The sequence below is a fragment of the Canis lupus genome, chromosome 22 (genome assembly GCF_048164855.1).
Source record: "Canis lupus baileyi chromosome 22, mCanLup2.hap1, whole genome shotgun sequence".
NCBI classification, from domain to species: Eukaryota; Metazoa; Chordata; class Mammalia; order Carnivora; family Canidae; genus Canis; species Canis lupus.
This window is the reverse complement of record NC_132859.1, coordinates 1,191,503-1,263,591: the sequence shown is the minus strand read 5'-3', so window position 1 is coordinate 1,263,591 and position 72,089 is coordinate 1,191,503.

Here is a 72,089-nt window from a genome sequence, read left to right as displayed (position 1 = left end):
TAAATAAATAAATAAATAAATAAATAAATAAATATTTTTTAAAAAAAGAATATAGAAAGGAAGGGACACCTGGGTGGCTCGGTGAGTGAAGCATCTGCCTTCAGCTCAGGTCATGGTCCTGGGGTCCTGGGGTCCCCCTGCATCAGTGGAGAGTCTGTCCCTCCCTCTCCCTCTGCCCGCCCCTACCCACTCGTGCTTGCTCTCTCTCTCTCAAATAAGTGAATAAAATCCTTTTTTAAAAAGACTATAGAAAGGAAAAAATTGTAAGAAGAGTCTTCTCGTACTTTATCTACTGCGTACAAACTCTAAGTTACCCTCCTTGCTGCCAGGAGCTAACCTTCTGAAGCATCTAAATTCCAACCAGAAACTTTCCAAGTCACTTCAGATTAAGCCATCTGCCATTTTCTTTCAAATTAAACCATAGTCATTCATTTATCAAATATTTTGACCTAAATTCTGAGTACATGGGAGGGTTGTACTTCCCGGCCCCTTGTGTTGGGTGGAGCCAAGGACTAGTTCTAGCCAACAACCTGGGAGCAGAAATGACCCATGTCACGTCTGAGTTGTGCACTTCATTCCTGGAATCATTCCGCGGGGATTTCATGTTTACCTCTGCTATGACAACTGGCAATACCCCAGGTGACGGCCGTGTCATCCTGGGTCCGTGACAAGGAGCATCTCGCCAACTGGCAACGGACGTATGATATATGTGAGAAATTAACTTTCATTGTTTCGGGTCACTGGAGTTTGGGGGTTTTGTTACAGCAGCACAACTTAACCCATCCTGATTGATACACTTGACTTTTCATAACTGCACCAGCTCTCAGTCACTGAGGTAACTTCCCTCATTCAGAAGCACTGTTCCTTCTCACACCCTCTCTCTTCCCTCCTATTAATTCAGCCACAGCACTAATTCAATCTAAAAATCTTCTCTGCTGTACTATGGTTAACAAATTTGATGTTGACAGAACACAATAATTTATGGCCAGTATGTTAATTTATTTATTGGGCACTTTATTAACCTATACTCTTTGCAGCCTGTGCATTTTTAATGGCTTTATAGTGGGATTATTCATTTATTCCTGTGTGTGAAATGGGTCCTTCATAATTCACCTGTGGCATTAGCAGACATTAATTATCAGGATCGGGATCTCACTAATAGTGAGACCACTAATTGTGAAGATAAAATGCATTCTCTTGTGTTTGCGAAATCCCTTGCCATTTCTAATAGCAGTGATGCCACATTTTATTAAATTTAGATTATTGGGTTTAAATCTAATTAAGATCACTAACTTGGTTAACATTTTACCAATATCATAAGTATGGGATGGGAAGAAAGAATGTTGTTATGAATAAATATGTTATTTCCCTCACCGATAAAATGACCTAAAGATGTATTTTCCTAGAATGTTCAATGTTCGAGAAACAAAATCCAAATGCCCATGTTGTGCCATTCCCGGGTTATGCAGATGTCAAGGTTCTGTGATTGCAAGAGCCCGTCTCTGGATAACAAACAGACGCGTGTGTTACTGTGATGATGCGGAGAAGCTCGCGGGGTCTGAAAGAAGGCTGAATAACACAGCGGAAAACGTACAGCAGTCAGCAGCTCTGCAGGGCCTGCTTGGCAAAAAGAACGGCCAGGCGGCCTTACGGGGCACTTGCGCTCAAAGAAATGCAATCGGGCAGAGCCCTGGGCCCCCTGTGACCCTGCAGGGGTCTACGTCCAAAGAATAAACTCGACTGCTGGTTGCTGAGCTCAGGCCACCTGCCCACACGACGTGCGTAGGTCCCAGAGGGAAACCTCCTGAGCTTTCTGCAGCTTAGAGGCCAACAGGACCCCAAAGTTACCATCCGAACAAGACCACACACAGTATAGGAACGTTGGCTCTCATAAGAGAACAAAGTGGTGTTAATAGGGGCAATGACGGCTCTGGCCTTCCACCACAGGAGCAGCAGTGGCTCCTGCAGGTCTTGGCCTTCCCACCCCACGCCTCTCCCTGCCGAACTCTGACCTGGAACCTGCAGCCCTGACCCCGGGAAAAGTAGTTTTGGGGTCTCCAGCCCCTGCAGTTCAAGAGAGAACACGGGAAGGGGAAAATGGAGCGGTTTCCAACCGACAATCCAGCGAACTTCACAGGAAACCCATTATTAGATTAACTTTTCCCTTTCAGGAACCTTCACATGGTTGTAAAATCCATGTCAAATTGCAGCTTTACAGGTATTAATTCCACTCGTCATCTTCTAAGTAGGTCCACATAATCCAAGATCACTTTCTTCCATCTACTAGGTCTTCTTTCACTCATCCCATACATATTGGACATCTACCATTTGCCAGGCATTACACTAATACAGTTGACTCTTGAACCACACGGGCATTGGATGGATGACTGACCCCCATGCAGTCAACGATCCACGTCTAACTTTGCCCCAAAACTGAACTATTGACAGTCTACTGTGGACCAGGAGCCTTACCAATAACATAAACAATCACATATTTCGTATGTTACAGGTAGTGTATGCAATATTCTTACAATGAAGTGAGCCAGAGAAAAGAAGATGTTATGAAGAAAATCATAAGGAAGAAAAATGCACTTACAGTACAGTACTGTATGTGTTGAGAAATTTGCATAAAGGTAGACCTGTGCAGCTCCAGCCCGGATTGCTGAGGTATCAACGGTACATGCATCGGTATTACAAGTTAAAAACCATGGTTCCTTCCCTCAGGAACCTTACAATCTAGACCGACGACTAAAGTAAACATGAATGTGTACACAAGGTGCAATGAAAGGGCAGGGGAAAAAGAATACTTTCCAGGGCAGATGATCTTGGAGCTTCTTAAACTTAAAGGATGACGGGGTTATCTTTAAGCAGTTAAGAGTAGGGATGGAATGCCAGGTATTCCTTGTCTATACGGGATGTCTGTCCACCTCTCCTGACACCAGAACCTCACTGTTTTTAGTACTGTAATTTTATATTTTAATATCCAGCAAGGTAAATTTTCCTTTGCGTACGTCCTTTTCGAATGCTTCCCTATTTTTCCACATTTATTTTTGCTAATGAGCACTAAAATTATTTTTACCCCTTCCAACGGGATTTTTATTACAATTGGCTTATATTTTATTAGATAGCAATTTAACCTTCCAAGCTCAAAAATGAAGCAAAGGATTTAGCAGAATTATCACAATGCTCTAGCCAGCCCTTATTTGATGCCTTTTGTATATTTCTCTTTTGTTTTTTAAGCCTCATTCTCCATATGACTCTTTATCTCTGAATTGTGGTAAAATCGCTGTAATTTTTTGGTATGAATGTTCTGTATTGATTTTTTTCCTGGAACATATTGTGTGTGCTCTTTGATTTACTGATTCATGTCTGCCTTGAGTTAAGGAGAATTTTTTTTCTAAAATATCTTTCAATATCTTTTCTATCATTTGTAGGAATACCAATTTTATATTTGTTGAATCTCCTTTAAATTCTCACAGCAGGGATCCCTGGGTGGCACAGCAGTTTGGCGCCTGCCTTTGGCCCAGGGCGCGATCCTGGAAACCCGGGATCGAATCCCACATCAGGCTCCCGGTGCATGGAGCCTGCTTCTCCCTCTGCCTATGTCTCTGCCTCTCTCTCTCTCTCTCTGTGACTATCATAAATTTAAAAAAAAGTCTTTAAAAAAAAATAAATAAAAAATAAAATAAAATAAATTCTCACAGCATTCTCTCTCACAGCAAACTGCATCAAGATAGACATTAGGAATAGCGTGTCAGCAAAGTTTCTCCTTCAAATCTGCCTTCCCCATCTTTCATTGGGTGGAATGAAGTCTTTCTAGAAGCATTTGCAACTGCTCCTTTCGCCCGTCTTTGCTCCCAGAAGCTTTATTGTCCACATCTGTCAGACTTGTAGCACATTAATCCTAGATCCTAATCCAAAAATAATCCAGGGATCCATATTTCTACTCTCAGCAAGCTGCCACATCTCAGCCTGGAAGCCACAGCATTTGCCATGTGTACTTCTTGCTCTGTGGCTTGGGTTTTCCCATTCCTTTTTGGTTTCAATGAATAAAAAGATTTTTTTTCTCTTTCTTTTTCTTTTAAGTTTTGGTGGGTTTTGAGGGTTAAAATGTTTTACTTTGCCATTTTTAAGTGGAAGCCACAAGATTATATATTGAATGTACAACCAAATTAGAAAGCCCAGGACTTTTTTATATTTGGTTCTACTCAGTCATGTCATCTGATACTATAGTTATACAGTCGAGTTTCTAGATTTAAGAGCCTAACTCTAAATTTATCCCTGTTAAATGATGTCTTGTTAAATTCAGCCTTGTCTGAGATTTTAAAGGATCCTGATCCTGGCATGCGGTATATTTATCCAGCCCTTCCATCTTCACATCATTCACAAATCCAATCAAGTTACTGTTAATGTGCTCATCCAATCACTGCTAAAATTGTTGAATCGCGTGGGGCTAACGGCCACCATTCCCACCTCCCCCATGGTCATTACCATGATCCACTTGACTTACATTTATCCATTCTGTGTCCAAGGATGTGACACATTTTGTCAAATGGTTACTGAAAGACAGACGGTTCTTGCCTGCAGCATTCTCCGATCAACTAGAATAGGGAAGGCTCTGCTCTGAATGTGTCTACTACCTCCTCCCCAGCACCCCTCCCCCTTCCCCAACTCATTTGTTGAAATCCAGAGCCTTCATGAATGGGATTAGTGCCCTTATAAAAGAGGCCTGACACAGTGACCTAGCCCTTTCCTTCATGCGAGACTACAACAGGAAGTCAGAGACCAGGAAGAGGGCCCTCACTCAATCATGCTGACACCCTGATCTCAAACTTCCAGCTCCCAAAACTGTGATAAATAAATTTCTGCTGTTTATAAATCACCCAGCCTATGATTTTTTTGTTATAGCCACCCAAACAGACTAAGAGAGGAGCCAAACATTTTAGAAAACCAAGATAACAGTGACAAATCTCAAGCAGTAGAAAAGCGGAATAGGAAGAGAACAGGGGAAAGGGGAGGAGAAAAGGAGGGTAAAAAAGGAGAAAGAGGACAAGAGAGAGCATAAGAATTTGGTTAAAAATAGTTTGGTTAGAGAATAGTTAAGAAAAAGAGAATGGAGAAACATAATATAATGCAGTCATGGAACAAATGAGAACTGCAAAATATTTTTTAATTCCACTTCCTATATTCAGTGAATTAAATATCTAAACCAGAGTCACCAAAACTATAGCTCTGCAGAACAATTTTTAGAAGTGTCATACTATAGAATAGATGCTTTAACTGCAGGACTTCTCAGAGCATTTTCATGCTAATACAGTTTATCTCCGAAATGGATAGAGCAGAAAGAATTGAATAGAAGGGCTTGATCAGACATCCTTTTGTTTTTAAGATTTATTCATTTATTTATTTATTTATTTATTTATTTATTTATCTATCTATCTATCTATCTATCTATCTATTTATTTATTTACTTATTCATGAGAGACACAGAGAAAGGCAGAGACAGGGGCAGAGGGAGAAGCAGGCTCCCCATGAGGAGCCTGATGCAACTCTGGGATCACACCCTGAGCAGAAGGCAGCCGTCTCTCAGGATTAGGGTTACCAGACCACGTTTTGTGAAATGCCGGCATGAACCATCCATTTCATTGTTTGCGTTACTTGAGGAGCACGTGGAAATGACTGTCCAATTTACTGGACTTTACAGAGAGGAATCACTTTAGTGAGACTTCCTTTGTGGGAAGAGAGGGAGGTAAAGAACTGCTCTGTGCTCTTTAACTCTAGAGACAAAATGAAACTCATCAAGGAAATCAGACCTGAGTTAGAGAAAGGCAGCAGGGGAAGACGAAAGAATATGAAACATGAAGACAAGTCCCTGCTCTGCCATTTACTGACCAGACAGCATTGTCTGAGCAAGGAATCTGCCTCTCTGTGTTTCGGTTTTCTCTTCTGTAAAAGGGGCACAAAATTCACCCTTCCCAGATCACAGAGCCATTGAGGGTATTAAGTGAGATGATGTCTGTGAAAACTCATCTGGGAAGGTAAAGCACTTTACAATTGTGAATATGGATTACGCAGAGGATAACAAGAAAATCTCAGTGGTTTGACATAACAAAGAGCTATTTTACCCTCAAGGCCATCGCAGATTGCTGAGGTGAGTGGTCTTGTTGGCGAGCCCCGCGAGGCCCTTCAGGCCATCGGTGGTACCTTCGCCTTCATCCTGTGACTTCCCCGGCTCTGTGGAACTGCAAAAGAGAAGGAGGATGGAAGGAAGTCTCAAGGAGCCATCCGATTAGCTGGAGCACAGACACACAGGCCCAGCATACCTGCCAGGGGCTGCCCAAGCAGTGTAGGCGTGTTCCAGGAGGAGAGGAGGAGCATCCACATGGGCATTCATTGACACGGGTGTTGGCAGCAGATGACTGAACGTAGAACAAAAATAATGTGCTGTGCCTCATGCCCTGCCAGCCCATGAGTGTTCTCTCTGAACCCATCTAAATCTATGATCTCACTTAACTAAGACAGACTCAAAAGGAGGATTTCACATTTCAAGCTGACAAAGTATGATTTAAATCTATCTACTCTAAATAAAAAGGATTTTTGAGTAGTGAGAACCAGGCAAATGAGATCCTCATTAGAACCTTCTAATAATTAAGTAAAAGCTAATGCTGTCAGAGAAAAAAAATCCCCCTGCCTTCCTCACAGTGTGAGGTGCAGCATGCCTTAAGGTACTATTCCATTTTCAGAAAAGCTAAATAAGAAGCCCATTAGCTGTTTTTAATAAGAAGTTATCTTGTTAGAGAGATAATAAATGTTCATTGTACAAACGCTTACTGTAGGTAAGCAGCCATTACTCAAAAATGACCACTATTAACGTTTTCCTTTAGCTATTCTATATCATATGAAGGTTAAAGAGTTGAAGACTCCTTCCCATAAAGAAAAACGTGAATGAAATGCATCTTCCATCATTTGCCTTTTGCATAACCTACTGTCGCTCCCTCCCTGGCAGCTGTGACGATAGCGTGTCCTCATTCAGCTCAATCTACAGCAGCAACTCACCTAATAAGCTGTTTATCTGCTGCTGCATAACAAACCACCCCCAAAATTAACGTCTTCAAGCATCAACAACCATTGAGCACTGCTCGTAATTTTGTGGGTTGACAGGGCTCAGCTGAGCTATTCTTCTGCTCCGGGTGGTAGACTCTGGACTGTGGTTGTGGCCACAGTCTTGCAGAGATTCAGCTGGGCTGAGGCTTCAAAGTGGCTAACTCTGTGGTGGCCAAGGGGTGCCGATGTTATCTGGAACCCTTGTCACCTGTTGGCGGAGCACCTCCATTCTCCTCCACGTGGGCCTTGCCACCTGACTTGAGCTTCTCACAGCAGAGAGGCTGGGCTCTGAGAGGTGGAGATGTCAACGGCAGGTTTCTTAAGGCCCTGCCTCAAAAGCTATATGATGTCGCTTTTGTCACATTACTTTGTTCAAAAGAGATCAGAGATCAGCCCAGATTCAAAGGGAGGATAAATGGACAAATGACAAGATCATATGCAAAACAAAACAAAACAAAAAACATAGGAGGGAAGATATTGCCGTGGAATATCATTTGGAAACACACCATCCCACCTGCTTAGCAAGTGCCTCTTGCCCCGGTCGGTGCCTCAAAGACCTGCATGCACACACACTCACACCTATGGCTACAGGGCATTTATGAAAAAATTACAGCCACCATCTCTTGCTCCAGAGTCTGTCTTCAAGCCCACAGCCTACCTAGTATTTTAAACCTTCTTACTCTTTAGAGTGGCTTTCCAGGTCTTGAGCTGGATACTTCTTTCTTCCTGGCTCCTGTCATTGATAACACGTCGCAAGCCCTGAGGCCGCTCTAGCACGTGTCTGTGAGAACTTGGAGGCCGCAAACACGGTTGGATGTAGAAGTCCGCAGCATGTGGCCTGTACCCAGGTGTAGGCTGACCTGGATGATGGGGCGGGACGTGATGGAGACCACAAGGAGTTAGCCAGGTGGGGCCGCTCCATAGGGCTCCGTGATGGGAAAACAACTGGAGGCCAAGGGAGGGGGGTCCTTCTCAAGACAGCGCATCTCCAAACACACACACACACACACACACACACACGACCACACGCTCACGCATACATTCACATGAACCTATGTCTTTACCAATGTTCACAAACACACACTTTGCAAACCACACCTGCTTTCATACACGCACACGCAGATGCGTACCCAGAGCTTATTCCCACAGGCCCTTTGCAAATCGAGAGGGAAGCAAGGGGGTCAGTGGTTTCCCTTGAGCTTATTCTCCAAAAGTAGTACCTTTTCAACAATTTTTAGGTATTAGGTGGCCATGGTGCTTATTGACTGTGATCCTGAGATAAAACAGTGTGAAAGAAATGCAGTGAAGAGAATATAGTCAAAGAGGGGTGCTTTCTCTGTGCCTCCTTGCACACCACCGAATGGCACCCCCGCCTCGTCCCCCAGGGCCGCCTCCCTGGCGTTAGAACCCGGACGTGCCTCTGCTCAAAGCCCCTCTTGTCTGGTCCGGCAGGGAGGCAAGCCAGGGTTCCTGCAGACCTTTCTGTGGCCGCTCTCCCCCAGAGACATTGATCGATGATTAGATCAAGCCCACACAAGCCCCAGGGGACTGGATTCCAAGAAAAGATCATGTAGCAGAGGGCTTTCCATTGTGTGGATGTCGACTGTGGGCTTCAGAGAGCACAAGGAAGCCAATTCTGGGAAGTGTTTGCAGAGGGGAAAGGAAGAGGAGCTCAAGGTTACCCGAGGGCGACCAGGTGCAAAGTGAGTGGGAACTGATGGCTTTTCTAAAATTCGCCAGCCCCAACCATTTTTAATATTTCTTTAGTATTGTGAAAATAAAAGGGTCAAAGGGAGATAAAGGTGAGCTTTTATCCAATTGAGGATACATACTGTTTTTGTGCCTTTGCACATTCATTTCATTTTAGTGTCAAAGGAAAACCAGCACATCGAAATCCCATGAACACAGTTCATTTGTTTTATTGGGAAGGTTGAAGCAAAATCATTTGAAAAGACCACTACTTTATATCACGATGCATACGTCAACCTTTCAACTTCAAACGTAGCCTCCAAAAACATCAAAGCTGATTTTTTTTCTTTTTTGGTTAAGTGTACAATGACAAATGTGCCAATTTTAGGCTCCAAAGGAAAACCTCCACCTCAGTCTGACTTATCACTGAAGGCTGGTAAATCGGAGTTAAGAAAGACAAGAAACCGCCTGGTCAGAGGCGGTCAGGCCAACAAATATTTACCGAGCATCTTCAACGCATCAGGTGCTACGCTGGGCGCCGGGGAGAACCAGACGACTGAGAAGGAGCCCGGTCCTTGCATGGTTTAGGGCCCAGCGAGGCCGGCAGGAGGGGCACGACCTCGGTCCCAGCATCACCAGGGAGCGCGCAGGTGCCACGGCCCGCTCGGAGGGCAGGCCACTGCGGCGGAGAACTGCCGGCCAGAGAGAAGACACCGGGCAAAGAGGGAAAAAAAAAAAACCAAACACCAAACAGCTGACACGAGGGCAGGCCAGCTTAGCAAGAGGCCCAGAGACTGGAAACCACGGAAGCGAGCGCGGGGAGCAAACCGTCAGCCGTGCAGAGCCTCCGGGGCGCCAAGTAGGAGTCAAGACGCAGCAGGAAGGAGCTGGGGCCGAGGAGGCGGGCGGGCAGGGGACCTCCTGAGCTGTAAGGAGCTTACGCCTGCCCTGGAGGTGACAGGAGCAGGGGACTCGCACCGGATTTGCATCTTAAGTAGGGTCCCTCTGGCAGCAGCTGAGGAGGACGGCAGGACGGGGGAGACCTGCGGCAGGGCACCAGGTGCCCAGCTGGCGGGGCGGCAGCAGCAAGAGGCCGCGGGCCGGGCCGTGCTGGCGGGGCTGGGGGCAGCGAGCCCATCCCGGAAAGACTTAGGGCAAAGAGTAATAATAAAAGCCCCACGCAGGATGCTGCTAATTAGGCACGAGATGAGGAGAGGGGGGACAAGGTGCCTCGGGGGCCTGGAAGGCAGGGCGGGCTTGGGGACAAGGACTCCGAGCCTGGGAGGGGCCGGTGGTGGAGGGACCCGAAGCCGAGGCTGCAGGGAGAGGCGAGCGCCCGGCGGGGCCAGGCCTCGGGGCGCGGGGCGGCCCCCCGGGTGAGGAAGGCGAGGAGCAGCACAGGTGCAGACGCCAGGGCCGCGTCCCTAACACGGCTGCACCGGCGGGTGTTTACAGGCGCGGCCTCTGCCCCTGACGGCTCAGGACGCCGCCGTCGGACCAGAGAAACCCCGGCCGGGGTCGCTCCCCCGGCCCGCGGCCCTGGCCCCGCGGCCACCCCAGGCCGAGCCCCGCGGGCCTGGCCAGGGAGTTCCCGGGCTGCAGGCTCGCCCCGGCTCTCAGGCCTCCAGGCTGGGAAGGTGGCGGTGCCCTGGAAGCCGCGTGTTCGAGCCTCCCCGCCGCTGTGGGCCGCGCCGGCCCGTCCTCGTCTGCCAGAGGCTCCTTGGCTCGCGGGCGCTCCCGGCCGCGGCCCAGACACCTGCTACTCGGCGCCCCCGGCCGGCAGGTGCGTGACCCCGCTCAGCGCCCGCGCCACGCCCCGCCTCTCGGGCCTGCAGGGCCCCCGGCCACCGCGGGGCAGCGGGGGTCACCCCGGGGCAGCGGGGGTCACCCTGGGGCAGCGGGAGTCACCCCGGGGCAGCGGGGTCATCCAGGAGCGGAGCCGCCTGCTTTCGCCGCCGCCCGCCCGTTGGCCCGTGAGAACCCGCGCAGAACCTTCTAGGCCGCGAAACCTGGTTAGGCCGCGGCGGACTCGCCTCCCGCGGCTGCGGCCTCCCGGGCCCGTGGGAGCGGACGGCCCTTTGGGAGGACGCAGGGCAGCTGCGGGGCTCAGGCCGCGAACTCGGGCGCGGGGACCGCGTGAGCACCGCCGGGCAGGACGCACAGGCCGCGCTGCTGGGGCGCGCTGTCCCCCCCCCCCCGCCCCCCGACCCCCGCGACCCCGGCGGGAGAGCGACCCCCCTGGCCGAGCGCGGCCGAGCCAGGCAGGCGCCCCTGCGGCCCTGCTCCCAGCCCTCGCGGCCCTGCTCCCGGCCCTCCGCGGGGTGACGTCGCTGCAGCAGATGCCGGGCGCCTCCAGTGGGAGGAGTCGTGCGCCTGTGCGAGGGCGCCGGGCCACCTTGGCCGCCCCCGGGACCTGCGGGGACCCGGATGTGCCCTGCACCCTGGCCGGGCCCGCGGGGGTGACCCGAGGAGCCCCGCGGGGGTGTCGGGGGAGCCCCTGGGCGGCGTCGGGGCGGCGAGGGCCCCCCTCCCCCCACCCCGGTGACCTCGGGGCACCGCAGCCTCCGCGGGGTTTCCTGAGCTGCTGCTCCGTCTGCCTCAGGTGCCGTCGCCCCCCTGGGCTCTGCAGCCCGCGCCGTCTGGGACGCCCATTCCCTTGATGAGTCCGCCGATAGCAAATCAGTAGAATTGCTTGTTCCCTAATTGATAGAAGGCAGCGCCCTCCTCCCGACAGATTAGCCCGAGCCCACTCCCCAGCGTCCCACTTCGTCCACCCCAGGCCCATCGGTTTCTACCGTCAGTAATAAATCCCAGCCTATCAATACATAATAGCTCTTCATAATCAACATCCATAGATTCTGTCTGGTTCAGAAGCAACCACCGGCCATTTGTTACAAGCCTACAATTAGCCGCGGCCACACGGCGTTTGGGCGTCTGAGCACAAACGCTCCTTCCTCCACCAACAACCTGAACGCATTTTACATAAATTCAAGCTGATTTGATTCCCCTGTCGGAGCACGGAGATAGAAATACATTTATGCATGTGTAATGTTCTGCAAATTAAAATAGTTCAGCTGACCCGAGGGCCGCGGTGAGCGCAGGGACCGTGGCCGCCGAGCAGCAAGCTGGGCCGCGCGAAGGCAGAGCGCGCATCGTTTACCAAACGTCGGTGTGTCCGTCTGATCGCGTTTGGCAAGCTTGGGAAGACCTCATCCCCATCTAAGGGCACCCGGCCTCGGGCCAGGATGCACAGTCCACTGACACTTAACCCCGAAAGGGTACGACCCAGGAGACCCAAGCTGGGTTAAGGGGGAGACGTGGGGAAGAGGGCTGGGTGCAGCAGGGCCGAGCGCACATGCCCCCAAAGCCCCTCGGAAGCAGGTTCGCCAGCGGGGAGGACGACAGTGGCCCCCTTGCTTCTTATAAATTAAACACCACGAGAGCAAGCCGGTGAGGGGAAGCGAAGAAAAAGCGCCCTAAACAAGGTAATAGAACCATAAACTTAATGAGGGCCAGTTTACCGCCTTGCAGCCTCTCCCCTTTATAACGTGTCCTCCTGAGCCGGCCTGTCAGGATAATGTAATTGAGAACTTGCTATAAAACGTATGTTTAATGGAGCCAGGGGCCAAGAAAAACACTGTGTAATTGTAATAAGCAGCCTAGTAAGTAAAATGATATCTTTTAAAGGTTAAAATAGAGTTGCTTTCAGAACTGGGCCAGTCTGCGTCTTCAAATATTGCTTTGCTAATGATTTCTTCACTTCACTTACAAAATGCATCTCTGAGGAGATTTGTTACAAATGTGATCCCTGCCTGGGAAGTAAACTGCTCACCATACAGAAGGCTTGGGCATTTATTCTCCAGTTTTATATAACTTAGAGAATGATGTTAAAATTGGCAAATACATCTGAGGCACACCAGGCCACAGGATTTTTTTTTTAATCCACTCATTGTCCAATGCAGTTCAACTTGAAAGAGATACAACAGAGAAAAGATTGATCCTTTGTGGCCTATTCTCTTTCCAGAAGGTAAAAGCAATTCCCATCAACAGAGCCCAGTGCTCCGTGGGGTCATCTCCATTCTGCTCTGGGGAATTCGTTGCTCATCAGGGCATGAATATTTTTAAAAATAAGAAAGAAAGGGGAAAAAACGAAAACCGATTCTGGGAGCTGGAAGACCCACCTGCTAAAGGCCCAGGCCAGGTCTACGCCCGGTACTTGCTAATCTTGACCTTGAAGATCCTCCTTTGGGGAACTAACAGATGAGCTTCCCCAATGGTAACCTTTTCGATTTGTGTTTCTTTGGCTTCCGAGGTGGACATTTTTTTTTAAATATGCAAATCTGCCCATTCCACCCAATTTGACTGGCTATTGTTTGTGATGGGGGTGTGGGGGGGGGGAGCAGGAGGGGAACTGCAAAACTGGTGGGAGGGACAGCCTGGGTCCTGCTAAGAAAACTCCAGTGGGCAGCACTGTCCTCCGACAGAGCCAGTGGCACCCCGTGTGACCCTGGGTGCCTCACGTCCAGCCTCTGGGGCTCTGTTACGGCACCTGTTAGAAACGGGGCTTGTGGGAACGGGACCACCGTCGGGTTGACCTAGCAACTTCCTATCTCACTTCCAGTTTTAATGAGCTGTCATCGAGATTAACCTCCAGATCATAGATGCCAGCGAGATGGTCAGATGGGCCCTCAGCATCTGCCTCCCCCCTTCTTCTACAAGATCAAAACTCCAGAGCTTCAGCTCACATAGCTGCCCAAAGTAAGGACTACATTTCCCAGGCTTCCTTGCAGCAAAGTGTGGCCATGTGACTCCATTCTGGCCAGTGAGATGTAAGCAGAGTGTCACTTGTCAGCCTTCAGGAACCCTCCTTAAGGGACAATTCACATATGGCCTTTCCCACTGCACCTATTACGCTGCCTGGAAGACGGAATACGATGGCTGCAGCTCCTGATGCAATTTTAGACCAAAGGATGAACGCTTACCTAGGGATACTAGACCGAAAATCTAAAAGGGGTCTGTGCATCTAGCCAAGTCCTCCCTTCAGCCCAGCATTTGCCTACCTCCTCGCTCTTCTGTATAAGAAAACCAACTATCTCATTTAAGTCACTGTTATTTCGGCTCCTTTACTTGCAGGTGACCTATGCATTGTATTCCACATGTACTTGTGTCATAATAAATAATTAGTCCCACAAACAGTGACAACACATATGTATAGTAACCAACAGTATGATCTTTTGAAAATGTACAACTGTTATGTCACCCCCTTAACAGCCTCTCACAGTTTCCGTTACGTAGAGCATGAAATCCAAACTCTTTCTGTGCCCACCCCGCCAAGGCCTTTTAAATCATATAAATTTTTTATTTTTTTATTTTTTTTTTCTTTTAAATCATATTTGACCACACCTTGCACCTTTGTCCACCATGGCTCAGTGTTCCCCCAACTACATACATGAGTAGTTCTTTCCACTTCTTTCCAGCTCTGGAGGCTGTCAAGGTCATACTGGCCTTGGGGATTTTACAGTTACTATTTGCTCTTCCTGAAACATTCTTGTTCAGCTCATTGCATGGCTGACTTTTTCTAGTATTCAAGTTTCTGTCCTAACGTCACCACCCAGAGAGGCCTTCCTGAACCAGCCTGTCTAAAGGGACTTCACAACACACACATACACACACACACCCTATGCAGAGTAACTGCCCACCCCATGATTGTATTTTATCTTCTTCAAAACCCTGAAATGCTCTTATTCCTTTATTAAGCATCTTCTCTGGGTAGAGTATAAGACCCATGAAAACAAGGCCCACATTTTTCTTCATGTATCCGAGAGCCTAGAACGGTGGCTGGCACTATAGTCATTCAGTAAATATGGAATAAATGAACAGGTGATCCAGAGTGCTGTACTTGGGAGGAGGAGAAACAGCTGGTAAAAAGGCCATAAAAGATAGTATCTCTCTGTTCCAGACAAGAGGGCAGATGTGGCCCAAAACACTTGGATACACATTGCTTTGGAATTCAAAACTTCTTAAATTTTTGAAATGTAATTTAGTGCATATATCATATATCATGAAGCATCCAGGGTAGAGTTTGGGACAGCATCTCATCATCAAATATGTTAATATTTTTGCAGAAAATCTAGAATATTCACCCTAAGGGGTCAAAGACCCAAAATAGCCTTTTGCCAGTTCAGGGAAGGTTTGACCATCAAATGCAGGTCAAAGACTATGAAGAAAAAATATTTTACCTTGGGGGCTTTTTGGACTTTGGATTTCAGATAAAGGACTCTGCATCTATACTAAAAATATTGGAGAGACTTTTAGAAGACCCTTATACATCACCACTATTGCCTGGACGTAAACACTACAGATGCATAGTTATCCTTCATTCTTCTTATTCAATACATCTTTAAAAACTTCTCCTCGGGCAGCCCGGGTGGCTCAGCTGTTTAGTGCCGCCTTCGGCCCAGGGCGTGATCCTGGAGACCTGGGATCGAGTCCTGCATTGGGTTCCCTGCATGGAGCCTGCTCCTCCCTCTGCCTGTGTCTCTGCCTCTCTCTCTCTCTCTCTCTCTCTGTGTGTGTGTGTGTGTGTGTGTGTCTCTCATGAATAAATAAATAAAATCTTTAAAAAAAAGTTCTCCTCAAAGAATATGTTTTATTATGCCCCAAGATTATAGAAATATTTAGGAGAATTTGTATAACTGGTGACTTGGTGGTCATGGCACCACCCAAAAGGCTGGAATGAAGGTAAACAAGTGGCTAAGATAATAACATCTGACATTTGTTGAGCATTCATATGCCAGCACTGCTGTAAGCACCAAATATATTTGTTCATTCAATCTTCACATTCGTGGGCACTATTATATTCTTCATTTTGCAAATGAGGACACTGAAGCCAGAGAGCTTAAATAGCTTATCCAAGGTCAAAGAGCTCATAAGAGGTAGGGCCAGAACACAAATCCTAGAAATCCCGTTCCTGAGCCTGTGCTCCCAATGACCTCCCCAGTTTTATTGCTAAGTGGTCTTGTTCAAGAATTATGAATAGACCACCAGAGGTGAATGTATAATTCCAGTTACTTCTCCTCCACTCCCCACCGTAACTACCCCTTTTTTCCACCTTGAATCTTAGCCAAACATGTAACCGAAAAGCACAAAATTGGGCATCGTCAAATTGAAGGTGGCTCCATGGGAAAATGGAGGGAAGAGGAATCAGACAGAGAAGGGGCAAAGAAAGAGTAAAAACATGATCTTAATCTAAAGGGAAAACAGACGGGGTCCACAGACAGGTCAAGTAGGGCCAAGAGAAATGACACCAAAGGCGGGAGGGTGTCCATCTAAGGAGGACAGAGGGTAAGGCTTCCAGAAGGCTTTCTCTGGCAGCCTGAAAGCTAAAGACCAAAAAAGATCACACGCTGAGGAACGTGCTCCCCACGGAGGCCAGTAGCCCGGTGGCATCTGAACCTGGGCCGCGTGCTGCTCTCGCTGGCTTCTCGGGGCCACCGCCTAGCCGACCTACTGTCTCCCATCTCTCGATTGTGTTACTCTTTCCCTGGGCAAGGAGAGCAATCGCTCAGCCGCACGACATGTGTGCAACACTGAACCAATGTCTATAAATGTTTACCGTGCTGGGTTAGCCCTGAAGATACAGTGAGGAGCGAGTCCGCCTCGCCCCACAAGATCTCACGACCCCCGCGGAGGACAGGCCTCTACGTACATAATACAGCAGAGCGCTATCTTCCAGCCGCTCAGCAAGTGCAGGGGCGCCTCCTTTCACTGCACTTCACTTTATTGTGCTTCGCAGATTTCGCATTTTTTAAAAATTAAACGATCGTGGCAACCCCGGGCCGAGCAAGTCTATCGGCGCCGTTTTTCCAACGGCGTTTGCTCGCTTTGTGTCTCTGTCACATTTTGAGAATTCTCACGATATTTCAAGCTTTTTCGCTATTATTATACTTGAATTGCTGCGAGCTCATGATGAACTGTTAACAGATGAGCCAAGAAAGTGGTTTCTTGAGATGGAACCTACTCCTGACGAAGGTGCCGCTGAAGATTGTTAATATGATGACCAAGGGTTTTGAATATTCCATAAACTTGGCAGCAGCCAGGGTTTGACGAAATTGACTCTGACTTTGAAAGTTCTGGTTGGGGTAAAATGCTACCGAGCAGCGTTGCACAGGACGGAGGAATCGTCTCTGAAGGGAAGAGCCCATCAAGGGGGCCCGCTCACCGTGGCCTGGAGTACGAGGGCCGCCAGCAAGCACCCCTGTGGGGTAGTCAGCGATTGTCCACCCTGAGATCCTTCACCGACAAAGACCACAGCTCTCTGAAAGCTCAGAGGATGCTTAGCATTTTTGAGAAGTCAAGTATTGTTTGATTAAGGCAGATCCGTTACCTTTTGAGACCCAGGATAGCGTCACCGTACCTGTACGTGCCCTGGGGTAGCCCAGGTTCCTGCGAGTGGCTTTACGGAGCCAGTCACCGGGAGCCGAGCTCGGGCCCAGGTCTGCGGGGCCTCAAGGCCGTATGCCCGGGTCATCTGCCGTCTGGCCGAAGGCACCTGCCTGCCCCAAGGAGGAGGAGGGTTAATCCGAGGGGTCGGGCTTGAGGAGTCGTGCTGGGCCCAGCTGGCCAAGCAGGTGAGGCCTGGCCGGGCCTTCCGATTCTGCACAAGAACCCAAAACACAAAAAAAAATAAAAAAAAATAGAATAAAAATAAATTAAAATTAAAAAAAAAAAAAAGAATCCAAAACACAGACCTCTTCTGTGAGATCTTCCAATCTTTTAAATGTTCCAGGTAATTCAGAACATTCTCCACGTGTTCGACAGCCTGGCCCAGCAGGTCCGCAGGTCCGAGACCGTGCACAGGCCAGAACCTCAGCAGGTGGGCTGCCAGGTGCCCCCCAGCACCCCCACCCCCCTGCCCTCATCCTGCCACCCTGCCCGGTACTGTGTCCTCACTGAGATGCGGGAGGGAAAGAATGAATTTTTCAGAACTCAAGGCAGCTGGGTAGGGGGAAACGAAGCCACAGAGTCGTCCCTCATTAAGGGGGGCTCGTGGCTGGATGTGTTCATCTCTCCCCACCGGCAACTTTATGGCCCTGTGGAGCCAGGTCTATCCTTCTCGCAAAAAATTTATGGATATGTTTAGTTTTCAACTGTTTTCTTCCACAGGTCTGATCTCTTACTCCTTTGAAGTTAGGAGACCCTGAACCAGACCTCTTTCTAGGACTGGAATACATTACAAGCTACGAGGTCACTGATCATTGCAGCAGCAGCAAACTATGTATTATCAGTTACAGGTACGTGTGCCTGTGCACACGGGTATGCGCGTGTATGCACATGTGTGTACGTAAATGCACAGAGACTCTAATAACTGTTACTTCTAAAAAGATCTGTTGAAAAAAAATAACTTCCATAGGTTTGTTACCAAAATCTCAAAAGACGTTTTCATTTTTTTTTTAGAAAACCTTAAGCCTTTGTTGCAAAGGTATAAAACATCATAAAAACGATTGCAGGTGACTAGCCAGTCTTTTGTTATATCTCTAAACATAAGACAAACAATAATGTAGGGTGTTTTTTTTTTTTTTCTTTTAGGGGAAAAAAAAAGAGCTCAATGTTAGTCACAGTAAGCCTCAACATATGGGAATAGGTGCAGGGCGGGGAAGGGGGAGGGGAAGCCCACACTTCATAGTTTTTCGAACCTTTAAAACTGAAAAAATATGTATCCCTGCTTTCTGTATATGCACATAATGTAAAATTTCATCAACCACAATATTTTAAAAGACAGAAATCATGAGATATATCACATCTAAATGGAAATATCATCTAAGGAAGGCACCATTTATCAACATCACTTTGAAATGCAGTGGAGGATGTGATGGCATTATGTAGATCTCAAATATCTATGGGTGAATGAAATTGGGTAACCTTAGCAACCCCAGGTACATCCATGCAGCTATAAATCAAATGTCAGCACTCTGAGCTATGCACAAAATAAAGAAATAATTCTTTGAAATATTCATAACGCTATGCAGTGTATTATTTTGTAAGTCTGTCCCCATTATGCATTTCTGAATCTAACTAAAAAAAAAAAATAGACATTACATTTGCATAACGCACCACCCCGCCCACCCTCCCACTCACCCGCCAACCGACATCCACAGGAGCTTCTAGAAACAGGCAGACCTGTGCTATATACTAATGGCCACAGCAGAACTCTGGCTCTTCTGTGGGAGAAGCAAAGGGAATTTTATACGCAGGCAGCTAGCCTGACAGCAACCCAAATGGCTTCATATTGATTATTCCATGAAAAAAAATAACAACTAAATAAGATATGAGAATTTTGGTAAAAGTGTCATGATGTAGGTACATTTCTGCGGGTGCGAAAGTAATGTATTCAGTATCCCAGCCTCTGAAACTGGAGGAGATTTGCTTTAAAATAAAGGGATCCTGGCCGGCGAGAACCTTCCCGCGGCTCCCGAGCGCGGTGGCTCGCGACACGGGTGGGCCCGGCCCCCAAAGCAAAGCCTCTCATCTCGTTCACACTGAGGGCTTCACCTGGATGACCCCGTTTGCTCGGAGGGGTGCGCGCTTTATGGGACACGTCTGTTGGCACCTGGCCCTGAAGCCTCGGCCCCGCCTGTTCCTGGAGGGGACTCTGCAGCGCCTGGCGGGCCGAGGCCGGCGAGCGGGACCGGGCCTGCCCTTCTCAGTGCCCCGGGAACGGGAACGAGCCGCTCCCCACGAGGCGGCCTGCCTGGCTCTGAAACGCTCACGAGCGCGTTCGGCCGAGCTCAGCCATCGAGTCGTCCGGACACATCTAGGTGGCCGCCGTGGGGACAGCGGGCCCTCGCTCCGCGATTAGATACGTGTCATCTCACAAATGAGTTGTGTTGCCTTGAAATACGTGGACAGTGGCCCGGGCCGGGCGGGCGCTTTCGAGGGAGAACACAACAGGCCGCTCGGAGGGAGAGCGTCCCGCTTCTCCCGGATCTGTTTCCTGTTCCGAGCGACCCCCCTCTCCAAGCTGTATTAATTGTTCTGGACCTACAGCACATGCTTCAATGAAAATAAATTACTTTATTTCTATTACAGCGCTAATGGCTGGGTGACTTAATTTCATTAGCTCGAACCTGTTGAGAGTATTCAGATTTCCGTAGCAGGACGCACTTAAAATGAAAAGATTCTTTCGATTCTCAATTAACGGAATCGTTCTCTTTCAACTGAAATGAATGTTATTGAAACCAATTAGCATAGACTGGAAAATCTCTCGCTAATGAGGGGAGTGTGGGTGAGTAAACAGCAATGAAAAGATGAAATTAGAGGAGAGCCTCTTCTCGTTGGCCTGAATAATTACATGCTTAGTTGCCTAATTGTCTGGTGAAAGGCGCCGTGGTGATAGTAACAGATTGCCATGTTCATTAGGCGGCAAAAGGCCACCTGCTGCTAAGCTTCATTTTCCTGCAGTCGATATACACGTGTTTGTCCCTGGGGATTGATATTTGGACACAACACTAGCTGGGAAAAGCAAATGAGCTTGCCAATATGCTGCAATATTGTGTCCTTTATGCCAAGATACAGAAGCTTAATATGTCAAATAGGATGAATAAAACCAACAGTGATAACGAAGTTTATAAGGAAACTGACCTCCGAGCAGGCCCAGTGTAGGACGCGAAACCGTGTCGGGTTCAGCCCTGCCATGCAGATGTTCCCGTCCGGCCCGAACGGCCCCGAATTATATAGGACAAAAGACAAATTATCGCGGGTAGGGCCCCGGCAATATTTTAGACAATGGTGTAGCGAAAGCACGCCGTGCAACTGCTGAAGCTGGAAACAAACGTCCGGTCCTGCGGCGCCAGGAGTGAGGAGGGGAACGGCCGTCCCGTGGCCTCGCCGGGGCCGGGGCGTCAGAGAGGCCCCCGGTGCCCCCCGCGCCCCCCAGCTCGGCTGGCCGCGGCCCGGGGACCCAGGAGAGCCGAGGCTTCCCTGTGAACGTCAGGCTGCTTCTGCGGGCGTCCCGTCTTCGCCCGGGGAAGGTGGGCAGCACTTCCAAGGTCCTAAGTACCGCACCTGATAGGATGGGCATTTTCCTACAAACGAGGCCGGGGGATCGGTGAGGAGCCCGTGCACGCTCCCAGCGCAGCGCTCCCCGGAGACACCGGGAATAACCGGGCAGCGGGGCTCCTGGCCGCCCGGAGCTCAGCACCGCGCCTGGGGCCCGGGACGCGACGGGCCCGCACCGCTACCTCCACCGTCCCTAACATCTGCCCGCTCCCAGCCGGCCGACAGCAGGACGTTTAACATAAAGAGACGTGTGTGCCTGGCACCTCGAGGAGACCCGGCGGCCTGGCCGGCCCCCTCCGGGGCAGCATCAGTTCAGCGACACTGGTCACGAGCTCTCGGCTGGCCTCGGTCCCCACCACTCCCTCCACACCCCCGAGGCCGGAGCGGACGGCGGCACCTGCTTAGTATGGTTCTTGCACCACCGTCCCTCTTAAAAAATTCAGTGGTTCCTGGTACCAGACGTGGGACAAATAGGCCAGGCATTAATCTTCCGAGAAGCATCCTTCATAAAGCCGGCCTCCCTCACCCACTGCCGTTACCCACCTTGTTACAGTTCAGCTTTAGAATTGTTTGTGAGCCAAAAAAAAAAAAAAAAGAAAAAAAAAAGAAAAAAGAAAAGAAAAGAAATTGAAGGCACCTGGGGGGCTCAGCCAGTTAAGCATCTGCCTTCGGCTCAGGTCACAATCCCGGGGCCCTGGGATCCAGTCCCACGTCCGGCTCCCTGCTCAGTGGGGAGTCTGCTTCTCCCTGTGCCCCCCCTCCTTGCTCGTGCTGTCTCTCAAAATAATAAATAAAATCTTGATTGGATAAAGAAGCTGGGGTCTATGTACACAATGGAATATTCCCCAGCCATCAGGAAGGATGAACACCTGCCATGTGCTTCGACGTAAATGGAGCTTGAGGGTATGATGCTGAGTGAAGTAAGTCAGTCGGAGAAGGACAGTCATCACATGGTCTCACTCATACGGGGAATATAAGAAACAGTGATTATAGGGGAAAGGAGGGGAACTGAGTGGGAAAAATTAGAGAGGGAGACAAACGATGAGAGACTCCTGACTCTGGGAAACACACAAAGGGTTGCAGAAGGGGAGATGGGTAGAGGGTTGGGGGTGACCAGGTGATGGGCACGGAGGGGGGCACCTGCTGGGATGAGCACTGGGTGTGATACTAGATGTTGGCAAATTGAATTTAAATTAAAAAAAATTTTTTTAATAAAAAGTAAAGGAAAAATAAATAGGTAAAATCTTTTAAAAAGAAAGAAGAAAGAAAAAGAAGAAAGAAAGAAAGAAAGAAAGAAAGAAAGAAAGAAAGAAAGAAAGAAAGAAAGAAAGAAAGAAAGAAAGAAAGAAAGAAAGAAAGAAAAGGAAAGGAAAGAAAAGAAAAGAAAGAAATTGAGGCTCTGAAAGGGAAGGTGAGTTCTCAGGGTTCACCCAACAGAGCTGGGACAAGAATTTGGGACGTCCAACAACGATCCTCCCTGTCGCCCAAGAAGATGGCATCCTGCGGCGCCTGGCGGGCTCAGTCGGTGGCGTGTGCTACTCTTGATCTCAGGGTCGGAACTGTAAGCCCCACACTGGGTGAAGAGTTTACTTCAGATAAAATCTTTTAAAAAAAAAAAAAAGAATACAGCATCCTGAGAATTAAAGGGCATGAATCCTGCCCTCAAAGAACACATCAAGATGCACACAGTGAAAAATAACAACAAGCACAAGAGACGGTCAGTTGGACAGAGTGCTGACAGACGCGACAGGTAAAAGCTGGCAAGGGGACAGGAGGGAGGCGGGAGCTCGGGGTGGGGTGGAGGCTCCCCCAGCCCCCTCCTGGGTTGAGAGTAGAAGGAGAATTGAACTTTGACGGGGCCTGATCTGTCAGTCATCCCCGCAGAGGCAGCAGCCTCCCCGTGGCCCCTCGCAGGGCCCAACCACACCGCCCAGCTCGAGCAGCGATGGCGCGTGGGAGCCAGGCCCAGAGACACTCCTGGGGTGAAGCCCCCACTGCCCAGGTCCTTCAGGAAGCCCAGCTCCCGCACGACGGACACAGAAACCCCAGCAGAGGCAAAAGCCCATGCTCCATAGTCCCCAGGATCCCAAATTTAAAAATCCCTTTGGACCCTTCAATCAAAACCTGCTTTGCAATTCCCAGTGTCGATGCGCGTGAGCCTGTGTTGGTGAAAGCAGGCCAAGGTCGTGGCCTAGAAACAAAGCAGCCTTTGGGTCAGCAACAGGGCTGCCCAGGCTCGGTGTTGTGTCCCTCCACCCTCCAGATCATGTCGAGGAGTGCTGAAAATCTCAGCAGTGACTTTTCCCTACCAAACCCCATTTACACACACATTATTTTGCCTTTTGGTCCCAGGTTCCTTACTTACGCTTAGGATTTGGGAGAGTTTTTGAAACAAAGGTAAAACATACTATATAAAATTTTAAAGGAGCTCTCTTCCATAATTTTACTATTTATTCCATGGGTAATGCATGTATATTTTTGAAAATTGGTGAATGCAGATAAACAAAAGAAAACTATCGTTTTTTGTTTTTTTTTTTTAAGATTTTATTTATTTATCCATGAGAGCCACACACTGAGAGGCAAAGACACAGGCAGAGGGAGAAGCAGGCTCCATGCAGGGAGCCCAATGCAGGCAGAGGCTCGACCATTCAGCCCCCCTGGGCATCCCCAATATTTTATTTTCTGAATGAAAGAGTAACACAACTATATTTGAGTATAGAAATTTTGGAAAATAGAGAAAGAACTTTTAAATTACCTATAATCCGGGCAGCCTGGGTGGCTCAGCGGTTTAAGCACCTGCCTTTGGTCCAGGGTGTGATCCTGGAGTCCCGGGATCGAGTCCCATGTCGGGCTCCCTGCATGGGGCCTGCTTCTCCCTCTGCCTGGGTCTCTGCCACCCGCCTCCCCATGAATAAATAAATAAATAAAAATATTTTTTAAAAAAATAAATTACCTGTAATCCTACTACTCTACTATAAACACTTTTTAGTATTTTAAAGTACTACTTCTAATTTAGAAATAAATGTATCCTACATTTATTAAGATAAGGAGCTCTTCTTTCAAATTCATTTTTCATACAAAAACATTACAATTTCCAAACAAACTTTTTAAAACGATGCCTTCTTTACCTCCGCTGGCTTCAAAGTATGTAAACAGAATTTATGTGCTCAGTGACCCCACTTCATCGATTTGACAGGGCTAATTCCTACATAAGCAGGAGCTATTTCTCTAACCTATTGAGTATATGCTTCCATGACAGCAGATTTTCTCCATTCCTTTAATTAAATGGACAATGGATTGAAATGCAAGAGAATTTCTCAGCAATAGAAGATTCATCCTCAACTCTTGATGGTTCTTTCATTAAAAAAAAAAAAAAAAAATTAGCAACAGAGCAAGCTGAGAGTACCCACGGTGAACCCCGGCAGATGTGCCTGGGTGAGGCTGGAGGCAGGAAGGGCCACCTGCAGGGAGAGACCCAGCCAGCGCATCCCCACGGCACCCCCTGGGTGCTTCGGGAGGCACCTTGGGGCCACAGAAGACACCCCAGCTTGAGGACTCACTGAGCGGCGCAGGGCCAAGCGGTGACAAAGCCTTTATCAGGGAAGGTCGTTCCTGTGTTGGAGCCTGCAGCTCGCGGCTGACGCACACAGAGGTGAGGGAGAAGGAAGACGCGGGGCCGTCGCAGTCGATGGGGTGGTGGGGTCGCGGCCAGGTCACCCTCCATCTGACTCCGGCCCGAGGGTGTGCGTGGGGGCCTGGGGTCAGCTGAGCCGGTGGAGTCGTGGCAGCTGCGGCCCTTCTGAGGCTTCCACTCGGTCACGGGTGCAGCAAGGGTAGCAAGCCCACCGTGGGACACGGAGCGCCGGCGGGGACACGGGCACGCCCAGCGCCTGGCACCCAGGACATGCACAGCACGTGCCACCTGTCACCGTGGCTGGAGGAGGCGCGGCTCTTTGCTTCGGCTCCTGTCACTCGAGAAGCAAGCAGACCTCTTGCTCCTGAGCCCATTCCTCCTGAGTGGAAGCGCACCCCTTCGCCATCCACGCTGCACCCTTGGCGCTTCGGGTGAAGGCATATCCCGTGTGCATGACCAGCACGCAGCCGGAGCGGGACGAGCCCGGCCCGGTGAGGCCTGTCCCCGCCAGGGCTCCAGCCAAGCGCTCGGGCCCGTCCCCGGCCTCTCGGTGTTGCTGCCCCAGTCGCACGACCGTCGGGGGGGCCACCGCCTCCCTTAGGCTCACCTGCGGGGCCACAGTGGCCGGAGAAAGAACGAGACAGACGGGAGAGGTGACCGGGCCCACCAGCGCTTCGGGCAGCTACGTGATGTACACGACAGCCTCGCACACCCGCGTGGGGCACGGGGCACAGCGAAAAGGAGGGACCCTTGTTGGAAAGTCCTTAGGAGCTTCAAGACAAGAACGGCAGAAAGTCACACCAAAGAGCAGGGCCCCGGAAGCCAGGCCTGGACGCGGCCCACCTCCCCGCCCGCTCGGCGCCCTGGGCCGCAGGAGCCCGCTGCCAAGGATCCGGACAGACGGGTGCGAAGCTGATCGCCCCGGAACCCCCTCCTGTTCGTCACCACTAGGGCACTGATAATAAACTAGGAACGGCGGCTTTGGCCAAATTGAAACTGGCCTTAGTTTGGAATTGAATCAAGCTAAGATTAACTCTAATTGATTAAGTCTCGTCCTAATTTCTACCTAGAAGCTACCTCTGATGTCTCCAGCCTCAAAATAAAACGATACACGGGTAAAGCAAATGCCATTTTACCTATTGTGGGCGACACTGTCAGGGTGACACACAGCAAAATGTCGCTGACCCCTGAAGGAATATTATGGCTTTCGCCAAACTGAATATCCAGAGTACCTTATAAGTCTTAAACCAAGGCCCGAGGGGCTTAAGGCCCAATTAGTAAATTGAGTACATTAATTACCAAGTTCAGTTTTATTACGATTGGTGAGTAGGTGATTAGGTAGTTTACTACTCTCCTAATAGTCTAATCTGATTTATGGGTGATGCGGCTATTAACGTTCGCTTTGGGGAGACACGTGCTAAATGCAGCTCGGCGAAATTTCCCAGTCCCCATTCAGGAGGACGTTGGACAATTCAGTGCAAGTGAACCGGATTTAAAACTTAATTAAAGTTATTCTGAGCAATAAAACAAGGGACATGGACAAATGAGAAAGATGTGCATCATGTAAGGTCTCGACTCACTCAAGGGCAGGCATTTCGACCTGATTTTGTGTGAAGAACTTGCATTTCTAGATAGGACTATCCTGGACGTGGAGAAATTCTAATTTAGACCAAGATCAAGGTGGGAAAAACAAAGAGACGGGGTTTTATTGACAGCCCCCTTCTATGGGGGGGGGGGTACCTGTCAAAAGACTAACGGTGATTATAATAAAGCAAACAGACTGAAGTTGCTCCTAACGACAGAACCGCAAGTACTTGAAACGTAAAGGCCCGATTCCATCGTGCGCAGCCAGCTGAAGCCCGCGTGAGTGTGGTACCTGTCAAAAGCCAAGGGTGTGAGACCAGGACGTGGAGAGAAGCTACGTTCTGATTGTCCAGAAAAGGAAGTGTCGCTGTCCCTTTAGACAGATGCCCAATCATGTTGACGAGACGGTCCCCAAACCAACGTCAGTGCAACTGCCGACCCGCGCCGACGCGGTCACACAAGTCCCCCCAATCAGAGGGGGAGAGAGAAAATGACCGACGGTCCTCACGTTCTTCTGGTAGCTTGAATATTCTCCTCTAAGAACTTTACCTTTGAGAAAAAGGCTATTTATTTAAGCGGCTACACGTCCTCCTCCCTGCCCCATTTTGTGTGTGTCCGCGTGTACACACGCACATAGATAGGCAAATACATGGATTTACACACGTTTTATTTTTCTAAACCATTTCAGAATAAGTTGCACACATAATTCCTTTTTACTTGTTAAAACTTCAAGTGTATTTCCCATGAATAAGAATATTACCCTACATAACCTCCACATAGTTCTCACAATCAGGAACTTGAACAGTAATACAATGCTATTATCTTCTCTTTTTTTTTTAAGATTTTATTTATTTATTCATGAGACACAGAAAAAGAGAGAGAGGCAGAGACCCAGGCAGAGGGAGAAGCAGGCTCCATGCAGGGGCCGGATGCGGGACTCGATCCCGGGACCTGGGGTCATGCCCTGAGCCGGAGGCGGCACTAAACCCCTGAGCCACCCGGGCTGCCCGATACTATTATCTTCGTGTCATATTCCAGGTTCACTGACTTTTCCAAAAAATGTCTTTTAGAGCAATTATCCCCTTTGGTTCAGGATCCAATCCAGGATTACACTTTGCATTTCGTTCTCACGTCTCTTTAATCTCATTTCATCTAAATCAATTGCTCGGCCTTTCTTTGTCTTTCCTGCTCTTGACTTTTTTTTTTTTTTTTTTTTTAAGAACAGGCCTGTGGTGTGTAGCGTGCCCCTGACCTTGGATTTGTCTGTGTTCCTCATGATTAGATTAAATTCAGATTATGCATTTTTGGCAGGAATACCACAGAAGTGATACTGTGTCCTTCTCAGGGGACCAGCGCAGGAGGCTCATACTGTTGGTTGGTCCCACCAGTGGTGATGCTCACTTTGATCACTTGGTGCAAGTGGCACCTGCCAGTTTCTCCACTATAATGTCACCATTTTCTTTATATAATTAATGAATAATTTAGGAAGATACTTTGAAAGTACCCTTTGAAACTTTGAAACCTGTTCCTCATCAAATTTTTAGCCACTACCTTTAGCATCTATTAATGATCCTTTCCTAAGGATTACAAAATGATGATTTTTTTTGTTAACTTCATCATCCTCATTCTGTCTACATTGATTAGTCTGATTCCTACTGGAAGGAGGAGCTTCCTCTTCTCATTTGTCTGTTTGTTATTAAATGGACTGACAAATGCTTATGTTATTCATGTGTGATAATCCATTAATATCTTTCTTATTTTGATGCTGAAATCCACAAATACTTTAAACATGGTGGCTAAAGGAAGGGCCATTTCTCAAATGTCAAGAAACTAAGACAATTTTCAATGTAAATTACCAAGAAAGCAAAAATATTTGGTTTTTAAAAAAAAATATTTGTTTTTTATATCTTGCCTTCCAAAGGGAGCCGGATGTCAATAGAGAAAACTTAGGAGGGATGTTCAGGATCAGAAAACCAAAACTCATCATATAATTGAATTTTCATGAGAGAGGAGCAAGCCTTGAAAGTCTATCCAAGCGCCCATTATTGCTTGTGCCTTCATAAAAACTTCCACTGCTTTTGCATTTCATATGTCTGGACTCCGTTTCAAAGAGGCATCAGGTGCGCACACCCTGTAATGAACCAGTCGCTCTCCCACAGACCAGGTGCCATGTGTATTTACTGAATTGCTGCTGGAGACCACACACTTACAATCACTGTTGTTTTCTTTAATTTAATTTCATTTAATTTAGAAAGACGTTTTGCTCAAGGTCATCGGTCTGAGAAAACATTTAAGACACTGTCATTGTGCAACTCTCCTCTAATATAACTAAACCCCACTTATAAGAGAGAGCGTCTCATTTGGATCAGTGCTCCAGGCCTGTCTAAGGAAATACCGCATTCACAAAGGTTGCCGAGTATCCGCTCAGAGTCCTAAATATCTAGTTGGCACACATATACAACTGGCTTAAATTAACCCTCTAATCCTAAGGAATATGAATATCACAGAGCAAATAATACACATTAAATACAACATCTGGTAAGTCTACAATGCGTCAAGCCATGTTAAACTCGGAAGTGAGTAGAAGGAGAAGGGATGGAGCACGGAAAACCCTTGGATGCCATCTCAGGCAAGACAACTGAGTCTAAGAGTTTGTTTTTCGAATTATTTTTCTCTTTAGGATTGCAGTGTAGCTTAGGCTTCTATTCCTTATGTCTAAATCAGGCTTCATGTTATGAATTTGTGCCCCTTCCAAGTTTATCGCATATTCAGCCCTTGCATTTCACATGGGGGTATCCCTGTTCTTACTTTTCACAAGTAGCGCCCAAATGTTCACCACCATCAACTCAATAGCCAGCATTAATGGAGCACTTATGGTTACTAGTCACTCTGAAAAGCATCCACATTCATTTTTCACCTAATTCCTGAAGCCACACGAGGAAGTGAATTCAGATGAGGCGACGGAGGCTGCAAGAGGTTGAGGAACCCGTCCAGTGTCCCACAGCTTCGTGTCTGTTTCGGGCAAGTCGCAGTGATTGAGGCTCTGGCCAGTGTTCCTCCAGAAACCTGCCCAGGGTGCTCTGTCCTGCACGGGGTGCGGAGAGGAGGGTTCTCCCTTTGATGTCGAAACCAGAAGCCTTTGATTGCAGCCAGCTGTGTGATGTTTGTAACGCAGGTATGCACCTGAGCCCTGCCAAGGAATCACACCCCTGGGGATGGGAAGGCAAACAAGACAACTCTCCAGGATTGTCTGGGATTTATCTTGCTCCTTCCCCTTCCCTTCTTCTTCACCATATCCAATGAGTCACCAAATCTTCTCAGTTCTGCCTCCAGCGTGGCCCTTAGTTACATACTCTCCTTTTCGCTGGCTTTCCTCTGGGAACGTCACTCCCTAGTCTCAACTTCCGTCTGGGTTCCCCACGCCCACTGTCCTGCGGCCACTCAGTCTGACTTAGGTATCGCCTCCAACAGCTCTCATCCGCTCAGGAACCTCAAAGGCTCCCCACTTCTCATAACATAAGCAGCTTGACACTCCGAGACGCCCACTCTTTGGTCCTCACCTGCCTCTCCAGGGGGCCAAGGCCCACCCCAGGCTGTGTGCCCCCACCCGGTCCACGCCGATATACTTGCAGGGCCCTACGCTGTCCCTTTCCAGCCAAGCTGTCCCTCTTCCTGGAAGAGCCTTCGCCCTTCACTTCTCTCTCTTCCCCGCACCGCAACACTTAACCGCTGTCACTGGTCCACCTTCTCCTTGTCCAAGACCGATCTGTTTAGAGAGGTTGAGGCCAGGCCTAACGGGGTCAAACCAGACTAAAAATTATCTTTTGTGTACGAGGTGCTTCCAGGCACCCTGTCCACAAGGGGACTAGCTCAGCCGCCTTTAATCTCTCCTTCCTACAGAAGCCTGACGCGTTCTGTTTGTGATGCTGCTACAGCGCTTACCAAACCCCGCCTTGTGTTGAAGTTAATTGTGTCCACGTCCACCTCTCCCACGTGACTGGGAATGTGTGAGAAGTGAGAGCCATCCTGAACGTGTCTGTTTCCTCACAGGCATATGTTGGACTTGTCTCCAGTTATGGGTGGGAAGATTGGTGGTTATAAGAAGATGATGATTTTGGTTTCCGACGGTATGATCTATATATAGGTAGATATCGTAAATACGTATATTTGTTTTACACACACACACATGTATATTATCTACTGGTTCCATGAATTCAAGATATTGATGATAAATAAAAGCTAATTCATAAATTTTGCAAACCACACTTCAGTCACTGGAGATGTGTGGCGTGAACCTATCTTTAATTGGTGAGATATTTACAGAACCTACATGGTCTCTTCAATTATAAAACATACACGTAGATTTAAAATGTTTCATGGAATCAGTATCTTTTAATATACAAAGAGCCCTTTCCTTTCCAATAAGGAAAGTGTTAACCGCACAAAAGAATAAAATGGGCAAACGACATTAGCCGACATTTCTCAGAAGAATAAGTATAAATGGCTAATAAACATATTAAAATTGTCCAGCTACTAGTATCCACAGATTGCAAATTAGAACAACGATGCACCTTTTTCTAACCTACCAGCTTGACAAAATTTGTCTAAGGCAATACCCATTCCCACTGTTGGTAGGCTTGTAAATCATTATGAACTTTCTGGAACGTATCTTGGTGAAACATACCAAGAGGTTTAAAAATTTCTTCCTCTTTGACCCAGTAACCCCACGCCTGGGAATCTATCATGAGGAAATAATAAGAAATATGAATAAAGATATATGTTCAAGAACTCTCGTCAAAGAGGTATTCATAACAATGAAAAAACTGGAAAAATCAAAACTATTGAATAATAGGGAAATAAATTATGTAACCATCCATACAGTGGAATATTTTTAATCATTAAAGATAGCATTTTCAAATGCTATTTTTAAATGTGGGAAATGATCAAAGGTAACAGGAAAAAAAACTACTCGTTACGATTCCTGTTTCTGTGAAAATTATTTGGTGGTATTACAGATGATATTTTTTCATTATACAATATCTATTTTTTTCCCAAGTTTTCACAGAGACAAAATAGTTTTTATTCTTTAAGACCCAAAGTGAAAATAAAAAAAATGATACTTAATTGTCTTATTCCCAGTAGGAACTGAGACTCAAAGACCAAACAAGTCCGTTTTTTATTTCCTCCGAGAGTGAAAACGACTGACTTCAAGAAACCGCCAGAATGCTGCTGTAAGCTCCCATTTCAAAGAAGTGGTGTGGTGTTTGTAATGGATAAATTTGAAGAGACAGCCAGTATTATTCTCATCTGTGATATATCATTTCTGCCTCTGATATGATCTTAAAAAAAAAAAAAGATCCACTTTCACTTCTCTTTATTTTAACTCCTTACAACTATATGGACACCACTTGGTAATAAAAACAGCCCTAAAACCATGTGTCTCATTATCTCACAGCTACTAACCATAAATAATAGTCTCGTACTTTGGAGATTATAAATTATTCATACGAAAGTAATGCCAAATTATTAAAAGCCATTGGGTGAATCTGTGACCTTGTTTGACAGCCGCTGGTTTGAGTGACAGCGTGAGAGACAGTGTAGTTGAAGCCTGTATGGCCTAGTCCAAGACAAGCTCTGTCCTCCTACCCACCAAGCTGCTTTAACTTGAAACCAGATGAGCCACATCTCTGAGAGAAAAAAAAAAAAAAAAAAGAGTCTTTTCCATTCTAGAGCTCTGTTTGGGGTCATAGGTGTACCTTGGGAAAATAGGAATACTCTTACACTGTAATAGCTAACAAATCACTTTCACATTTATTAACCCTAAATGCTTGCTATTTTTCTAGAATCTTTGAGGTACCTAGATTTTCTCTGCAGCATAAAATTATTTCTGGTCTAACTGCAAGAATGAAGAACACTTATTTACAATGTAGACCACATTCATTTTGTCCCACTTTTTGCAGTGAGTAACGTTTTATTAAATGGTGCAAATATCAGAGTAAAAAAACAAACAAACAAACAAAAGCAAAAACCATCAGAAGTGACTGTCATTAGATTATTTTCATTTAGCAACTGTTGACCTGGCTCTGAATTCTGTTGGCACATCTTCTTTCAGCCTTGCTTCCCTTTGGAGAACTACCGCTTTGCTCTGCTTGTAGCAAAAGATGCTAATTTGATCACGCTGATTCCTTTTAATGCAAAGAGTGAATTGTTTTTAGACCACTGGTGATTAATGTGGGTATTGATTAGCTGATCAATAAGGCCACAGTGTCTAATTATTGATAATCCCTCTCCAAATGAAAGATCGAGTATAAGGAGTCCTAGTTACAGAGTTCAAAATATAAAGTGATTCAATGTGATGCCTGGTAATTGAAAGTCAAACTAATCCCATAAATTAAATCACAACAATCCATAACATTTACCTGATAAATCCTTTGGAAGCTGTATTTAACTTTCAGTATTCTCGACTTTTTCCCTCTCACGAAGCCCTCTGAAAGCGTGCAATTTGTTGGGAGAGATAAAAATCGTTCTAAAGTGACTTACCTTGATGAAGTAAGGGATCCAATGGCCCCACCACCGATGGCTACACATTCAAAATGATGGCTTCATCCCTGAATCACATCATAGAAGGAAGAATAAAGAAGATTTAGCATGAATGCTCAAGAGAACAAAGGCTGTCCCTGATGCTTAGGCTCGCAGACCTGGAAGGAACACCAGCGATCCCATAATCACCTTCTCACTCTACTACGGGTGGTGTGAGGGACCCGAGATTGTCACACAGCCAGCCAGCGGTCAGGACAGGATTGAGAATCTAATTTTGTTACAGCTTCTCCCCTTTTCATCAGTGTGTCCGGGGTACGTAGGCATTAGTTTGTACCAGGGTCAAAATTTACTCACAATGTCAGTTGCTATGATGTGCAATAATTATAAACCTTCTTTTCTTCTCTGAGACAGATCTCAGCTGGCTCCAGAGCCCCTACATTTCCACTGGTGATGGAGGGGCAAGGTGGGGAGATCTTGCTAATGGAAGACAACTAAATCTCTTCCCTTGGGATTACCTCAGGCTCCTTTGGGTAAATGCTCAACTTGGGAAATTTCCTTCTCTTGCTTTTCCTCATGATGGCATCTGAGTCTGTTAGGGCTCTTAGGGCCCCAAGGTAGTGGGAGAGGGGAGCAGTAGAACCACATGGGTTTTCAACAGTCCTCCAGAATTTACTGAAATCTGCTGTGAGGTGGCTGGCCTGACCCCCAGAGGTACTGCACAGGTCACAACTCATGCACAGCTGCTCCTGCCTAGTGTTCGTTTTTTCCTTCACTTTTTTTTTCCTGTTTGCAGTTTTCATTCTGACACATTTGATCCAAGCAACATCATCTCTGTAACAGGTAAGTAAGTTAGCGTGATAATGGACACTCAGGACTCCACCACCCAAATTAAGAAATGGAATATAATCAGTACAGTTGATGTCCGCAAACTCCTTTGCCTATTTTCTTTAGTTTTATGTTTGTCATTTCTTTGTTTATTGGTATGAATTTGGGATATGGGTAGATGTGCCTAAAATATATAGTCTTTTGTTTCGTTTGTCTTTGAATATTGTGATGGTTCATAGCTCATGTATACTTTGTAGGCTCACTTCTTTCATTCAACATTCTAGGATTCCTGTATTCTTATTTCCCTGAATTCTTAAGCCAAAGCCCAAGTTGGTGAGAACAGAGTCTCTGAAGACTACAGACTACATTTCATCTTGCCTTTGCTCCTCCAAAAATATCCCCCTTCCTCCCATGGTAGCAAGCTTTCTGCACCCTCCTCCTATCTGGGGAGGACATCTTTGTCATCATATTCCGGCCCCTCTGAACAAATACATAGATTGATTAAACATAGCTGTTGATATGTAAAGAGAAGCTTTATAAAACTTAAAAAGCTTTTCTCTTTAGGAAGAAAACCTAGCTTTTCAGACTTCTGTTTCCAGCTAAGACAGTGGTTTGCATCAATTTAACACACAACTAAAACAATTATAAAAACTGTATAAAGTCATTTTTAAAGAGCTATTTAAAGCCATCAAAGAACAATCAAGGCATCCCAGACTTGAGGAGCCCAGATCTCAAAGAAAAGACAAACACACTGGGGTGAGCTCGGCTTTCTCTGCCTCTTCTCATAAGGCACTCACCCATCTATGAGAGGTTTAGGCAAGAGACTAAAAACAAAGTGGCAGGTCAGAGGTTTCAAAAGGTTCACGGGACAGGGATATGGACAATGGGAGTTCAGGCTTGCCGAAACAGCCAGGACCGGAAGGACTGGTTCCCAGGAGAGAAGGGGAGCTCAGGGATGTGAGCCTGATGGTCTGGATTGCTTTTCTTCCCTCAAAGCATTTGCCTATTTTGCAAACCAGGCAGGCAAAGAGGTGGAGGATCCAAGCAGAAAAAGCTACTAAGAGACTAAGAAGCTAAATACAGCTAATTCACTGTCTTTGCTGTTTGGGAGACAGGCAAGTTGAAGGCTTTGGTAAAGACGAGTCTTTGCGTTTGGAGCCCTGAAGGACTAACTAGGAGTATGAAGACATTGGAAATAAACAAGGCCTTACTAAGCATGAAGTCCAGCCTTGAGACATCTCAATCTGAGACCTTAAATCAATGTGATTTGACCCTACTCTAACAGCCAAGAAAGCAACAGAAAAAGATTTTCAGCATTTTCATGAGGCCAGAAAGACGAAAGCTGAAGGTCAGGGTTGCTAAGGCAATCAGGACTTGAGGGGATGGGAGTAAAGTGACCCTTAGATAAGTGACCCCAATATTTAGTACATTCTTCTTGAAGCATTTTCAAGTGTCTAAGCTATACAGGGCAAGAGGCTAAGATATTACAGAGAAATCAGCAGCTAAACTGCTAAAAAGCTAAGTCACACCTGACAAGGAAGAAAAATCTCAGAAAACATTCCAGGATTTCCACTGAGGCTCCTGAGGACCAAGCCTTAGGAGGAAGGTGAACTGGAAATCACAGATGTCCTTACAAACACTGAGATCTACCTTTAAATCACCTTGATCCCTGGATCAAGGATCAAAGTAAAGCGCTCACAAGAAGAAAATTACATTTTCCTTGGAAAATACTGTCACCCAAAGCCTCTACAATTTTTCATTTATAAAATCTGACACAATCAAAAGCTATCATGTATGCCAGGATACAGGAAAATTTCCAAAGTGCAAGACTTTTTTTTAAAAAAGATACTATAAATAGGCCCACCAATGATTCAGATATTAGGGTTATTATATAGATTTTAAATATCTATAGATTAATATATTCAAGAAAATAAATGACCAAATAAATAGTATCACTAGAGAGCTAGAATCCTTAAGAGAGAATTAAATGAAAAACAAAAGAGAGAGAATTAAATGCAAATTCTAAAATTGAAAAATACACTGATTTTACCAACAATAGCCAAATTATAGAAACAGCCCAAATGTCCATTGACTGACGAACAGATACAGAAGTGAGATAGATAGATTAGATGTAGATATAGATATAGATATATACATATATACACACACAATGGAATATTACTCAGCCATAAGAAAGCATGAAATCTTGCCATTTGCAATGACGTGGTTGGAGCTAGAGAGTATTATGTTAAGTGAAATAAATCAGTCAGAGAAAGACAAATACCATATGATTTCACTCCTATGTGGAATTCAAGAAACAGATGAATTGGAGAAGAGAGGGACAAACTAGGAAACAGACTCTTTACAGAAAACAAACTGAGGGTTGCTGGATGGGAGGTGGGCAGGGCATGGGCTAAATAGGTGATGGGGATTAAGGAGAGCACTTGTGAAGAGCACTGGGTATTGTATGTAAGTGATAAATCATTAAATTCTACACCTGAAACTAATATTATACTGTATGTTAACTAACTAAAATTTAAATAAAAACTTGAAAGAAGAAAAAAAAGAAAAGAATACTGATATTAAGAATGCAGTAGATGGGCTTGATAGACAAGGCAAAGATTAAACATGGATTAAATGTAGCAGAAGATGTGAACAGGAAAACAGATCAGTAGAAAATGTCCAAACAAAAGCATGTGAGGAAAACAGAAGGAAAAGAGAAAGAAAGAAAAACAGAAGGAAAATAGAGAAAAGAGCATATGAAGCATAGAGCCATGATGCAAAAACATGCATAACTGGAGCTCCAGAGGGATGAAGACAGAATGTGATAGAAGCAATATTTTAAGACAATAGTTGAGAATTTCCCAAAACCAAAGATGATCATGAACTCACAGATTCAAGGGTTTATACCATGAAATAGGTAGAAAATGCAGACAGCAAGAAGAAATGAATAGAACTCAAAAAATACACATCTCTGGAAAAATTAAGAATAACTACAGTTTAATGTCTGAAGAGTTTAAAACATGTGTACAATTAAAATACATGATGGGGCGCCTGGGTGCTCAGTCAGTCAAGCAGCCAACTCTCGGGTTCGGTTCAGGTCACGATTTCACAGGTGGTGGGATGAAGCCCCGAGTCCAGCTCCACGCTCAGTACTGAATCTGCTTGGAGATTCTCTCCTTCTGCCTCTCACCCTACTCACACCCTCACTCACTCTCTGTCTAAAATAAATAAATGGATCTTTTAAAAAAAATAAAATACATGATAAAAAACAGTAACACGGAGAAGAGGAGATGAATATATGAAGCGAACAATTTCTTAGGTCCAGGAAATGATTAAATTGATTTATGTAAAATACTAATAAGCCAAAGATGCATATTGTGATCTCCAGGGTAAGCACTAATGGACTAAGAAAAGGATAGAAAGGAAAGATTGAAAAGAATAATTAATACAAAAGAAAATGAGAGGGAGAAAAGAAACAAAGATGAGACAAACAGAAGACAAATAAGAAGACAGTGTATGCAAACCCAAATACAGAAGTAATTACATAAATCATAAAAGACTAAGTTGGCTAATCACGGAGGCAAATAAAGTCTCAACAAATTACTCACTATGGAAATCATTTAAAGTAGTTTCTTTGATCTGTGAAATTAAGGCAAAAATGATAACTAGAAAATCCAAACAGTCTGGAAATTAAGCAGTATACTCCTAAATAACCCAGTTATTTAAGAAATAACAATTAATAACTGAACAGATTCAGTTCAGTACATTCAAGAAACCACAATGTAAATGGAAAACTATTTTGAACTGAATTATGATTAAAAAAAATATAAAAAATAAAACACCATAGCTTGCATCATATAGCTAAAAGAAACAGAAAAAAAAAATGGTCTTAGATGTATATCTTAGAGAACAGGAAAGGGTGAGAGCTAATGATTTTAGGATTCACCTCAAGAAACTGTTTTTAAGCAAGGAAATGAAAGTATAAAGAAAGAAATATAAAAGACATTAACGAAAGAAAAAATTAGAGAAAATCAACTATGGCAAAACAGACTTCTTTGAAAAGATTAACAAAAAAAAGGCTAACGAAATTAATAAAGTACTAAAGACAAATCTCTAAAGAGAAAAGTGCATGAATTAGCAATATCAGGAAATTTTTAAAAATACATCACTATAGCTCTTGTAGGCCTTAAAAGGGTAATGATAAGATTACAAAACACTTTACGCAAACAATTTTTAAAATTTAGGCCAAATAGATAATTTTCTTGAAAACACAACTTATAAATTTACACAATAAGAAAGGGCTATCTCTTAAGACTAATGTATTAAAATTAAATACATTTTATGTGTAATTAAAATCTTCCCCAAAAAGAACACCAGGCCCAAATGGCTCTATCTGTGAATTATTTCAAGCATTTAAGATAGAAATAGCACAATCTTACACAAAGCAGAAAAGAGGAAGTAAATATTCCCCATTTCATTATATAAGGTTCATGTAACTTCATAAAGAACATTGTAAGATAATATACCTGTATATCTTGTGAACATAGATGCAAAAAATCTAAACAAAACTTAGCAAATCAAATCCAGCAATAAAAAAAGATAAAGCCCTAGAACCGAGTTCAGTTTGAATGTAAGATTAATTCAATATTCAGAAATCAATCCATTTATATTAGTTAATTTATACAATGTAATTCACTACAATAACAATAAAAGATTGCAAGATCATCCTGGTAGATAGACTAAAACTATTTGATGAAAATCAACACTCTTTGTTAATTAAAAAATAAAAACTCTAAGCAAACTAGGAATGAAAGAGTCTTTCTTTAATCTTACAAAGAATATAAACAGTGAAGTACTGGAAACTTTCCCCATCTCTTCTCAGCCGTTTTGCTAAGATCAAGTGGCAACTTTCTCCAAAGGTTAAAAACGAAAAAGAATCACACTATTATAACTTGTATTTAACATTTTACTGGAGATCCTATTCAATGTAATTAGAAAAGAAAAAATTTAAATGCATATAAATCAGAAAGGGCAAAATGAAACTACCATTATTTGCAGATGATTACAAAGATAGAAAATCCAAATGAATCTATAGGTAAACCACTAGAGTTAATATGTGCACTTAGCAGGGGGGCACTTGACAGGATGAGTTGATATATGTTGGCAAATCGAACTCCAATAAAAAAATATACCAAAAAAATGTGAATTTAGCAAAGTCTCTGGGTCCAAAGTCATTACACAAACATCAATTTTATTTTTACACTGAAGCAATATACCTTTGAGGATGAAATTTTTTAAAAAGTATCACTTAAAATAGCAACAAAAACGTTTTTAAATATCTGGATTAGCCTAATGAAAGATGTGAATACTTCTCCAACGAAAACTGGGAAAACTTCTGAGAGAAATTATTATAAACCTAATAGGTTATGGTCTCTGGGTCCTGGGATCCGGCTCCCTTCTCAGCTGGAAGTCTGCTTTCCCTCTCTCTCTGTATTCTCTTCTCTTCTCTTATCTTCTCTTCTCTCTCTCTCTCTCTCTCTTTCAAATAAACAAATAAAATATTTCAAAATAAATTAAATAAAGGTATCCATTCTCCACCAAACTGATTTATAGAATCAATGTAATCATCATCAAGTTCCCAATGGATTTTTTTGTGTAAGAATTAACAAGCCCGTTCTAAATTTCATATAGAACTGCAAAAAGCCAAGATAATCTGCAAGAAAAATATCAAATCTGGAAGACTCACTAGCATATATCAGGACTTATTATGATGCTGCATTAATGAAGAAAACAGTGTGGCATTGGTACAGTCTGGATGAATAGACAAATCAGAATAAAAGTCCAGAAACAGATTTCATGTCTGCGGTCACTTAATTTATAACAAAGATGGCATCATAATGCAGCGGAGGAAAGAACGGTCATTCCAATAAGTAGTAATCGGTCAGTTAAGTATCCATATGGGGGAAAGTTAATCTTGATCCTCCACTCTGCACCATAAACAGAAATCTATTCCAGCTAGATATTAGACATATGTGGGAAAAAATAAAACAACGAAGATTCCAGGAAATGACAGGGGAATATCTTCATGACCTTGAAGGAGGCAAGGATGTCTTAGACAAAACACAAAAGCATAAATCACAAAGAAAAAGACTGATAAATAGGATCACTTTACAAATAAGACTTTTTTTTTTTTCATGAAAAGACACTATTAAGAAAAAGGCAAGCCATTGTGGGAAGACGAATAGAAGATACATATCTGCAAAATGATTTAAATCTAAAATATAGAAAGAACTGCAAACCAACAAGAAATAAAAACCAGACAGAACCATTTTAATGGTCAAAACAAACCCCCAAAAAATGGTTTGGAAAGGAGGATATATAAGTGGCTACTAAATATATGAAAAGGTGGTCGGCATCATTAGTCACTAGGGAAATACAAATGAAGCCCACAGTGAGATACCACTATGCATGCAATGAAGTAACTAAAATTTTTAAAAAGTCACAAGAGTAAGTATTGGCACCCAGGATTTTTATTCACTGTGTTGAAAAATAATTGTGGTACATTCATAAAGTCAAATACTATATATCAATGAAATCAAACAAATACTGTACATATTGATAAACCCCACAAACCTAATTTTAAGAGAAAAAGAGAAGCTAAACACAAATCATCACAAAATGGATGAATTATTTTCTATAAAGTTCAAATATAGACAAAATAAATCTATGGTGAGAGAAGTCAGACTAGCAGTTACCTCTCAGGGGTAAGCGGAACGTTAGAGAAACTGCGGTGCTGGCAACGCTCTTTATCCTGACCTGCGTGGCGGCTACACGGATGCATCCTCGTAAAAATAAAATTCACCAAGCAGAAGACTTAGGATTCGTGCTTTTTTTTTTTTTTTTTAATAGGAGATATTCAATTCAACAGTTTACTTTAAAAAAAAAAAAGGCCTCTCTTTTGAAACAATTAACTTCATGCAGATCAGAAGTCCTATTTTGGAATTCAAAAGCTAAACATTGGATCTTTCTTTCTCTCTTCATTCTATTATGTAACAGTCCAAAGCTTCCCCAAAGCACTGGATGCCTCTGGCTGGATAGCAGAAGAATCAATGTTAAGAGGAAGTACAAAAAGGAAAAGAACATTAATATATTTCAAAAAATATTATCCCTGTTACACTTTCCATAAAGACTGGAATCAAGCGAACAGAAACAGAGGTAAATTAAAACTGTGATATAATTTTTCAAGATAATGGCAAAATATCTTTGAGAGGACATCCTTCATGGTAGAAAGGATGCTTAGAAAAAGATATTCCATATGGTATTTGTACATGCATTCTGGAGGAAAACTTGGGGAAAATCCATAAAAAGTGTGTACTATTTGACTTAGCAATGCCCCTCCCAGAAACACGACTTAAATAAAAAAGAATCTGTGCACAGACTTATCTACCAGTCTTTTCTTTGTCATTTTGTTTATAATGTAAAGAAATGTGAAAAAAAAACCTAACAGTCCAATGATAGAGAAATTTAAAACTGAACAAGTAAATGTATTGAAAAAGAATGAGGGGATCCCTGGGTGGTTCAGCCGTTTAGCGCCTGCCTTTGGCCCAGGGCGTGACCCCGGGGTCCCGGGATCGAGTCCTGTGTCGGGCTCCCGGCGTGGAGCCTGCTTCTCCCTCTCCCTGTGTCTCTGCCTCTCTCTGTCTCTCTGTGTCTATCATGAATAAATAGATAAATAAAAATCTTTAAAAAAGAAAGAATGATATTCATACTTCATTGTAGGTGGGAAAAAAAACAAGGTATTAAATATAAGTAGACACCATGGGATTCCATTTTGTTAATATGCTTTCAAGAGAAGTCCAACGGGCCAGGAGGCATTGCCGCTGGATGGTGGAGTCATTCACTCACTGATTAATTAAATGTTTATCCGCCAGGCCCAGGGTTAGGGACCCGGTGTGCAAAGATAGACACATTCTCTGTGGTTACAGAGATTCAAGCCTGAAAGAAGCCACAAACCCTCACCCATCCCACTCTGCTCGACGCCCCTAAACCTTCACACACGAGAGTAGCTGAAAACATTCACAAGCAAGAAATGAAATTTCATAACCTGAAGTTTCCCAACTACAATTTAAGGACGTTTCCTAGTGGGGGAGGAGCGGGTACTCAGAATAGGAAATTGTTAAATAGTGTGTAAGAACCAAGAGGGTCATGATGTGGGTTTTGGTTTTGTTTGCGTCTGAATTTGTTTTATATGCTACGGCAAGCCTCAAAATCTAAAAAGAGAAGGTGGAGACATCATCCAAATATGAATCTTACGGTGAAATTAATGCTTGCTCATCATATTTGTTCTTGATCTAAACGCCATGGGATAATATTTTTATACCTTTAGACACACCAGAATCGTAACCCAGTGATTGAAAGCAGAGGCGCCTGGCATCAGGCGTCCCGGATTCCCATGCCAGCTCTGTCACTTTTCAGCCCTGTGACCTAGGGCAAGTTATGTGGTATCTTTGAATCTCCATTTCATCATCTATGAAACAGAGGCGACGACAGGAAGTATGCTAGTGTGAGGATTAAATGCGTCGAAGAACAGTTCTTGCGATAAGATCTAATAAAAAGTAAACCCTTAATAATGGTTACTGATTATTGCATTTTAAATACACAGTGACTTCCTTCTTTAGCAGAAAGAGAAAAGGGATTCCTGCAGATACTCCATTCACAACAGATCTGAATTAAAGATTCACATGGAAGAAAAAGGGTCACCTTGCAGCATCATCTACCAGATTACATCTGAAACTTGAAAATTGAGCAATTAGTTACTTGGTTAACTTGTTCGACTTAGATAGCCAATGTGGATCTTTAAAATATTTTTTTCCTCGCAAAATATATTTGTTTTTCTTTACAAACATGTCCTCTGTTCCCTGGTTCCTAATTGCCACCGGCGTGGTCATTTCCTATATATCCCACCTTGCTCAGCAGCCACCTAAGCCCACGCTTTCCTGGAAACTCCCATCCGATTGTGGCTTCAGACGAGCAAAATGGTGCAAAGACCGCTTGGAAGTGATGTAGACACTGAAGAGGTCATGTTTGACAATTATTTTTGCCCTGCCAGTCTCCGAGCTCATGGATTATTTACATAGTGCTTTACAATCGCTGGCTCCGATCATATAACTCTGTCCAGATCTCGTGGTCGCTTAGATGACTCTGTTATAGCTGCTTTCATTTAGGTCCCAGTGATTGTAGGCGCACAGCGCGCACGGGCCAGGCGTCCCTAAGTCTCCCTCGGGCCCTGCTCTCGGCACCAGCTTCAGCCCTTTCTTCGGGGTCGGGTCCGACTCACTGGCACAGGAACAGGCTGCAGCCTCCTATCTAGGCTAGAAGGGAGGGAGGGAGGAAAGAGGGGAAGGGGGCTGGAAGCAAGGAGGGAGGCGGGAGGAAGGACTCCTGATGACCCCACGTCCCCCCAGACGGTCCCCATTTCTGTTTTCCTTTCCAGTAAAATCCCTCCGTTCTGTCCGCCCCTCGTGACCGTGACCCTCTGCAGCCAGGACTTCACCGCTCCCTTCGGGTTGTTTCCGCCCTGCAGTTCTGGTCTGATCAGCCCCTGGCCACCCTTGCCGGAGCTGCTCACTCTCCTTGCGAGCACATTCTCCTGTTTGTCCTGCAGCCTCACTGCGCGCTCTTTCTGTGCCTCCTCTCTCCAGCATCTACGTACCAGAATGTTCCAAGGCCCCTGCCTGAGACCTCCTCTGACACCAGGCTGTAACCCGGGCTGCACCCCCTTGACTCCCAGGCGTGTATCTCCAGCCCTGACCCCCCTCCTGAGCTCCACCCGCCTACTCAACGTGCTCACTCCTTGCCTTGGTCTGTGAAGGCTCCAAAACGAACAGTCTTTGACTCTGGCCTTAAAGATAACACCTCCCCCCTTGTCTAATTCACCTGGACCTTCTTTCATTTCCTCCAACATTCCAAACCCGTTTTTGCCTCAGGGTCTTTGCACTTCCCTCTTCCTTACATGTTCTTTTCTGATATCTAATGTCACTTCTCCGTGACACTTAGATCTACAGGCAGATGGGTCCTCCCTCCAGCCCCTAGAGAGGATTTCCCAATCACCCTTCCCCGCCCACACCTATCATATCACCCTCCTTTCTTATTCTCACCACAATCTAGCATATAGGTTTTTTTTTTACTTATTTCTTGCCTGATTCCCCACTAAACATTAAATTCCTTGTGAGTAGGAACTTGAAGTTGTTTTGTTTGCTGCTCTACCCTCAAGTTGAGAGCAATAACTGCCATCTAAATTTACTGAGCGTGTGAGTGATAAATATTTAGCTTGATGCACCATGAAATGTGCAGGTGGGTGGGGAGCCGGAAATTCATTCAAGAGGTGTTTCTTTGCCCTGTGGGAAAGGTGAACAGAGACAGAAATGTGAAGAAATTGTGGAGTATGTGTTCACTTCCTACTTTCCTGAGCTTTGAATTTGTCAAAAAAAAAAAAAAAAAAAAAAAGGAGAACATCTTAGGAGCTGTGTTAGGAAGTGTGACCCTTCACCTGGGGACGTGGCTTATGACCTATAGACCTGTGCTGACTTCAGACATTACACAGTCGGCCCAGACCAGTATGCAAGGTGCTCTTACACAGGCTCCTCCCCCCGGAACAACTCTGGGAACTTTTGAATATGCCATCATCTTTTCTCTCCCCTCCTTCCTCACCATGTCTGTCCTCTCCCTTGTATTCCTCAGCATTATTAGCTCAAAATTGGTAGACTTTTCATTAACCTGGAACAATGAATCTGAGCCTTTTGCAGCTGAACCAGAGTCAACTGTTTGAGTCTGGAACCTGGGGAAAAAAAGGATCATCCTACACACAAGATGAACCTGCCTTTCAGACAGTAGCAAATCACCACCCTGTTGGCCCTTTCTCTCCCATAAACATTTAAAAAAAGCCTGGTTTGTAAGCCATCAAGCAGTAAGAAACTCCTGAGAAATCAGTGCTGGAAGATTCCATCTTCTTCTGGTTCAGTCACTGGTTATGGGAAACTCTAGGTGACTGTTAGCGACAGTGAGACTCTGAATGATTCTCAGCCTTTGAGCGTGATGAGAAACAGAAGTTAGTTGCTCACGCAGTTCTTCTTCTCTTTCTTCTTCCTCCAATCAATGATGATGGAATAAATATATCAGGAAGGAGAGCTAGACTGTTAAAAGGAGGGAAATTATTTATTGCTGTTCCTCTGAATGTGTTCTAGCTTCTTGTTCTTCCTCATTCCAACATGCTGAAATAAAACTGTTTCATTTCCAGCTGGAAAGAAGCATGTAACATCTTATAAAAACATCCAACTTTCCCAACAAACTCCCCCATTTATGATCACGTACATTGATGATTTCATGTAAATTTGTTCATATTCATTTGCATTCGTAGATGTCTAATAAATATACAAATGGATAAATGAAAAATAAACCACTCCGGAAATTTAAGAGAAGTTCTTTTGTCCGAGCAGAATGACAAAATCAGATCTTAGAGAATTATTATAAGGTGAAACATTTGTAATAGATAAACTCACTGAACAAATTAAAGTCAGCACTGATAGGTGTCTTGAGACAGTTAACTCATTCCAACGATGTGTTATTTTATGCTAATGTTCAATAGCTCATATTTTAACTGCTAGAATCAGATACTTTCAAAGAGAAAAAATGTGAGACAAGGAGATGTAGCTCCTAGGAAGGCCTAACAATCTTGGAAACCCAGGGCCACATCCAAGATAGTCAAAGTCAACCTAAGTCATTATATATGAACTTAAACTCCAAACACCGAACATAATTACCATATTTCCACTTATTCTACTATGGGGCAGCAATAGCTGCAAAAATCCTTTTTCTGGTGGTTACTTATTCATAAATTCTTAGAGATAACTCAAGTCAGAAGTTTCAGGCCAAGTAAAAGGTCTGCTTTATACCACTGTATAAAAACTCATAGATCTGGTCATACCTGCAGAAAGTACAATGTAAAATATTATTAGATTGAATAGGAATTTTGATTTAGCCATATATTGGTGGTGGGGAGCTGTGAATCACTAAACTTTTGAAGCTAATGTCATGGAGGGCAACGGGGTTCCTACTAAATGACTCTTGATGTCGTAAAATCCCAAACTAAGTTTAGATACAGAAAAATAATCTTTGCGAATTATATTTTATGAAAAATCACTTCACCTTTAATCAAGATCCAAAATCATTTCCCTTAGGGACGCCTGGGTGGCTCAGAGGTTGGGCGTCTGCCTTCAGCTCAGGGTGTGATCTCAGAGTCCCGGGACTGAGCCCCGCATTGGGCTCCCTGGATGGAGCCTGGTTCTCCCTCTGCCTGTGTCTCTGCCTCTGTGTGTGTGCTTGTGTGTGTGTGTGTCTCATGAATAAATAAATAAAATCTTTTTAAAAAAATCATTTCCTTTAATGGGTCTGAGTAGATTTGAAGTTGCTAAGTAACATCTTCCTTCATTCTATAAGCATTTATTAAATTCCCCTTCTGCGTCAGGCAGCATGCTCAGCTTTGCAGAATGCTCCCTAGTACATACAAATGCACCATCTCACTTAATCCTCCTAGCCCAGCCCCCAGCCTGTGGGGATACTGGTATTATTATTCCTACTTTATAGTCAAATAAACAGAAGCTTTGTGATTTTAAGTCCTAAGATCAGTAAGTAAGAAATGGAGCTTGTTCTTAACCCACAGTTTTCCCATGGAATTGGATAGCTTGCTTAAAACTGTGTAAGTACTACATCCTCAAATAAAATCTTCACCAGATTTTAAGTCTCGATAATATAGATTTTCCAAGTTCCTTTCAACCAATCAAAGCCTGAGAGATTCCATAACAAAACCACCACCCTTCACAGCATGGTTTTCTGAGTTGTCCCTCTCTAAGTGAGACATGTTATTTTGGGCAGTCTCGTGTGATGAAAGAGATAATGGGCTCTTTGGGCGGTAATAAAAACAAAGTCACTACTTTGACAGTAAGTAAAATAGAAATTGAAACTTTAAAAAAAATAGGATTTTCTGATTTCACAAATGAGCCATCAAGAAACTGGGTTTAACTTTTCAGTGTAATTTTCTCTGTCACTTAAAATAATAACATGCCAATTTATGAAGTCCTTTGGGCTCATTTTAACATGTAAATGAACAACTCAAATTCTATTTGAAAATGTAGGCTTTTGAATACACGATCAAGAATAAAGAAATAATGGGAAGGAGATGTTTTGGTCTGGGTATGCCCTCTAGCCCAAGGCACAGGTGAGGATGGAGTGAAGGAGGGCCCAGCCAGCAGGGGCTTCGGGAGCCCAAAGGGGAGCTAGGGCTTCAAGGTCACAGTCAATTAGGAAAGCCTGGGTGTTTGAGGTAGAACATCCATGGGGATGTGCTTTTTAGTTGTGTAAGCTTCTTGGTTTTTTTGTTGATGTTGAGAGTGAGATCAAGGTAGCATGTGACCAACCAGCAGATACTAAGAGTGCAGATCTGAGGGAGAAGAGGCCACATCCAGTGGGTCAATCAGAAAAGCATCTTCTGGCAAATTTGGCAAATGAATGAGAGGAATTGAACAAGATGGCCAGAGGGGAAAAGAACCACTGGCAATTGCTGAATAGAAACGCATCAAGAACAGTTGAAAAGTCTGATATTTTACTCTATTTTCAAGCTAAGAATTTAACTTGCCACAGTTTCATGGATGCTAGCAGAGGGCACAAGACTCCTGGTTCAAAAACAAAGGATTTTATGCTCAGAGCACAGCGAACAACATGAGCATCAGCCTATTTGCATTAATTCCTCGTGCTCCCAGGGTCTCCGGGGCAATGTGGATGGGTCTCCATAGACGCTTGCACATGCGGTGGGTTACACCATGGGAAAGGAACGCCGACCTTAGGAAACATGAGTCTTTCATTAAGAGCAGTAAGCATGCGGGCCCTTTGCTCTGGAGAAAGACACTATCTTTATCTTCCAGTGCTGCTCTAGAACAAATGGCAATCAGTGCCTCTCTTGCAAGATATGCAGAAATTCAAGAGACTTGGTGAAAGTGGTCTCTCAACAAAGAGTTGTCTCCTAGGTGGTTGTACCTCCAGTTCCTCAGCCATGGTCACTTAAAGGGACACCTGGACCCAATCAGACTATATTTTCTGAACAGCTGAACAAAGAAGTGTCCATCTTATGTTGGGCTCTCCAAAAGTAGACTTTGAGATAAAGATCCATATACAAATGATTTCTTAAAGAAATTATCCCAGAACAATCCAATAAAATATGGGGGAGGCAAACTGGAGAGGGGATTTTGGGTAAAGTTCTCTGATCCAAAAGTAAAACTCTGGTGTGTGGATTAAGCCTCAGAGTTGTCTCAATCACTCCCTCATCCCTTCAGGGGGATAACATTGAGGTGCATGTTCAACACTGCATCCCAGAGTGCTCAGCAGATTTAAGGGCTATCCTTAATAGTGGCAATCTACTGATAGCACACCCCTTTTAGCCCATCTTCCCTTCCAGGCTAAATCAAATCCTACTGGACATTATTTGAGAGCTGCTCCCAAGGGGCATTAATTCCCCAGCACATCTGACCTGTCTTGCCTGTGGTTAGAGCAGGATCTGGTCCCAGAACAAACCCTCAGGAACAGAGTCACAATGCTACCAGTGGTAGTTGGAAGGTGGGGTTGGGAGCACTGACATTTTAAAGGCTAAAGGGATCATGGGTGGGGAACCCTTTTGAGTGCTTACATTAATCTTGAGATGGCTTTTTAACTAGATCTGTAAGATGAGTAATAGTTCGCCAACCAGATTATTGGCTCCAGGAGTTAGTGAGAGAACAGAAATAATATCTTAGTTCTGGCTGACATAACAAAATATCGCAGACTGGGTGGCTCATAAAAAATGGTAGTTATTCCTCACAGTTTAGGAGACTGGAAGTCTAAGATCAGGATGCCAGCCTGGAATTCTAAGATCATGGGTGGATTCTACGAGGACCTTCTTCCTGGTTGCAAACTGCTGTCTTCTTGTTGTAACCTGTCATGGTGGAGGGAGAGGGAGAGGAAGACAGGGACAGAGAGAGAGAGAGATCTTGTCCCTTATAAGGGCACTAATCTCATTTAGGAGGGCTCCACCCTTGTGAGCTCATCTCACAAGCTACTAGCTACTTCCCATCACATTGAGACTTAGGGCTTCAACATGTGAATTTTAAGGGTGCACAAACATTCAGTCCCTAACAGGTGAGGAATGTCCACCCAAATCCTAAGCATACACATGTGGTCCTTTTGGAAATATCAGACAGGTGGGCGATGTCCCAGTTAAGGCTGTAGTTTACTCTTAAATTCTAATGGGGGTGCAGGTCTTCCTGTGCTCATCCCCCATTGTTCCATGCAGAAGAGAACATGTTGAGTTAAAATCCAGGGTACTCTGGGGTCCTGGTACTAGGGGATAGAGAAGTCAGTGGAATGAGTGAAGGAGTTACAAGCTGTTACTGTATTTAATTCTCTTAAAAATTGTAATAACAGTACCATTTATGAGAATCTGAGAACCCACTTCTAGGTTTCTCTCTCTATTCTATGGTTTTTCTCCTCTTTCTGTCTTGAACCCAAACCCTAAGGCCAAGTAGGAATCAAGGGAACCACAACAAAGGGAACCCTGAAACTTCCCTGGAGCCCCTTAAAGAAAGGAGCTGGGCTGGACCATATGACAATTGCAAAAACTCCTTTTCCTGCTCTGGACCAAGATTTAAATTAAAATCAGTCTACTTTTGGGGCACCTGGGTGGCTCAGTGGTTGAGCATCTGCCTTCGGCTCAGGGCGTGATCCCGAGGTCCCGGGATTGAGTTCTCATCGAGCTCTCCACAGGGAGCCTGCTTCTCCCTCTGCCTGTGTCTCTCCCTCTCTCTGTCTCTCACGGATAAATAAATAAAATCTTAAAAAAATAAATAAAAATAAATAAAATCAGTCTACTTTGAGCTCTTTATTAAACTTTATTCAACTCACACTAATCTTGCCCCACATGTTCACTGTTCACTCTATCTGCCACGGTTCCAGCTGAAAACAGATGGCTCATAGAGACGGTACCTATTCAAGGACTTGGGAACCAACAAGGCCACTGTGTCTCTACCACCGGAGATAGTAATTCCAAGCAGCTCAGACTGTCCTCCCACAGTGATAAAAGTAACAACGAAAAATGTCAGAGCCAAAGACCACACACTGCCTATACCGCATTGCTGTCACCACATCACACAATTTCAGGGGTGCAGACAAAATACCTCCTCTGACCACAAACTGTACCCTGAACTTTCACAATCCCTTTGTCCACAGAGGCACAACTGTGTAAGTCTTACCCGAAGTTTGTACCTCAACAAAATGGGCTTGTTGAATTTGAATGAACAAATGTTTCTAGTTAACATTTTCAACAAATAATTATTATCTCCTCTGTGTCACATATGCACTCTGTGCTTATTACTCAATGGTCAACAAAAGAGGCATTTTACTTGCCCTCGTGGACTTTAGACTAGAGACAAATAAACAAAAATATAAATAAAGATGCAGCAAATTATGGTAAGTGTTATGAAGAAAAGTACAGGATGTTATTAGTGGTATTAGCCGTGGGCAAAAGGAGATAGTCTACTTCACACTGGGCGATCAGGGAAGGCTCCCCTAGCGAAGACCCGAAGGGTCAGTAGTTGCCCACCAGACTCCAGGCTGGGATAAAATCTTATGAGAAACATAAGCAAGGGAGCTTAGGGAGTATGAGGAACAGAAATAAGACTAATGTGACTGAGGTACGATGAGCAAAAGGAGGCAGGCTGGGCAGGATCAGCTGAGGTAGAGTCAGCATTTCTGCTGAATGCGCTGTAATGTTTCCATAGAATGGCGACATGATTCCACTTAACTGGTGTTTTTTTGTTGTTTTGTTCTTCATATCTTCCTGGCTATGAGGCAGAGAATGGATCTAAAAGGTAGGATGAGCCAACAGACACATGAAAAGATGCTCAAATCACTGGTCATCAGGGAAATGCAAATGAAAACCACACCGAGATATGACCTCACGCCTGTCAGAATGGCTAAACTCAAGAAGACAAGAAACAGCAAGTGTTGGTGAGGATGTGGAGCAAAAGGAATCCTCGTGCACTGCTGGCGGGAAAGCAAATGGTGCAGCCTCTGTGGAGAACAGTATGGAGGGTCCTCAAAAAGTTAAAAATAGAAATACCATATGATCCAATAATTCCACCATTGATTATTTAGCCAAGGAAAACAAAACCACTAACTCAAAAAGATATATGCAACCCTATGTTTATGGTGGCAGTATTTATGATAGCCAAGACATGGAAGCTACTTAAATTTCCATTTATAGACTAAAGGATAAAGAAAATGTGATACACACACACACACAGGAATATTACACAGCCATAGAAAGGATGAGCTCATACTATCTGAGACAGCATGGTTGGACCTAGAGGGCATTATGCTAAGTGAATTAAGTCAGATTGAGAAAGACAAATACCATATGGCTCCACTCATAAATGGAATCTAAAAAATGAATAAACAAAAAGCGGAATCAGACTATAAATACAGAGAACAAACTGATAGTTGTTTGGGGGGAAGCAGTGGTGGATGGTTGGGCAAAATGGGTGAGGGGGAGAGGGAGATACAGGCCTCCAGTTATGGAATCAGGAAGTCCAGGGAAGAAGCAGCGGAGCGTAAGGAATACGGTCAATGATGAGGTAACAGCAATGGAGTGGGACAGGTGGGAGCGACACTTGTGGTGAGCACAGCAAAGTGTATAAACTTGTCAAATCACTAAGTTGTGCACCTAAAAATAATGTGGACGTTGTGTGTCAACTGAACTCAAATAAAAAATTTTTTCTAAAAGGTGGGTGAGTAGGGCATGAAAGAAGTGCGCTAGAGGCAAAGGCAACTCGCCCTTGTGACCTAGTCTAGGTCCATTGAAGACAAGTTACCCTTGCTCCAGCCATTCGCCTGGGTTGGCCACAGAGAGAGAGAGTGTGGGTAGGACCAGAGACAGCCCCTTTGCTTGTTACCATTTCAAATGTAGACTTGGACTCAAATCGGGAGTCAAAAACATGAATGAAATGCCAAAGCCACCCATTTAGAAACAAATGAATGAGATTTGACCAAACAGACACTATTTTATTATCCACAGATTAATCTATATATATATTTGGGTTGTTTATGGTGGGGGCACTCTTAATGCAAACAGAATTAGGAAATAGTTTTGACTTTAGCAGTTGCCCCACACTTGGTACAACATAAATTATCAATAAAGTGTTTTTCCACTGGGAGATTGTGTTTTACATACACAAAACTCATAATTTGTGTTTATTGAAAAGATTTAGGCACTGGAATGTTATTTATGTTTTTAATTTGTCTGCACCAGTAAATAACATCCCACTTAGCTAGCAATTCCTGGACAGAGCATTCGCTTCTTAAATACAGTGTCCGCAACCTGTTCTGGCCACCTGCACGCTTGGTACTGCTGATCCATAAAACCATAATCAATGTACTCAATAAATATTTATACACTAGAAGGATGAATGAGTGAATTCGTATATCTTTTCTATTTACCAGAATAATTAACCCAACACAGAACTTGGTTCACAGGCTGTTATGCCATTTAATTCACAACACCAGTACCCCTTTGTATTCATGACTTTTATTTCACTGTAGCTACATGCCAATTTCTCATCTTTAATGTCATTGGACATTCAATACGCATTTTTTTCTATTAGACTTTTTAAATGTATAAAGCAGATTGTTATTACACGTCAGCATTCACTGATGATGAGGGGCCTCCTTAGAAGACTGGTTTGGGCTCTTTCCCTTCCAAAATCTTTATTCATCCATGAAAAAGCCAAATGTGAGCAAAGTGCACTCACAGGCCTTGAGGGGAGGAGGTATTAGGATGAACAAGGTCGAGCCCCATTTTCAAAGGCCTTTAAACCGGGACACAACCCAGTTGGCGACGACAAAGTCTATTGATTCTGCCCATTAATATTTCTACAAACCATTCCCAAAGCCACAGCTCAGTGAAGGCCTTCACCATCGCTTACCTGGCCTACGACAGCGGTCTCCTAACTGTCACTTTAAAAAGAAAGCTGTCTTTTCTTTCCTCTTCCCTTCACTTAAGACTAAAATATATTTTGAGAAAAGACAATATCATCAATCTAGGGCCTAGAGATTTTAATAAATGGGCTTTTGACATGTTACATCATAAATGAACCTTCCAAGTTTATAAGTGGTCCTTTGACAGGATGCATCATGTCAATCTATAGCTCAGAACCTTTACTGATTTAATCCATAATTCATATAGTAATGGATCCTGAAAATTCCATTGCTTCCTTTCTCTTAGCAAGGGCAACTCTGCTAGTACAATTTGAGACTCATCAGTTGGTGCTGTGAGGCTAAACCGTGAGGTGTCCTCTGAATGAGTCAGCCAGTGGGCCCTCACCCAGTGTCTCTCAACCTTGGATCACTACTGGACCACCTTACTACGTTAGCCATACTTATTTACCTTTTGTACTATTAGCTGCTCAGTTTTTAAAAATCAAACAATTTTTAACTTACTTATAAAGGCAATTGTATACTAACAGCACAAACAGAAAACCAGCATCAATTGTCATTAAAAGAAGCTCCCACAGTTCCATAAAGGGCACAGCTCACTCACATAGCAACAGAGGAAAGAGAATCACAATCTGGGAAAGACTCAACTTCGCCAACTCTATCACCTCCACTGATCAGGAAGGGAGCTGGGGAATAATAATAGAACATTGTAGTCAATTCAAGACTGGCTTGACTTAGCATAAATAATCTAAAATTAAATTGGGCGTGTGACCCATATATCACAAGGGCGTCCTCTGAGTCCCATGGTATCCGTGTTGGCCAGACCTCCCAGGCTAGTCCGGGCTTGGAAGCATTTGTTTCATTGTCTGCTTTTTAATAGAATCAGATGGCTTTCTTGAAAAATTGAAATCCTGGGAGGATCAGGAGAAGAATAAGGAGAAAAAAATGATTTGGGACGAATAATATTAAAGATATGGGAAAAGAAGAAAACACAAAGATACGGCAAGGAATCACAAAAGCAGAGCATGTGCGACCAGAAAGCAACTTGGTAGCAATTATACTCTGTTCTCCTAGAACAATTTTGGCTTATTGGATGGGCACAAACCTGGAAATATTATTTGTGCAGAATAAAGAATGTAAAAAATCTTCTGATGTTAACCGCTCTTAACTATGTAAACTAAATCAAAACAGCAACACACTTTCCAAGAGATAGGTATTCTTTTGTTTGGAAGGTCTGGGTAGAGTCATATTAAATTTCAGATCCAGGGGCCACCTAGGTGGCTCAGTCAGTTAAGTGCCTGCCTTTGGTGCCCGTCGCGATCCCAAGATCCTGGGATGAAGCCCTGGGTCAGGCTCCTGCTCACCAGGGAGTCTGCTTCTCTCTCTCCTTCTGCCCCTCCCACTCCACACATGCTCTCTCCCACAAGCACTCTCTCTCTCTCTCTCACTCAAATAAATAAGTAAAATCTTTAAAAAATGATAATAATAACAAATTTCTGATCCTATGAATTTTTTAAATTTTGATGCTTCAGGATCATGTTATTGGAGTGATATTGATAATGACAAAGATAATAACAATTTCTGGCGTTATATGATTTTATAGAACTCCAGTTCCTTTTATTACACTAGACCATTCAACAGGATCTCTGATTTAAACCCTATCTCCTGAGCTAGTTGAATTTCATTCTTCTTTCCTTGTTTTTTTTTTTTTTTTTTTTTTTTTTTTCATTCTTCTACCCAGTGTATGTTTGCTCCATCAGCTATATTTACCTTTGGGAGCACAGCAGGAAAATGCATGCACACCCTTCATTTACTGCTTCTCCTGCCAAAAGACCTGCATTATCCCAAGCGCGAAGCCAGGGTCTTCCTTCCAACACTCATGGTTCCTCCAGAAAAACCCACCCACAAAAGAAGTGTAGGACCTAGAGAGCACAGCATTCTGCACCCCAAGTACCAGATGGGTACCAGCAATGGCTGGACCCTCCCAGGCCAAACTTAGGACTAGGAACACAATTCTTGCCCTTTTGGTATTTCTGCCATTTCTGGGCTATGTGGTTCATAAAAATAGCCCTAGGACATTTGTTTTCTTGCTTGGAATTCTGATGGAACTGCATGAAAGAACCCCAGTCCCCATATAACCACTGACAGCTCCTTGGCCATTGACCATCACTGAATCCTGTGTAGAGGACATTTTTCAACATGACTCAGAATAATCTTTTAGAACAAAATGTCCTATGAGTAATATCAAACCCATTTAAAATGACGGTGACTTATGGAGCTCGTTTAGGGATTAGCAGCTAAAATGTCTCACAACACAATTAGCTCTTTGAATTATAGGCTTTGTTTTAACTAAAGAAATGGGGAAATTTTTACTGGAAGTAACTCCAAAAACCACATCAAGACAAAAATCCCCAATGAAAAGATATTTTTCACTCTTATTTTTTTCCTAAGGAAACTTACTACGCTGAGATTTCACTTATGAAATCTATTAGTTGAGAGATTCAATCCCGTTATATTGAAATGCTATGTAGTTCAGTCAAATAACGTCAGCACATGTTTGAGTGCCTACTTTTGGAAGGCACTAACTGAGGCAATAGACGAAACAGAAAGATGTGTAACGCATGTGTGCACCCTCAGGCTATTGATAACTGACATTAAGTTTGTCAAATAAAATACCAAATGCCCAGATAAATGTGAATTTCCCATACGCAATGAATCATTTTTTAGTATACATATTTAGCATAGGTATGCCCCAGATGGTATTTGGGACATACTTATATTTTTTTAAATCTTTATTTAATCTTCATCCAAAATTCAAATTTAAGTGAGTGTTTTGTATTTTCGTTTGCTAAATGTGGATACCCTGTCTATAAAAGAAGAATCACTTAACAAATAGTAACTGGGAGCCAGTTGTGCGCTGATGACTGGTCCTGATGCTACATGGAGAAAGGTCAGACAAAAATCCCTGTTCTCATGGACTTCAAAGTCTAACAATAAGTAAGAAAACAAAGAAATACCTACAAATACAGGCTGCAAAGGGAATCGGAAGAGAGCTGTGCAGCGAATAATTAGAGGGGTGAACATAGACAACAGATGAACTTGTCACCTGCAGGATGAAGAGTCACCAGCTAGAGGAAGACAGCGGGACACCCTTCCAGCTTGAGCGACTTCATGTGTGAGGCCTCGGGGGTAGGGTAAAGTGAGTTGTACCAAAATGCAGTGGGGCATCGCCGTCCCTTCACTGCCTGGCGCTCTGTCCATTACCGGCCAATAGTTCCTGTCGCACCTCCCGGTCAGCCGAGAACGGAGACGACAAAGACTTCCACAGACTTCCAGCCCTCCGTCCTCCCCACCAGCGTTAAAAATCACCGAGTAAGAGGAACCAGTCACACCAGGCAGCGTGGGCCATACTATGGGGTCAACCTTTAAATGAGTGATTAAACAATAATCCTCCCAGTAATTCAGAGACAAGAATCAAATGAGAAAAAAGGCCACCTCGGCACGGCTTAGCGGCCCACGTTCATGGGCAGCAAGTGCTCTGAGGCCAGAAGCAGACGAGCTCACGCCTGGCCTCGCGGCTTGGAAAGTCACCCCAGAGAACGAGAACTCAAGACCTCAAGGCAGAAAGGAAGAGCAGAGAAAACAGGCTGATGGCAGTCGTGGGAACGGTGTGAGCCCAGGCCCTCAGGCACAAAAGAATGTGCATCCATTTGGGGCCTAACACGTACCCTGAAACCCCTTTGCTCAACCCATGAACGTGGCTTGGTGTTCGGGTTGGCACAAGGCTGGTCCCCAGAGTGAAGACAGAGAAGCAGGGCCACGCACCCTCCCCTCCACCGACGTGCTCTCCCCCCACGTGAGACTGGGAAGCGGACCTCTCCCTTCACCGGGGGATGCAACGGGCAATACACGTCTACTTCGGCAAGTCCAACCCTAAAAGCCCACGTTATGAAAAGATTAATGGGAAAGAACGATATGATCTGGTTTAGATAATGAGTCTTGCTTTATGACAAAATTTGCCAAGAGGTTTACTGTCACTGGAGCCTGGGGACTCTGGGCCCCGCGTGCCCTCTCCCTCTGTCTCCTGCTGCCGTCCCTACCCCTTGACCAGCTCGCGGCTCTTGCTACCGTCGCAAGCACATCTTACATTCGCTTACGTTGTCCTCTGGGCCGAGAAGGCCTTTCTCCACCGGCCCGCTTAGAAAACTCTGGTTGATTCCTCAAAGCTCGACCCAGAGATTCCCTTCCCTGTGAAGTCTTCCTTGCTGCTTGAGCCCCACTTCCTAACGCCGCCCGCACCCCTGACGTGCACACTCACACAGGCATGAACCCACAGCCTCTTTCTGGGATCTGACATAGTATTTTACACACTCCTCCACTGCGACCTGGCACTTCACAGGTGTCCCCACCACGCTGTCTGACCCGCTGGCTGGTTACATCCTTCCTCCTTCACTTGACTGGTACTCCCCACAAATTCAGATAATTCATCCTGATTCTGCACCAACACAGACAAGACACACGGTATATGCTCAGTAAATACAGAAAGAAACGAAGACACAGAGAGAAGGGGAAAACAAGGGAAAGAAAATAGAAAATGAAGGAAAAATAACTCTCCTATTGACTTTGATATATTGTTAAAAATCACAAAAGTTTTAATGAAACCTCACATTTAAAGGACACGTCTGTCATTTAAAGGAATGTATAATTATATGGATGTGCTTTTTTTAATATGCAAGAAATGTGTCGCCGATGATTATTCACAGGTCAGGGCTTCTCCAGTTGGAAATGAGTCAAAATCAGGGACCCTGCTCTAACGAGAATAAAGAAGGGGAAAGTCTCTCTTTCACACATGAATTTGGGGAACATGTGCATATTTCAGCACGCACCAAGAAACCGGCTAGTCTCTGGCACCAAATTTGTATTTGTTTGTTCTGCAAATAAATTATAACAAAATCTGAATATGCACACACTTTATTTTAACTCATAAGACACTTCCTTTCACGAGCAACACCGTTTTTAACCTGTTTCTGATTTTTATTCCCTGGCTAGCTCTAGTGTTACCAAGACAAGAGCATAATAGAAAACTAACGGAAAATGGAATGTTAAAAAAAAAAAAAAAAAAAAAGGAGGCAAAAAGATCTTTAATTTTTCCCACCAACTCAATGTCGGGTCATGCTACAAAAGATCACATGGGGCGCACTTCATGAAAATAACAAAAAATAATAATTTCATTTTTCAGGCTGAACAATCAGAAGATGTGAATGATGAGGTAAAAAACGAAGTTACCTAGTGAGGGTGGAGTTCAGGAGGTCTTATTAGTAGCTCTGTATTACCATCTAGAAACGTCTTTATGTAGACTAATCATATTGCGAGTCCAGAGGAGATTTACAATCTGATTTGCCACCGAGAACTCCATGTAATCTTCGTTGAGGAGTGACACCATTTTATCTTTGCACGATTCCCTGTTTCTCACACAAGTAATTCCGTCCTTTCTACATTGTCAGCTCTGACAGGCTGATTTAATCTGCGGGATTCTGAATGCCTCTGACCACTGCAGCGAGTCATTAACCTTGACTCGCATAATTGAATTCAAGGTTGATTGCCTGTGACCCCCTGCGCCGAGGTCTTCCGAATGTACATATTCATTACGGGCGGCCTCGCTAAACGGATTGCACAGGGAAGGCTGTAACCGGCTGCCTGTTTGGTATGCAGGGGGCGAAGAGGGCACTAATTGCATGTTAGAGCTGAGGATTAGATTATGAAACGAGTGAGAAAATGAAGATAGATCCTCTGACACTGTCAGATTAGGGGCAGCGACGTGCGGGAATATGACATTGAAATTTACAGTGACATTAACAGAAAGAAAATTAGAAACAAATAGACACGGGACATTTCGGTTTTTTTTTTTTTTTCTTTTGGAAAACCTTCATATTTTCGACCATCACCTAATACACAGGATACGGAAGCTAAAGCCTGTATCTTTTCTCATTTGCATGATCGCAGCAGAACAATGGAATTTTCAGGAAGCCTTCTGGAAGACTAGGAAATCACATTACGGTCACTTTCACATCCCATGTTCTGCAATATCTAGGCCATGTTTAAATAATTGGCCTTACACACCGAGTGCCATTTTGAGTTGCCAAGAAAAGACATTCGCACAACTTCAGCAAACCCAGGGAACACACTGACGTCGTTCAGAATCATCGCCAACGATCCTATCAACCAATACCATACAGGTCAATTTTAGTGAAAGCCAGCTTACAAAATTATCACTATTTCTGATTTTTTATTGACTTTGTGTCACTTCATAGTTAAAACAAGTGCCTGCTCGTGTTCAAATCAAACAACTCTTGCGGCACACAAGCAGATGCTTAAGATAATAGCCAAGGGTTCTAGAAACGGCTTGCATTTTCCAGAAACCAACGTCTACACTGTTACAGACACCACAGCAGACGACGTTGGCCAGAGGTGAAGCCGTGTACACACGTCAAGGACCTTGCTCTTTTCCATGTAGGGGTGCGATGCTACCTAAGCAACGTTCCCTCCTACTCCTGCCAGTTGTCTTATGATTTATTGTAAAGGAAAACGGCAGCCTGTCTTCCTTGAAAACACACACACACAAAACTTAATGGGACACGACGTTTCAAAACAAAAACAAAAACAAAAAAAACCCAAAAGCCTGTGGTGTTTAATCACAGCTAGAAATGAGTGTTAAGTTGGATGAAAGTTAAAGATTCCATCTCTGGAGAAGCCCAGTTCGGTTTGGTTTTGTTTTGCTTTTGCTTTGTTTTTGAAACAAGCTCACAGAGTGGTCCCCGTGGTGCTGTAAGATAATACTCCGGAAATGTTCTACAGCATTTTTACATGGTTAACTTAGTTAGCTTGCATTGATCTCTTAAAATGAAATTTATTTTTGCTACTTCAATAAACTCTAAATGGAAGGAGAAGTAACCTCCTAATAATTACGCCCTATTGGGAAGTCCCTCCCCATGTAAGCAGTGAACTCATGAACCTAAGCCTTGCGGTAAAAAGAAAAAGCCAGGGATGACTTCAGTGCCTGGGAACATTCGTGCTTTCCAGAGGCTGCATAGACGGCCTCCAATGCACCCTCCTGAGTGCACTGAATGATTACCTACTAATGGCTGTATGTAAAACCTGTCAGCCAAATTTATTAAGTACATGATTAAGTCACCTTTCAAGTGAACCAACATTATTTTTTCTTTGAATCCGAGGAAATAAGGAATACTGGTGTTCATGCTCCGCCACCTAATGCCTGGGTCAAGACCTAGATTCCAATACCAGCTCTGTTACTTTCTAACTGTGCGGCATTGGGCCAATCACTGTCCGCTTTAGACTGGCATACCCCAAGGTTTTTATGAAAACCGCTGCAAAATGTTACCCAACGTGAAGTGTTATCAAGATCACGGACACTGTTTGTTGTCTGTCATTGCACAGCAAGCCACCCCAAAGCATGGTGGCTCAGCACCACAATAATTTGTTACTCTTCCTGAGCCGGTGAGTTGCCTACTTAGAACTAAGTAAGCAGGTCTAGGCTGGGGTCAATCACGAGGCTGTCCTCATCGAAGGACCCAAAACGGCCCTATGAATATGTCTTGCAGTCGGTGCTCGTTCTTAGCAAGGACCTCAGTCTAGTCCTTCTATTCCTCCATCTATGGCCTCATCTTCTAATAGGCTAAAATGGACTTTTTCACAACACGAAGGTCTCAGAGTTCCAAGATGGTCAAAGCAGATACCACAGCCCCCTTAGAGGCCTTCGATCTGGAACCCATGCAACATCATTTCTGCCATACTCTATTAGTCAAAAAAAGTCTCAAGGCCAGCCCAGATCCAAGAGAGTAGGGAAAGAGACTCCACTTCTCTATGTGAGAAGTGGCAAAGTTACATAGCTGAATCGTATAGACACAGGAGACTGGATTTATTCGGGGCCGTCACCATCATAATGTTCTACCCACTAAAATACATATGGTGATAATGCTACATTAATGTAAAAAAAAAAAACACTAATCTGTTGATATTCTATTTGCGCTTTCTGGAACTGCCAAGGTTGTAGTTCCTGCCATTTTCCTCTCCTTCCTGTCTCACTCAGCGTGTAAATTGTTAACCTGTGGTCACTGGCCGTGGGGCTTGATCCTAATTCTGATTCTGACGGGTATCCAGGGAAGCTAACACAGATTTCCCCTCTACCAGCTTTGCCGTCAGCATTTAGCGCTGGTATGTGCACGTGGCACAACGATTAAACGTGTCAAGCTTTGGGACGCCATGGGGGCTCAGTCACCTGAGTGTCTGCCTTCGGCACAGGCCATGATCTCAGGGTTCTGGGATCAAGCCCCACATCAGGCTCCCTGCTCAGCGGGGACTCTGCTTCTCCCTCCACCCCTGCTTGTGCATTCTCAATCTCTCTCTCTCTCTCTCCATCTCTCTCATCTCAAATAAATATTTAAAAGCAATCAATCAATCAGTCCCAACTCCCTTAGTTACTAATTACTTCATCTCTCTAAACCTCAGCATCTCCAACTGTGGAAGGGACCAATGGTAGGAGCTAGCTCACTTTGATACACAGTGTGTGCTTAACCCGATAGCAAGGTTTTTTTTTTTTATCGTCATTTATGTGTATTGGAGTTTTTTCCCAACTTTCTTGAGATATAACTGACATAGAACATTGTGGAAGTTTAAGGTGAATGATGTGATGGTCTGATACCTTTATGTGTTGTGAAATGATCACCACCATAAAACTAGTTTGCTCACCCAACACCCCACATAGCTATCTCTCGTACACGTGTGTGTGGCGAGAACCTTTAAGGCCTGCTCTCCTGCTAACTCGCGAGCGTATGATACACTAGAGTTAACTAGCGTCGCCACGCTGTACGGTAGATCCCTGGAACTTACTCATTTTACGCCTGGAGGCTGTGTCCTTTGACCACATCCCCTCATTTCCCACAGCCCCACAACCTCTGGCAAATGTCAACGTCCTCCATCTATGAGTTCAGTTTTTTAGATTCTACAACCGAGATCATACAGTATTGGTCTTTCTCTGACTACTCTCTCTTAGCATCATGCCCTCAAGGTTCATCCGTGATGTTGCAGTTGGTAGGACTTCCTTCTTTTTGTGGCCGAGTAATATTCTGTTGTATACACAGACTACACTTTCTTTATTCAGTCACCTGGTAGCTGTTATCAGTGGTATTTGCATCTGGACCCTACATGGAGTATTGTTCTGGAAACCCAGGCTTGTCACTTGTCAAGGATCTGAGATACAGCCCGAGTTACTTATTCCATAATTTAAAATATCCTTTAACCAAAATTTTAATACGTATCAGACAGTTAATAACAGGGACATGAAAAAGAGAGCTCCCTCACCTCTGAACCTGCCCCAAAGCCAAAGGTAATGAAATGCAGCTGCCCACTGAGCAGCCTTCCTGGACTCATGAGACACAGGCGGGCGGCTTTGGTTTCCCTTCCCTGCAATTCGGAAATGTGCACGTGTCCTAACTGAAAAATTACACTTGTACAACAAATGGCTTAGATCATCCACATTCTCTCCAGTCCTGCTTTGAGCGTCGCGCCTTCATCATATTGATCACCCATCGTGATTGTTTTGTATTCGACTGGCTATCAAGGCAAAATAAAAAATGTGAAGCGGTTTTGAAAATGATGAAGCACTGTACACAGATGACGGGTATTATTATTATTATTATTATTATTATTACCTATTGTTTAACACAGCTTCATCTTTTCCTTAGAAGGAACGAGGAAAGGCCCCGGCTGCCACTTTTCGGACACTGCCACAATCTCTACCACTCTATGCTTTGAAAGTGAGTGCCCCGGATCCAAGGTCAACAAGTCTTGTGAAAACAAAGGAACCAGCCAAACACTCAGGGAAAGCAACTGTTGATATTTTTACGCTTTCAAGTTCACTGAACCAACAACAAATGCATCATGAGTCACTGCTATGCCCCTACCGGGCAAACGCAACTACTGAGATCCGATACATGCTCTTGACTTTAAGACGCAAACAAGGCCTGGTGCCCACCTGGATTAGTGAAGCCGGCATGGGTTTACCCAGCGTCTAACCTAAACTCAAGGAGACGTGGGGCACCTTATAAAATGTGTGTTCAGGGCCTAGACTCCACCGTGAGTCCCTAACCACTGGCCTGGAACATTCTAGAGAAGAAGAAAATGGTTGTGTCCACTCACACGCCACAGAAACCCTCTCTTTCCTTCCCACAAGATGCCCACACCTTCCTTGACACCTGAGGGAAGGTCCGCTCCAGCGGCGCCCCTTCCACCCACCCACGAGCATCCTGCCCGTCGCGCCCATCACAAGCTACCTCTAGTTTGTGTGGCGGTTTTTCTGGTTGTGGTCAGCATTCGCGGCCCCGTTTATCTGTATTATATGGAGGACGAAGAAGGGGGAATAGACGCCAGGGTTTAAATGGGGAAGAGGCAAGAACACAGCGGAATCCAACAAAAACCTTCCTAAAAATTAGTTTTCATGCCTTTGACCAAAAACAACCTTTCCTCTCGACATCTCTTCCAAGCGAGTGTCCAGTTGCATAAATTGAGGCAGAAAGGGCTTTCTCGAAGCCGTGGCCTCACAATGCGTTAGTTACCATAGCACCCAGTGAGCGACGGGTTCCAGGCTAGCGCCCAGGGTCCTCGGCCTTTGGTGATTTGCCTTGTCGTGGGAAAACAGGACACGGGGAGGTAAGGAGCAGGTGGGCTGGCGGGCGACGGGGTCCACGATGGGGTCAGCAACGGGGTCAGCATCGGGGCCAGCGACAGGGCCAGCAGTGGGGCGAGCGGTGGGGTCAGTGGTGGCCCGTCCCCGGCAGGCTGGCAGCACTGTGTAGCAGGTGGTAGAACAACTGCCAGGAGAAGTGGGTCTTGAGCCAGACTTTGTACCAAGGACGGGCCATAGGCCCGAGGAGAGGGGGACAGGGCTCCCTGCAGAAGCAGCGGGATTGCGCGCGTGGCTCTGCAGCCCTGGGAGCTCAGCTGCCCCGCACAGAGGCTCTCTGGACGCAAGTGATGGGACGGGCCGTGCCATTTTGTAAAAGCGACACCATAGTCCTGGGGCCGCGTTGTCTCGCTCCAGCCTCACAGTCCTGGGGACGGCCGGGCAGGGGGCAGGGGCACCAGCAGGAGGAGGCAGGGGCGCGGGCGGCCGGGTGTCCCCCCCTCTGTCATGGTGCTTGCGAGGCGGCCGTGAGGCAAACTGGGCAAAGGGCGCAGAAGGTGCCCCCACATGAGCCCCGAGGGAACCTTAGCGACCCCAGCGGCTCTTTATCACGTCCGTTATGCCCGCTGTGGCCGGGTAAGGAGCCTGATGGCCCCGCTCAGCCTGTCCCCTGAGCTCCGGACGCTGGGTCCTGCCTCGGTCGCCGCCGTGGGGACCGGGAGATGCTCGCAGCTGCGGCCGCACACGGGCCCCAGAGCCTGCACGCTTAGGGAAAGCAACTGTGCAGGGGCTGTGGGGCCGGGGCCTGTGGGGCCGAGGCCCTTCCCCTAGTTCTGCAAACCCTGGTCGGGTGCGTCTGCTCATCCCCAGGGAAGCCAAGCGGCGAGGCCTCCCGCACGCCCCAGGCGGCAGCAAGCAGCGCGGTCTCCTCCCGGCGGGACGGGCCACCCTGGGACCCATCCTGCAGAGGCCGGGTTGTCGCCTGCGCCCAGCCAGACCAGGCCCAGCCCCACGGCCAGGCCCCACAGCCCTGGCCCCACAGGCCCCGACTCCACAGGCCTGGCCCCACAGCCCCGCCCCACGGGCCCGACCCCACAGCCCGGGTCCCACAGCCCCGCCCCACAGGCCCCGACCCCACAGGCCTGGCCCCACAGCCCTGGCCCCACAGCCCCGCCCCACAGGCCACGACCCCACAGCCCGGGTCCCACAGCCCCGCCCCACAGGCCCTGACCCCACAGCCCCGCCCCACAGGCCCCGGTCCCACAGCCCCGACCCCACAGCCCCGACCCCACAGCCCCGCCCCGCGACACCTGAGACCGCAGGCGAAGAGCGGCCGCCCTCTCGGTGGGCGACGGCCACGGGCTCCTCCCGCGGTTGCGCCGCCGCACACGGGTCCCTCCCGCCGGCCCCGGCCCCGCCTCAACCCCGACCCACCCCCACGGCCGGGCTTCTCCGTCCTTCGCAGGAACGGTCCACGGTTCCACGCTCGAGGCGCTGAGCCGGGAGCCGAGGAGCCCGGAGAGGAGCCCCCAGGGCGCGTCGGGGGCGGGGAGGGGCGGGCGGGGGCGGGGTCAGGTCGGGGTCAGGGCAGCCCGCGGGGGGAGGGGGGGGTCAGGGTCAGGTCGGGGTCAGGTCGAGGTCAGGGCAGCCCGCGGGGGGCGGGGTCAGGGTCAGGTCGGGGTCAGGTCGGGGTCAGGGCAGCCCGCAGGGGGCGGGGTCAGGGCAGCCCGTGGGGGGGCGGGGTCAGGTCGGGGTCAGGTCGGGGTCAGGTCGGGGTCAGGTCAGGGCAGCCCGCGGGGGAGGGCGGGGTCGGGCCGGGGAGTCTGCTAGAGACTCTCTCTCCCGTCCCTCTCCTCACTCTCTCTCTCTCTCTCTAAAATAAATTTATTTTTTTTTGAGATTTTATTTATTTATTCATGAGAGAGAGGCAGAGACCCAGGCAGAGGGAGGAGCAGGCTCCCTGCAGGGAGCCCGACGTGGGACTGATCCCGTGACCCCGGGGTCAGGCCCTGGGCCCAAGGCAGGCGCTCCACCGCTGAGCCCCCCGGGCTGCCCTAAAATTAATGTAAAATCTTTGTAAAGAGTAGACTTGAAAGAAACCTGTGGGAAGGTACTTACTTTAGCAGAGAACCTCCAAGCTGGCGGCACATAAGGCGGACGGCCGTCCCGTGTGGTGGGTGCACACAGCACCCGTCCCCAGTCCCCAGCAGGCCCGCGTGGCCCGGGCCGCCCCCAGCGCCGCCTCTGCAGGGTGGCTGTAGGAGCATCCCCCGACTCTCCCCTCGGTTCCACTCCACGAGAAACCAGCCCCCCTACTGCTCCCAATGGCATCTTAATCAAATGTAAATATGATCCTGTCTTCCCTCTGCTTAAAACCCTAAGTGGGCCCAAAGCTTCCAGGGAAAGTCAAAATTCCTTACACTAACACCAAAGCTGTTTGCAACCCCACCTGCTGTTCATCACTCATCTCCCTGTACTCACCCCTGCATCCCCCGCCCCGGGCGCACCTCCCTGTGGTATGAAGTGTGGAAAGCAGCCCTGTGTTCTTAGGCCTCCGTCCTCCACCCGTACTGCCTTCTGGAAAGAATATTGATTCCTGCGTGTTTTTTTTCCTGCGTGTTTTTGAAACTCATTTCCAAGAAACTGTCTCACACACAACCTGGTTTGCGTCCCTCTCCTTAGCAAGTCCCCACAATACTTCCTGAATGCCTGTTCAGCGCACCAAAGTGTCCCATCAGTGTGACCTATTCTCCTCCTCTTTCATCCAGTTATAAGCTGCTTGAAGGCAGGAATTGTTTCGCTTGACTTGGAAATGTGGCATCTGGCCCAGGCCAGGATCTGGCCTATACTCAATACTTGCGGTTCCCTGGTTTAATCGGTGTTTTACAGAGCGCTAGAAGGAACTTGATGTCCGATTTTAAATATATGATTTGGTGTACATTCGCTACCACTTCCTCAAGATGAGGTCCCATTTTTATCAATCACTCTTCACTGAAAAGGTGGGAAGCATTTATTCCATGTTAAAAGGTGAAAATCTGGTTGTAACACTCACCTGTATCTTACTCTGTGTTGATGCAAATGAATGAAGCCTGGGAAAGCGGGCCCACATTTCCTTGTAAACTTGAAGACCTCTAAAGTGATAGTTTATGTCACGTGAGCTCAGAAAAGGTACTTTTGTGATCTCCTGGGGCTCACAATTAGGAAAAGGGCCAGATCATAAAACATAACACACAACCCTTTGAAACTTTCTGCTTACAGATTAGTCTCCTCGCCTTAGACCCAAGGTTTCTTGCTCCAAGAAAGCCAGATAGAGTAAAGCACTTTGAGCTCTTAGGATGAAAAGGACTTTAGAACTGCAAAGCGCTGTTTGGATTCTCCTGCAGACTTGTTATGCCTCTGCTGCCATATGATTCCACTTTGGACTGGGATCTGTCCCATCGTTTATGGATCCAGCATTGTTCCACTTCTAGCCTCCAGTCCTCTCCAGACTTTGGGGTCTCCCGGGTGGGCCTCTTTCTGAAGTCACCTGATGTGCCGATCCAAGATGGTTCCAGTCTCAGCCTTGACATGCAGCCCTAAATCTTTCAGACATCTGTAAACAGCACTCTGAGCTTTCCACCATCCTTTTATTTTGTCTACAGTAAAGGGTGAGCACAGTGAACGTTGTTGTTGGTGTTTTTGATTTGAAGTCTCTCTATGGTAGCAAGTAGTGTTCATGGTTTTATCCCTTCATGATTCTCCAAAACCTAAGCCATTAAATCTCCTTTGGAAAACAACTGCTCTTAATATCTGCCGGATTTCCTTTAGTGAGAGTTAAGGTCAAAATCTGAATTCTAAAGACAGAAAATCATCAAGTCGGTGCCTTCTCAATGATACGTTGCATTTTTAGTCTCTCTGTTTCATCTGGTTCCATTCATGCGACTTATTCACATATTCATACACTCAACAAATATCTATTGGGCAACACTATTCAGAAATTATTGTCACGGGTTGCACATACCTAAAGGGGATGACGCCCTCCCTGACCTTATTCAGTGTATGGCTTATAGCAGAAATAGGCAAAAAATTACAACAGAACATCCTGCGTGACCACAGAGGGGGCGCCAGGTACCACGGGAGCAGAAACAGAGGCCTGAACTTTTGGGGAGGCAGTTGTGGGGGGAAGAAAGGAGTCCGTTCAGCACTTCAAGAAAAAGAATGACGCCTGGAGGACCAACAGCTGCTGGGCATGAGAAGGGTAGGAAGAGCGAAACAGAGGAGAGAAAAAAGAGAACATGCACAAAGACTCAACAGTGGGGGGCTCCACGTGGTTCTGCCTTCCTTGAACAGAATGACAGCAATGCTGCTGGGCATGTGATTCTGGGTCTGGTCCAAAAGTGTTTGATAGCCCACGTAAGAAGTTTCCATTCTCTCAGGCGGGAGATAGGAGCCACTGCAGGATTTTGAGCTGGAAAGTGACCCAACGGGAACTCGGTGATAGAAATAGCACTCTGAGGGTGAATGGAGGGCAATTTGGAAGTAGGTGAGATTAAAGACATAAAGTCAAGGGGGTGGTGGTGATAATCTGTGAAAGAGAAGACGAGAGCTGGAACAAAGGCAGCAGCAATGGGAGTGAGAAAGGAGCAAGAAGGGAGAGAGACCTCGCACATAAGGGCAGCATCTTGCAGTGGAGTGAACGTGGGGATTCCAGAGAGGAGCCGTGAGAAGATTGCCAAGTAGAGCCGCCGTATGAGGGTGTTGGTTAGGATCAGGCCTGGCCATCTTTGGGAGAGGAATTTAGGGGGAAGAAGTGAGTCTCAACTCTTCTCTACTTCACGAGAGATAATTGCTTGAAATCTTTCCCAGGTTCACACGTAGACTTAGACTTACCAAAACCCAGATCAACACATTTACCTATTTATTTATTATTTGTGCCAACAAGTGATACAGGATTTTGTGTGTGTGTGTGTGTGTGTGTGTGTGTGTGTGTGTGTGAATATTTCCGTGCTCTGCAAATCAACTCAGTGGGATTGGAGTTCTTCTACCCCCAGCGCTCTTCTGCTTACAGGATACTGCTAAGAGGTGGGTCCCCGATGAAATGCCTCGGTTGTCTATGGATGGCCATCTTGTCGGGCTTTGAAAAATACACATTATTCTTTGTCCTCACTCATCAGCATGATTTAGCTTCCTTTTACACCAACCCATATAAACAGATCTCAGAAAGTGATAAAGCTCCTCTAAAGTATGCTCTTAAATCCGTGAGATACTTCAGAAAATTTACCTTATTCCAGTGCAACTACTTTCAAATTGTGGTAACACCGTTAGGAAGCGGTTCCTTGCCACTTGCACGCTTGCGTGACCCTCTTCCGTACAAAGAAATCAAAACAATTCGATCCCAGAATATCTGTTTTCTTGATTTCCCTGAAAGGAAGAATTGTCCTTAAAAAGTTTTTTTCCCCTTTTTAGTATAATTTAATGTTTTTTAATTCAGAAATGATGGTAAACCACAGGCACCAGATAAAGCAAGTGGCACCCTAAGTTTAAATCCCTTGAGAGGAGAAACAAGGTACAAATCTTGGGAGTAATGTGCTCATGGACATGTCTAGAATCATGGCAGAGCTATGAGTCAGATTCATAAACCCAAGCTCAAAGCGTTGTACCAATTTAACTAGCACCCACCAAAAATTTTTTTTGATTCCCTAGCACAATGTTGATTGCAAGGGAGATGCATAGATTTAGAAAGAGATGCCTAATTGCAATCCAGATCAGAGATTTTTTTTTTTATTGAAATAGGGCCTAAAAGAACATTTTAAAGCTTGTCTTTGCTTTAAGCCAACTAAAACACATGCTAACTTTAATTTGCATTTTTATACAAATAGTATTGGGTACAGAAACAGCATAATTTTGCATTGGCAAATTTTCTCTGTATTCTTCTTTGATAAATTATTCTCTTGAAGGTATTTTTCAACTCTTACAATTTAAAATTTTTTAGATGAGTAATTCTACCTTCCATACAAAAGACAGGCTTTCCATTTATAAGCCTGTTACCTAGAGGCACAATTAAAATGGAAACATTAAATAGAAATAAAACATAATTCCTCGGCTCTTTTCATCCACCAGCTGGCTCATTTCATAGACTCCCTGTTCGGTGAGTTCCAAATACATTAGTAGTTAGTCCATCACCTATTTGCATATCCTTCAAATTATACAATTTAATTGTCCAAGCTCCAATTCAGGTAATCCTAAATGTTTTCATTTTATAAACAAAGCTTTTCTCATGACAGTAAACTGGGACTTCGGATCAAGTTTCTTAATCAATGTTTTCTCCAGATAGATCTTCCCGTGCCCCAGCCCCTAACAATTCCTTCCTGGTGCCCTCCTGTGCTTTCTCTGGCAGTGAGCCTATCCCCAAAATTCACCAATCACTGGAAATTTCTCTATAGCATCTCAGAAAAGCTTTTGCTTTTGCACTGTTAAGAATAAACTTAAAATTAAAATGTCCCCCTTTTTCCCAGTGTAAACAAAAGTACTACTGCTGGCTTTTATTTACTTTTATTATTAGGCACCTCGAGGTGCCTCTGATGAGGCTGTGCTGCACTGATTTGAATATGTGGTGTTGTGATAGCTGGTTATGATTTTCTGATGTTTTTCTGCAACTCTAACCATATGTAATTTTGAATTAAATGAAAGTTAAGTACTAAAACATTTTGCCCAAAGGGAATTCGGATTCTCAATGTGCTTTTAATAACTGTTTGTGAAACATTTAGGAAAATCTATGGCAACACATTTAGGGAAAAAAATCAAATTACTATTGCCTTAAGATGTTATTCTAGTGTCTAAACTTTATGAAACATCCTGTGTGGCCCAATTGTTGAGCTAATCTAGTCAGTAATACTTTAGAACATACTGTATATATAGGACCAAAATCGAATTTGTATAATATTTTTTAATAATACTTATTTAGAATATTTCTTTAATACTCACTGAAAATATCGTGGATAGTGCAAAAGATGTTTCATCAAATATTTCTGGGATATTGCAAATAGAGTCTAATTAGAAGGCATTAAAAATAATTAGTGGAATCAGATTAAGAACCACAAAACAACCACTACTTTAAAAAAAAAAAAGGAGTGTTCGAGGTCTCAAGACTTCTGTCAAATCTAAAATAAAATGTCCTGGTGTCATGGTGTACCCAGGGCCTAAGGTAAAGAAATGAGATCGTCACTGGAAAGTGGGACAACAGGAGAGGGCTTTCTGGAAGGCTAACTCCGCCAGTTGGTTGTGTAGACACTGCTTCTGAAGGTGCAATTTGAAAAATGAACTCCAGTTGAAATGTGACCTGAATTTCCATTTTCTCTCACAGACAGAAATGGCTATATACCTAATTTGGGAAAAATTCAAACCATAACCTTCAATGCACAGCTCAGAATCTGTACTAAATGTGAATACCAGAATCACCTTTCATCCAGAAAGATGGTGTCCTTGAACCTAACCAGGAGATAATGAGCTTTCTTTTTCTCACATTTGTAATCCCTCACCCAAAGCTTCATTAGAATACAACCATCCCATAACACAGTTGTAGCCATTTATTTTGTTATTTCTTTATGCATGTTTTCTATTTCCTTCTGTGGCCATGAAAACAATTACAGAAACTTGTAAATTTTGTAATCCGTATCTATGAAGAAACAAGTGAATTATGATGATCTAAAACAGAGTGGCGGCGGCCAAAGGGCTTTAGTCTGAAAAGATCAGATTTTCTAAGTAACTGATATGTCAGAACCATCCCCAGTGAGGATATGACCAGAATTTTTATCCATCACTCATTAAATTATGACACCGTGTGACTTTGTAAGCCCTGACTGATACAGCATCCTTATTAAAGGGTTTATTAGCAAATGATTGGAAATACGGGTATTCTGTTTGTACTTTACACACTTCGGTTTTATTTGGGTGTTTTTTAACAACAAGAATATATCAACTCTGTTTGATTGGAATTCCTTTAGCTCTCAGTTACAAGACACTTTCAAGTGTTTGTCATATCCAAGCATTGTTATTTGTTGAATGTGGGTGATGGGTACATGTGGATTCATCATAGTATTTTCTCTGACTCTATGGCTTATAGATTATTTGGCAATATCCATGATAAAAAGGTTTCTTAAACTGTATCATTTTGGTAATTTCAAATATGCAGTTCTAGGGAAATAGGTTTTCTGCGATCTAAGTCTATCATCACAATTCCTTACCTTATTTTGGAAGATGAAACTTGCATGAAATGCTTCCTTTCACATGCTGTATGGAAGGAGGAATCAATAATGCAATAATGACAAAGTCCATATAAAGTTTTGGTTTTGCTTTTTATAACAAACATTGACATTTCATTTGACTTGATGCACAGTCTAAAAAAGTACCCTGAGGCTGACTGATTGCATTGCCACCCTGGGCTTGAAAATCTCTTAAAATGGGCCACTTAGGGTGCAATTGTCCTTTCAGCCTTTACCATAAAATGCCTAATCTCTAGGGATTTTTTTTAAGCACTTACTCTGTTCAGTAATGATAAGAAAAACCAACACTTCCTCAGTCCCTGGTATCTAAGGGATGTGCCAAGTGCTTCGCAATCATTGCCTCTTCTAACTCTCATGAAACCATGGGTAGGTAGGTTCTCTTGTGTTCGTTTTACAGAGGACAAAACTGAGGTTAAAGGAGGTGAAATGGAAGGTCCCACAGTGAATCAGTGACTGGGTTGGGATTTGCCCTTAGGCCATCTGGCTCTAGAACCCATGCTCTTGGCCCAATCAAAAGAGGAAACACAAGATAAAAACAACCCCAAATTGTGTGCAGTAAAGTAGGACCAGACAAGTTCAAAAAAATCTGATGAAAATAATTAGCAGATGTGGAGTGCTCTAA